The sequence below is a fragment of the Pelecanus crispus genome, chromosome 5 (genome assembly GCF_030463565.1).
Source record: "Pelecanus crispus isolate bPelCri1 chromosome 5, bPelCri1.pri, whole genome shotgun sequence".
Classification (NCBI taxonomy): domain Eukaryota; kingdom Metazoa; phylum Chordata; class Aves; order Pelecaniformes; family Pelecanidae; genus Pelecanus; species Pelecanus crispus.
The window spans coordinates 79035513-79107601 of NC_134647.1; the positions used below are offsets into that span (position 1 = coordinate 79035513).

Consider the following 72089-nt stretch of genomic DNA (forward strand, 5'->3'; position numbering starts at 1 on the left):
CCTGCTGGAATTTGCACAGTCAAAAACATATCTAGTGGCAAGCGCTGAGGCTGCTTGTGCCAAGCCATTCTTTCATATGGAGAAAGAGTTATACTAGAAAGCGAGTCAAAAGTGTAAGGAAACACTGGAGTCAAATACAAATGTTACTAGCTGAGAAAAACAGAACCAGGTAGTGCAGCAAAACATGGTTGTGTTTGGTTGCACCACAAACAATGTTGCAAGAACAGACAGCTAAGGTTCCATGTGGGATTGTAACATTTTAATTCCACATATTTTGAATAATTAACAGTGAAAATTAAACATTCTCTTGGATCTTAGGCAATATCATGTATTTTTTCAACTATTGAACTTGCAAGGTCTACTGTTCAACACTAGAGCTACAAGAAGATAGCCAAATCCAATCCTTGGTTGCCTAAATCTGTACTGGGACGCATAAATGTCCATTTTATGACCTTGGGTGTCAAAGTGAACAGCCAAACACAACTTCAGAATATTGTTTACAGACATTTTACAACTGGTTTGTTGAGAGTCTGGAAACACATCTGCTTGAAGGAAGCTGCACCTTATTATTAACGAGTTGAAAGCACTGTCAAAAGGAATATGGTCTATAATAACCTACCATTCTATTACTTTTACTTGTAAATCTAATTATTTTACAAAATCAGTGCTATGAAAAAGTCAGCATTAGAGAAACTGAAAGACAAAACCAAAAAGCACTAAGAAATTTCTGAGGAAAGGGCCTTTCACCCATTTAAAGAGTACTTGTGAGCAGGCCATGTAATAAACAGCTTGCTTTCCCTCACGTGGTTTTTACCTTATCTATAAAAGCACCCTCAGTTTGAGAACTATTCTCCTTTGACCCATTCCAGTATTTTTATTTGTAATCCTGCAAACAGCAAGGTCAACAAACAAATATTTAAGGACTTTTCAAAATAAGGTAACATACCTAAAATTCCATAAATTAGACATCAATTTTGTTATTATCTACTCTATGCAGCAATCCAGATATTGGTAAATAGGTATACAACAGAAATCAAATTCTTTCAACTGGATTTGTAAAAACAACTCTGTAAAAACAACTCACACTTCTTTTTCCCCAGCACTTACAACGCGTTTTGTTTATATGTTTTACAAAATGCCATCAAATATTCCAAGGAAGGGCTTGACATCATTGATTTCATCATCAAGAAGGTATCTAATGAAGATTAAGCAAACAAAAAATTAAATTAGGTATAGTACATCAAAACCTATGAAATCGGGAACACTATACAAAGTATCGTCAAGAGATACCAAGACAAGCAAAATAATTTTAAAGTCTTTTCCTTTCTAAGAAAAGTTAATTGCTACTATTATTGTGAAAATTCATCTGTTTAAAATGAATGTTATAAATTAACATACTGCCTAAAAGGACTAAGCACTGGAACACTGAGGCAACAGAAAAACATACACAACTTTTTATTACCTGGGATCCACTACTTCTTCCTGTCCTTTTGTGAAAATAAAAAAATCCTCTTTCCTAGCTAATTTAGAAGAGTCTGACATTATTTCTGAGATTGAAGAACACTCTATGTTTTTCAGCTCTTGTGAAGGATTTGAATGTTTTTTTTCTTGAAAACTGAACTGCAATGTAAATGTTAAAAAGTGTATGTGGTTACAATAACTAACCAAAAGAGAAACTGCCAGATTATTGTGGTATGTAGTACAGATATTTATATTGGCATTATGGTATTTGACAAAGATGAAGCACATGATAAATATAATTATAAACTTGGATGACTTGCAGAATCAAATCAAATTGAGTAAATAGTTTTGAAGTCATGCTACAGACAGTAAATTCAAGTCCTAGTTCTTTGTATCATGAATATCACACTGAACACAGGATGCATGTGTGTTTGGACAACATGGAGAAGTTCAGAAATTCAGTATGTCCAAACTGATTCCTTAGGTAAATATATTTACACATGAAATACTCTTAATTATAGGAAATTATGTTATCAAAATATTTTTACTCACCGTATTTGTATTTCCACTCTGTACAGGTAAATTCACTTTTGACATGCTGTTAACCACAGAAACAACTGAGTTCTGAATATTGGTCTCATGTGATAATGTGCATGAACTGAAAATATCAAGTTGAATAATTTAAGTATTTTTACAGAAGCGCAAAATGATTTACTTTTCAGTTCAGGTTTTTCTGTCTCTTTCCCTCCACACTTTAAAAAAAAAAACACACCACCAAACAACATTTCATACCTTTTAAAAGTTGAAATTTCACTCACTTTTATGAGTGAACAACCTTCTATACATTTAATTATACAGATACATGTGAAATACAGACAATATTTTTAACTGAATAAAATTGTAATAAATTATATAATGCCTACTCTTTTGAAATGTCATTTGTGGCTTTGCTTCTTGTATACTGGCCAAGTGGTTCACACTCATCTGGAACTTGCAGGCAGATATTTCCATGTTCTATGCAAGAATAAAAGTTTTTAAAACTGCGTCACAAAACAGTCAAAAGCCCTTGTAAATCTTTTAGGTAATACGATAAATGGTTTGAAAATTATTCAAATATCTTAACACTTGAAATGTTTCTTCTGTGGGTTTTGGGCTAGTGTAAAGATAAGCAGAGGTAAGCAGTCAGATAAATTAACAAATACGCAGCTGCAGGCCATCCAAAAAATTTTTAATCCTGACTTTTGTCGACTCTCCCTTCTGTATTAGATTTGTCTCAATATAGGTGACATTCAAGGCAGAGTAATAAACCTCGCAGTCAAGTCAATTAATCAAAAAATTTCAGGTAGTACTATTCACTGTGTACTATAATAAATTATTCTCAAATAATAGCCTGTAAAATAATTTGTACATAAGAAACGAAGAATTTTGTTGAAATAACCTTACCTAATTCTCTACTGGCAAAGCTGCTAGCAAATACTAATTTCTCATCATCAATATCATCCCAAACATCATCTCTCAGTTCAAAGTCCACATCCAAAGCATCTGAAAAACAAGATCTGCTTTTATCTGTATCAGTCAAGGTATGCACTAAAGATTCTTTAACGTTTTTTTTAAGCCATTGTCTCTTGGCTCTTCTCACTCACAACCACGGAATGTTTCCAAAAGAAAGCTGCAATGCATTTGTAATGGACAAGTACAACAAAAACTGTTCTATGTTTTACGACCAGTTGTTCTACCTATTGAAAGGAGGATTGTCACATACGCACTTTTTCCTCAGTGTTATTTTGGGAAAAGTTATCCTCAGTGTCGATTCTAGAAAAACAGGCCTTATAAAAATCACTGCACTTTCATTCTTTCCCTTTGTCAGAAGCATTGTTTAATTTCAAATTTAACACTTTTAATTCAGTCCTTTCTTCTCTCCACAGTTTTCCGAAACAGTCTGAATGCTGTCTGCCATCCATCTAATGCCTAAGAACTAGCCATGACAAACACATTTTCAAGCATTGTTGTTAAAATTCTTAACTAAAATGTGACAGTTAATGTTTTAGAATACTTTTTTTCTGGTGCAAAGGTGACTTTCCTGTTTCCTCTCTTACTCTCTTTCCCTTTTTTTTGTTGTATTCTCTCTTTTCATCACCAGTCCCACGCTCTCTGCTGATTTTTTTTCATCTCTCTCCTGCCATACTACCCTTCAGCATCAGACAGTGCTGGAATCTTGATTCTGTTGTCATGGCCCTAATATGCCTAAGAAACCCTGATCTGGGTCTCCCTTTCAACAGAGGGGGAGAAGGACAGGCTCAAATCAAAAATCCTGTTCCACAGACACTAGTAACACCAGGAAGGCACTGCTATTGTAATTCCGGATGTGCACAGTCAGCACAGTGCATTATTGCACAGACACACAGACTTGGAATAAATTATAGTTTAGGTTACTACAATTTCACAGTATATTCTTAATTACCTATATTTTTTTTAATGGAATGGAAAGATACTGTATTACAGATGCAGCTAACCCTATAAAAATAATGAACTGATGCCTTACTTCATTAGAACTATTTCTGGTGCATTTTTTTAAATGCAGCCAGCCCAATCAATATGGCTAAGTTACCTTTTCTACTATTATTCAACTGAGGTGGTTTTTAGTCAGCAATATCTACTACGTCCCCTTGATCCTGTTATGACTTGCCTGAAGATGTACTTGAGCATGGACTATAGCTATACTGGAATATCCATCTGTCCTCCCATGACTTTATTCTTTTAACACAATCATATCATACACTAACTGCCCGCCCCCCCTGCAACTGATGACAGGGCTATGCAACAGTCTTCCGTCTTAAGACTAGATAACAACTATAGCAGGTAAATTTGTATGGCAGGAAAACACGAAACATTAATTTGAAGTAATAGGATTACAATCCCATCGTCAAAATATTAAGTAAAAATGAAATTATGCGGTATAGCTGCCAACGCTTAGGGCAATATGAACTGAAAGATGTTTCAATTCATTTCAGCACAGCGCTTCTTATATGTCTGAGTATGATCTAAACATTGGAGCTGCTACTTATTAACAAAATTAATCAAAACCTGATTCACATCAATCTACTGTCACCAAATACAATGGCAAAAGGCATGCAGCGAGGAGAACATCATAGTTAGATACCAATAATGAAGACTCATCATTTAACAACAAATGTAAAAACTTTCCAGTGGAAGAGAAACAGAAAGAGGAAATTTTTTTTCCAGATAGAGATGCTTTACTAGTTACGAACTCAGTTACTGAATAGTCACATTTTGTCAACTACCAAACAAAAGCTCGCATTTCATTAACATCTTCCAGCAGAAAGGGAAAAGAAGAAAATGTGTAGATATAGGGGTAAAATACCTCCTGTATTACAAGCAGCTTCAGTGGAAATAAACTACAGTCATACCTTTCAGGAATTATTTATAGATTTTGACCCTCATGCATTTGACCCTCATTTGATTTAGTCATTACGGTTTTATTTAAAGGTACATTTAGATGCTTACATCTACATTAGAAATTCTTACTGTTCCAGAAAGCAAGCCAGTTAAGGCCACCATATTTCCCTATGTATCAGTGTTTTATAATGCTATACTGGTTGCTGTAATGATTTCAGCAAGTTTGAGTTTACAAGTATATTCAAATCAAAACAGTGAAAATCGTCATTTCAAACATTAACAATAACTTACCACTCTTCCCGTAACTCCAGGATTGCAGTTGTCTCTGAGATCCTCCTAAGCTATTAACATTATCTACCTGGTCCACTGAAGGTGATAAAGATGACTGTTTATTACTAGACCTATTAAAAACAAACAAACAAACAAAAACCCCAATCAGTGATGTGTTGGTAAAACAGTTGCAGAAAGTTGCAAAATAATTTTATTGAAAAAACCATTTAGTTGTTACAACTTAACAAACTTTCTAAAATAAGACAGATTTCTTTTTTATTACTTAGATTCTCAGTACCTTGGCAATGCCGGCAACGAAGATTTAGGTGTAAAAACAAATTGACTGAGATCCACGTTTGGAGCTTGATTTAACATCTGCATCTAAAGAAAGCAGATTATTGTCACTGATAAGATAGAGACATATTGAAAACTATTGGTTTTTAACAATCTTAATGACACCATTAATAACTGTATCAAGTTAGCCTAATTTTTAAAGATCATATATAAAACCTTTCTGATGTCTGCTTATCTAACGTAATCAGTTAAAAAAGTTTTAATTACATGCTTCTAGTGGAGTTATCCAAGTACCCTGGCAGTCAGACTGGTTATCACTAACTCTCATCTGTATTACCAATAGGCTAAATCATTCTCTATTGCAAACAAGCAAACAAAACTCTGCGGAGGAAATAAAACGCTCCAATAAATTGCATTTTTTCTGCAGAAAGAACTAGTTTAGTACTACATTCAAAGGGATAAAGTATAAGCCATGAAATCTTTCAGAGGTTAAAAACTGACATGGCTGCTTTTCTTATAAGCAAGTAGATCTACCTGTCAATGCAAAAAGATCTCTTAGTAGCATTATTCTGATAAATAGCACTATTTGTTTTCATTCAGGTCATATTTCGCCAAAACCAAGTCACAGTACCTTCCAATGATGCCTCTGTACCTCACCCACCACAATCTATCAAATGCCATAAAAATAAAAACAAAGAGTACATGCACAGAAGTGGATCACTGGAAGCATTCCAAACAGCAGCAGAACCTCTCAAATATTCCTGGACCTTTGGTACCTTTGTATTTCTTTGCTTTTTGCATTCCACACAGAAAAGACAAAACTTGAATGTTTATATATAGTTATAAAATTCTTTCTGCAAACAAATACATAAAAATACATAGTAGATTAAAATAAATCTAGTCAACAGCTGACTGTATTCAAATGAACCTTTAACCGTTTTACTGGGGGTACAGATGAAATTGAGTTCCTGCTCCTTAAATCGGCTAGGTACGAAGAAAACTTTGAATCTTCATTCATCTCAGACTTTGGAGGTACTCCAGTTTTACCTGAGAAAAGGAATTAAAATAATCTTCAGATTAGTTTGGAAGGGATAAACCCTAATTCTTTCCAGATCAATGGAAACTTTGCTACTAAGCTTAGTACCTTTTATTAAAAGATCCTAAAAGATTTAACTAATTAAAAGATTTACATAAATACTGGTGTGTTAAAAGAGTAACAAGCTTGACATTGCTCTTAAATCGTACACTAGATGTTCTGAAAAATATTATTAATCATTGCAGTGTCTATAAAGGTGTTACTGACAAAGCTTTTTATCACTGCTTTTATAATAGCAACATGATAACAACAACTCTTGCCTGACTGTCTTGCTTACATTGCTTCTGTTAATGTAGCTACCGGTATAAATGAAGCTATTCTATTTGTCTAAAAGTAACAGAAATAGTAGATTTAATGAAACTCACAGCAGTCATGTCCACACACATCTTTATTTTTACAGCGATGGTTGCATTCTCTGTTTCCATGTTTCTTGTAGGTAATCTCTTGTTTAGATCTGGCTCCTAGGTAAGTATAATACAGAAATGCTCATTTTTTATTTCATATGTATTGTTGAGAGAGTACTTCATGCAGTAAAAGGCAGGCTAGAAGTAATTTGGGTCACTAGAATTTTGTTGCCTTCAACAAAACTTTCGGCTGCTCCAACAATGTAATTGGAAATAAATTAATCAATACCACTGAAAAAGAGAGGCACTACTACATTCCCAAATTCAAGCAGTAAAACACCCATGATTTTTCTTGTTTTCAAATTCAAAGAATTGCACTGTAGTACTTGACAATTGGAAGCAGCGGCATTGTATTTTTATTATACTTGAGAAAGGAACACTATGGATAAATAAAGATGTAGCTTTCCACTGAAAGCAAAATTCAATTTTCTGTTGACTTTGGTATTAACCAGATGTTGTGATCTGACCGTCTACCTGTATCTACTTTTGCTGCTGGCAGACTTTGTGGTGAGCCATAATACATACCAAGCGAAGACTCAGCTTTCAGTTTTTGATTTGTAACCACTTTACTTCCCACTGTTTTTGCTGTTAAGTAAAAGGCTGTATATGCTTGCTGTATATCAAGGCCAACTTTGAAAAAAAGACAAAAATATTTAAAAAATTGACACTGAAGGGACCAATGTTTAAATCTACACACATTAAGGTACTAGGTTTTCCACTGTAGAAATTTCTTGCTACTGGAGATGAATCCATACCTAGTATTTTTTTTATCACAATACAAAACCTAACCATTCACAAAGACAGCTCTTCCCAGCACAAATAACCTATCAAGCTGATAGGTTATCCCTACTGAAAGTTAATTCAACTTGAAGGCAAAGGGCAAAAGAGAATCCTATTCTGTATCAACAGAGCACAATACTATCACCTAGTAACAGTTTTGATGTTTCCCAGTTCATTAATATGCTAGTAAATGAAACAAACAGATACGTAATTAGGACTGTTAGGTAATACTCAACCCAGCAAAAAACACATCATAGAATTTTGTTTCCAGATCAGCTCATTTCATTATATTTTTAGCTTCATACAAAGTGTTTTAATAATTTATTCAAAATTCTTGCAGCTGTTTTTAAATTAAAAGCATACCAATCAACCTACCATAATCAGAACTAATTAAATTTATACTAATGTCCTCTGATTTAAGAGCTCTTTTCACTTCAATTTTCTTCGTCCAATTTCCAGTTTTCAGCAGCACAGAATCCCTGTAACGTATCAGTAAAGTTTTGTTAGACATGGACAATGAGAAGAAGACTGTATACTATGGCATCTGGAAACAAGCAAAAGAGCCTTTTTTTGGTCTTAGTTCTTAGACTTTGTTTGATAAGAGGCCTAAGAATAACCGTCCAGTAATACATGATTTATGGCCATAAGAGAGACAGGATCCTGCAGATCAGTTTCAGTCCTGCCGAAAGTGCCAGACTTTGTCCAGAACTCATGTAAGGGTCACACAGTTGGAAAAGATTTTGTTTCTCTTTTCCCATTTGCTCCAAGCGTATCTCAGCCAACAGGAGAATTTAAGTCCATCTCTGAGTGAAAAACAATTTTGACAAGATGATATAATTAAATAAGTATAGCTAATAAAAGTAAGCGACAACTTGAGAATGTATCTTTTTAATAGGTTATTTTACTTGTTTTATATTTATGTGGAAATTATTATGACTTCCATAACATGTCATCAGTGTTGTACAGATATTTACACATATTCTGTACTGACAAGCACACTGGCATGCTTTTGGGGGTTTTGAATCTTGTGCAGCATTTTAAATGACAACAGTGACTAGAAAATGCTGTAGGATAAATAATAATTTTGTACCATTTGGCATCAGTAGAAAGTATTGCAAAAACTGCAAGTCACAGAACGGATTAAAGCCGACACCCTTAAAAGATGCGAGGCAAAAAAACCTGATCATACATACATAATTTTCTGATTAAAAATGACTTGGTTGTCAGCATCTCCTATGACCAATGTAACATAGTGAAAGTCTGTCGCTGTTCTCTTTGTCTGCAGCTGCTCATAGTTTGTTAATTTGATGGTTACTAAGATTTCAGCTGATGTATCACTGTATTTTGGAAGCTAGAAAAAAATTATATAGAAGAAGACATAGCTGCTAAAATATGCAAAGTAAAATATATGCCCTTCCATAAATTTTTAACTGTTGATACAAGCACAAAAGCTCAATTCAAGCAATTTCAATTTGTGGTACAATTTTTATTTGTTGTTCTGAGACACTATTACGCAGTACTAACTTGGCCATAGCTGAATATGCTAAATTTGATTAAGTATTGAGAATAAAAGACAGTCTACATTAAGACCCTGAAAAATCCTCCTCTGTTCAATGCAAAGAGAAAGATGCAAGAAGAAAACTAGGTATATTTTGGCATCCCAACATTCTTCTATTTAGATATCTATAATTGTTAAATCTTTCTTCTGAGAATAACTTTAGAAATACTCATCTGGTATTATGGCAAATGAAAAACTAAAATGGAATGGATTGTTGTAACAATAGTCTTTCACACATTTATTGAGTTTTTAACTTCAAAGGTGTCTTCATTTGTACCAACTTCACGAGACACTTTAAGGCTTTTCGTATTTTGCATTTCAGAAAGGTAGAGCGGCCATGTGACCTGTTTAAAGCCAAAATGCATATCAGAACCTCAAAGCTCTTGATTGTGTGTGGAATTGCACCCTTCCTTTGAAAGGGTATCAGCTAGGTTAACGTAATAATTTACTGTTTGTCTGTATTCCTAAGCATGATGTAGAAAATAAGCACGAATTACTGCTTCTTCAGTAAGTTTTCTATGGATGTTTTTCTGTCTCTAGGGTTTATTTATATTCAAGACAGAAGAGACCTCTCAGACTCACATATAATGCTAGAATGTGGAATATACTGGTTTGCATCTGTAACAAAACGCTATGAGAGAGAGAGGGGCCACTGTGTCATACGGAACGTCTATCCCAAGGCTCTCCTTTGTTGTTTAAGGTTTGATTATACATGCTAAGGTGCAAGGAGGCCACAATATTGTGTAATCTTCTATCAGCAAAAGCTCAAAACTTCTTTAAGCCAGTATTTGCTCTTTCATTTAATAATATCAACATAAAATCATAAAATAAATAGAAAAGCATTTACCTGTTCAATGTCAAGTTCATATTTTGGAAGATGCAAAACAGATTCTTTTATCTGATTTCCAAAAGGAGGATGTCTGTTTAAAATCTGCAAAGATTTAATTTAATTTCTCATACATTCAGCTGATCAGAGATGCCAACAGAAATGTAAATCCAAGGAATCAAAGTCACCAGAGTAATTAAGCTATCAACAAAAGCCCTTATCACTCCTGGTTCTCTACTGTCAGTCATGCTCAGAATAGCAACACAACTAAAAGAAAATTCCTTCCAATACTTTTTCATGTTGCTACCACTTCTGTTCAGGTAACAGCCAATGAACTAGCCAGTGACCTCAAAGCCTGACTACTCAGGTTTTACGTGAGATGACTCTTCTATGTTGCCCTAGCTTTAGTCAAAACGGAACAAGTGACAGGAAAACTGCAAAAGGGGGGCAGAAAAAGAGAAATCAAATTGTTAAAGCCAAAACAGAAAAATGCAAGTAAGGTCAATTTACTTTAGAAAGCTGTTATATCTTCTAGAACACTGGAAGAAGTTTCCTCAGAAAAGAAGCCAAGAGCCAAAGAACTTGTCCTGGCGTAAAATCTAACTTCCCTAAAATAAGAAGTGCTTTATAGATGATTCCGAAGAATTTTATTCTATGACTATCTTTAACTAAAACTAGCAATAATGGCAATTCAGGATTCTCATCATTAACATACATTAAGAGAAATGGTAAATACATATTTCCCTTTTATATTTTTTCTAACACTCCTAAAACAGAAATGCATATTGTACTTTGTTTCAAACCATGTCAATCATTAAGTTCTACATATTTAAGCAACTGCTTTCCAAAACCAGCCAAATCAGTGAAATCATCCACACTGAATTTGCTAGAACAAAACATCATACACATTTTCAAGGAAAAATAGCAGTAGCCACATACAGTTTTTAATTCACTAGTATAAATGAATAAAACCACTTAAAACACTCAACCTTCCTGACAATCATATAGCAGATATATATTAACCATACCGCTTTTATTAGTAACAGCATTCATACTCCGTATTTTCCTTATCATATTTATCTGCATACAAAATAATAAATTACCAATTCAAGTTCCCTTGCATTTGTGTCTTCTATTTTTTTAAATGATGTCAGCCCAGCATGTATCATAGCATTTGACAGCGATACACCTGTGAAAAATTTACATGTTATGCTGTTAAATGGCAATCACCAATCTCAAATTGTTCTCAACAACTGCATTATAGCAAGTAAAACCAAAGCAGAAATCATTTAACAGTATGTTTGCCCCAGCTTTTTGCCCAGGAAATCACTAAATTTCAGTTGATTAAATATTTTAGTATTATTTAATTTCACTTATCCATTAGTAAAGAGAAAAAGAAATGCAATACAAATCAAACATGAAAACATTCAGTATTTCAATACTGACAATTTTTAGTTACATTTTCTAGAGTAAAACAGATTTTAGATCACTTCCTACAAGAGTCAAGAGATGTGTTCTGCATATATATGATGGAAAAAAAGCACATTGCACAGCACTCTGTCTCAGAAATTTTTTCCCTATCCAAGGAATTACTTAACTACGTTAAAGTCATAAGTCATAATTTTTTTGAGCAAGCTAATAATGAAATTCACTCAAAAAAAAATTATTATAATATTCTAGGAGTCTTTGCAGATTTAGCAAAAGATTTTCCCATGGCTTTATCTGCCACAAAAGCAGACTGGCAGAGAATTCCACATATAATCTTATTCCTCTTCACGATTCCCAGTTCTTTCAAACTTCCAGTGTGATTTAGAGTCATCACAGCATATGAAAAGGCATTTCCCTTACCTGGTACTACAGCCTACTACAATAAACTGCAGTAATTTTTGATAAAAGATAGTACCAAACACTTAGAACGAGTACATGGATTCTTCATATGTAATTCTGTAGAAACAGTAAGAGAAACCTGAAAATTAAGTTGGAAACCTCTCAAGAGACTCTTAGGTTGCTTCCTGGAAGATGTTACAGCCATCTTCTAAGAAAAGACTCATTTCAACTCAAGAATTTAATGCCTTAAAGAAACAGAAGACCTTTCGTCCTTTTAGGTACATCTGAACACCTTTTAGGTGTGACTTAGGGAAAGCATCTGCTACCATCTCCCCTCTCCTTTGCAGAAGCTCTGCAAACAGTCTTCAGACTCTCACTTACTACTTCTGCGGCTCCTTTAGTTAGTGCTGTTGCTTTGTTTCTTTGTCAGCAAAGCTGAAGACTAGTTCTTTTGTCCTAATTCCTAAAATGGCAGAAGTGTTTCCACCAGTGAAGAAAAGACAAGATATAAGTAAGACTTCTTCTCTTTGTCTTTATCTATTTCTGAGCAAGAAAAAAAGATGGAGGTGGAAATCAAACTGAACAAGTAGTAAAGGTGATAAAATCCTGTACGGCAACTGATCGTTATCTGTCTGTCAGAACAAGCAAACAGAAATTAAGCATACCATACAGCAACAAGAGGGAGCACCATTATTGGACAGGAGTAACAAATTGAGATAGTTGTAGAAATGCAGGAAGAATTCAACTGAATCCTCAATCTCAGTAAGGCCAAATGTCAGTTAAAGAACAGTCACTCTTATAAAGCAAATGCTGATTACGAAGGCTTCTTTAAGATTCAAAAAATAACATACTGAGCTAAGAGTTTAAAAATTAGGGATTTCTGAATGTTACATGGCATCAGTAAATTTCTGTGAGCTCAAACAATTCACTTAATTTCACAAAGACATAGAATAGGCTGAGCAGCCGTAGCATCACGAATCAGACAACATAATATAGGCACCAATTCAATATTTGATTCAGGAAGAGAGAGTGAACTGTCAGCAGACAGTTGAAAAGAACCCTGTGAGCAGAACAAATGGAACTCTGAAAGTTAGCAATTCTTTGTAACATATGCTGCAACAGCAATGACAGCATAGGAAAAAAAAAAAAAAACAAAAAAACCAGGACAGAGTTGTGTATATATAGCACTTCAGTTATTAAAAAACTAAAACTGACTTTATTCTATTGAATATAGTGTACAGGAAAGGATTTGTCTACACTGCAAGTGCCATGCTTATTCCGCTCATCCTCACCCTCCAGAAATGCTGAACATGAGGCAGACTCCTCAGATGACTGCGTGCACATCAGCACAGATCTAGACGCAGTGGAAATGGGTTCCCACCACGCTGTATTGTGCTGCGCACAAGCTAACAAGCCCTGTCCCTTGCTTTGAATCCACATGAATGAAGCAACAGAGCTTCTGCACCTGAGCCGGCAAGGCTGTAACGTACTGTACCATACGGATCTTCTGGCTTAGTTGGTCTCTAATTTGCAGATCTCTGTACTATGCTGTTCTGTACAGAGTAGATTATGTCTTTAAAGAAGAAATACAGAGAACACTGCAGTGAGTTCTGAAGGCCTGAAGGTATGGTAAGACCAGACATCAAAGCAGGAAGCTATACTATTACCTCAAACAAGTATAACTACATGTTCGTAATACAGAGGACTCCAAAATTTCTGAACTCCTCTTCAGATAATTATGACAAGCCTACTTCCAGCCAGAAGTTCATCCAGTAACAGGGTACAGTGACAGGAAGAAGATTATTAGAAGCTTGTGATCCTCATGTGTATAAGAGCCTCATGCACAGTAAATATATTTCTATTTCATGATTCCTATCCAGGTCAATGTAAATTAAACAGCTTTCATGCACATGAGTAACAGGACCTACAGTGACAGCTGACTGGAAAGGAAGGCACAGCCTAGTCGGAGATATGCAATCACACAAATGCGGAATATGCCCAAGATACTGAGATAAACATTAAGAAAAAAATAACAACTCTGAAATACTTTGAAAGCCTGAAGAAAATTACTAAATGAATTATGTTTATCATGACAGACTATTCTGACAACTGTGGTACTCAACTGTGGCAAATGAGCAATTAAGAGACTCATTTAATTATGTAACCGGACACCCCAGAAATTAGCAGGCTAATCATGAGTTTTGATTCTGTACCAAATTACACCTTTATCATTTCCAACTAGTACGTACCGATTTTTTCCAATTGTTTAGACACATGAAGTGAATTTTCCCAAAGTTTGCACCTGAAACACTTTGCTAAAATCAAAGAGTTTAATAAAGCAGAAAAGTTGTTCTTATATGATGCCAGAAAGTCAGATAACCCTGTAAAAATAAGATTGACTTGTATAAATCAATTAAAATGTAGCTTATTATTATATGTGCCAAAAAAAAGGATTAAATTTTACCATACATCTAGTAACTCTTAAGCCATTTCTAAATATTCTCCCAGTATCTTGTGTCAAAGTAAAGTCTTGAATAGGAATGCATCCTAGCTGAGCCTGAATAAGACTAGAAGAAAAAATATTTTTTGGTATAGAAGCCATAGGTAAGCAAAGTATAACAACACAGAAGTTTCTACTGGAAAACAAAAGAAAATTTGGAATAGAAACAATGAAATGCAAGATCTGGTCCTCTATAAAACAACACAAATTTTAGCAGGGACTTCAACAGCCATAAAATGACAGCTTTTCAATAAAAAGTAACAACATAATATAATATTTACCAGTTTATTTTCATTTCTCTTGTTTTTATCTTCCCCTCCATTGGGAACCTATGCATGAAAATATACATATTTTCTGCTACTTATTTTATTTATTGCTAAAAAGATACTTTCCTTTTTCAATGTATTTATTTTTTTATACCTGATAGTTATTTTGTCCTTGTCTTTATTCAAAGCGTTCAGTATTTTCTTTTCATTTGTTCTTAACTTGACATCCAGAAATTCTGTGCACTTGGAGATCATTGTAATCTGTAACAATTTAACTTTTGTATTAATTGTTTTTCTTTGACTTTTTTCTACTTCTTCCAACTTTTTTTTAAAAAAACACTTTTCAAAGAATTTGATTGTCTCAACACTATGACCATGAAAGGTGGTCAATCAGTTCTTTCTAATACTGAGTAATTTTCATTCATCTTCCTATAAAGGCTATTATATAACAAAAAGGGGAGGATTTTTCTTTCAGTTTTTAGATCACTATTCCACTTGAAATGATCCAAAATCAGCCCCACTCCTAACACTTAATGACACACAAGGCAGTATAAATAGGTTTTGGTATCTGTTATGTAATACATTTTACTTCTTCGTACTTCAGTAACAAAGATAGCCATAGAACAGGCATCCCATTTTTTCATGGCCAATCTGTTCTCCCAGAGTATTTGCTTGAAAACAAAGCGTCTTTTGTGACTTAACAGTAGCAGTAACAACCTGTTATCTGACAGAGGAAAATGACTTAAAACAGAAAGACAATAACATTCCTTTAGAAGTAAAATCTGCTCTGCATGCAGCTGGGCTTTACAATAAAAAATAACTACTAAACCACAAAACCATACAGTGTTTAATATATAAACAGAACAGCTTCAGCAACTTTGTATCTTCATAAGCAAGGTTAGTGAGGGGAGAAAGTCAGAAACTGAAAGATCTCAGAGTACAAAGCCTCAAAAATACTCCATATGGAATTTATTTAGATGTATTCTCTAAAACTTTATATAAACAAAGCCTGAACTCTTTAAAAGAAATAAAACCTTCTCCTTCTTATCTTTGAGTCTGTTTAAAATCAATTGAACATACATAAATTTTCTTTAAAAAGTTAAATTACCAACTCATTTAAAGTCTCTGTTCCCTTAATTGTGAAAAATTGTTTCACTGTATCAAATGCAATGTAATACCACGCCATTAATCTTCCAGTCTCTGTAAAAGAAGAATATACCTTAAAAAATAAATATGCTAAGTTTTTTTTTTAGTGTATTTTTTTTAAGTCACAACATTGAATTATTTTTCTTATTACAGGGCTCTATGAGATTTACCACTGACTCGGTGTGTTATTGCCCCCAGCTGTCTGATGGATATTACTGACGCCATCATAGAGCGGCAGAAAGAAATATGCACCAGTCAGAGTTTTCTCCAATGGAGATGAATTCACACTAATATACCAGACTGAACTGTGGTTGCCGAGAAGCCAACCACCTCTAGCAGAGGATTGTAGAGAAGAACAGGTATTGATAAAACCTGTCCCCTTCATTGCACTGTGTCACATCCAATTATCCTGCGATAATGTTCTATAATTTTCTCCTACTCTGCAACAAAATTTCCAGAAACAACAAGAGAAGATCTATTCATGGATCGACATTAAGAGAATGAACTTCCATGATTTGTTAAAAGAAGCTTGCTCACATATTCTGGTCAAACAGTATCTCAGATTCTACTCTCTACTTCACTTGTGTACTCCTATTAATGGGTCACAAGAATAGTTGTGACCCTTTGTAGTTCGCTACTATCTCAACATCACCTCTGAAAATTAGTTTATTTTTTTCAAACATTACCTGTTGGTTTGAAATTATTTGCTTCATCCATTCTGATCAAATCAAAAGATGATAAATCATTTAAGTTCTTCAAACACAGTTCTGTCGACAATTTGAAAATATACGTATTTTTAATATATGCAGGAAGATTTATCTATGTACACACCAGAAACGCCATCATCAAGTTGCAATGAATGTATACCAAAGTAATTCCACTGAACTCAAGTAAAGCTTTTAGAATACGATCCTCCTGCTTCTACTAAAGTTGACGGGTAACTTCTGCCTGCGGAAAGCTCACTCAAAGACATTTGATACAGGACAACCCAACTCCTTTTCAGTAAAGCAGAAGTAGCAAAGTAAAAGAAACTAGATGCACGGAATGTAGGCTGCCATATTCAATTCTGAGTGACAGACTGGAGAGCCCACAGTAGTTATACAACAGATTTCCACTAGAGTGTTAACACTTAAATGGTTGAAATTTCAAATATCCACAGGTGTTTATGAATCCTTCATCAGAAATTTTCATACTCTATCAGGTGCATTTGTATTTACTTCGCTAAACCTATTTAGTAGATCTGCACAAGAATGACCAAAATGTTTTGTGTTTCTTTCTTTCAAACCCAAGATAATTAAAAGGCAAAAATTACACTGATACCATGTTCAGAATTTAAAATTAAGTTGTGAAAGCACTCAAAGTGATAGTTCCTATAGCAACCAGAAAGCATTCATATTGCACATGAAATGTATGAAAACATAACTAACTATATACATTACTACAAAATATTTAATGTGTGGAGGGAAAAGGAGCTAGTTTCTGTAAGAACTTTAAAAAGAGGTTGTTTTTAACATCAGAGCACTTAAAGGAAATATAATCCACACCTAAAAAGCATTTTTAAGTGAAGCCTTCTACCCTAGCACTATCTGAGGAGGTGATTTCAAACCATGCCTTCTCCCATAAAGGCTTACTTAGATAATAACATGCTTCATACTCCCTCCATTCCTTTCAATCTACATTCCAAAACCAGAACTGTCCTGATCTAAAAGACAGGAAGAAGTAGAAAACAACTGAAAGAGCATATGAACTAGGTAACTTTTCTTACTGATAAGTACTCCTTTTTTTCCTATCTGCAAGTCGCAGTCAGTATCTCTCATATTTGGAGACTTCAAGCAGTAGTGTATATACTAAGTGTATTCTTGGAGACGGGTCCCTGAAGCCCTTACACAATAAACAGCCTCAGCATAGTTCCACCAAGCCCAACATCAATCACAAATTTTTCTACACAATTGTGTAAAATTTAATAAATGTTTAAGTGGGCTTCAAGTATTGGCTCTACAAATTTCAAGGCATACATCAGTCTATATTTTCATGTACTAGACCCCCCTCCAGATATTTAAGCTCCAAATAGTCTAGTATACAAATATACAGAATTATGATGGACATGAGGACTCTCACTGAAGAGAGAAACTGCATTTGTAGATCTGCAGAACTCCATTTACAATCTTAGCAAGCAGTCTTTTATCAATATACTTACTTTGGATCTATGAGAAAACTTACATTCAAATTAACAAAAAAAAAAAAAAAAAAAAAAAGAGTTGCATGCTATTTTCATATTTAAAGATGAGAGGTACTGATACCCAAACTATTTAGTCAGCTGTATGTTTTCTTATGGAACTGTAAATAACTAAAAAGCAGTATTTACAAAAATTCAATAAATTCAATAACTGGGTTTTATTCAAGCCTTAGCAAAGAAAGCCTCTTAAAAGTAGTCTTCCAGTAATTTTTACAGTATTATGGGAAAAACATGGTGCTGCTAATTTTTTTAAATTTTGGTATCTGTAACGTTAGATGCCTCACTCTCACATTACTGCTCACCTGAAGAGCAAGTGCAATTTCTTAACTATGTATTTGCATTCTCTTAGTTCTTTGCTATTGTATTACACATTTGCTAGTCATATGCAAATTTTAAAACTAAATTTGGAATTAAAATAGCAAAATGATTCTTAAGAGGACCTACTGAATCCATACATCTGAGATATGACTGATATTAATGCACAGAAATCTTCAAAAGACTGCAAGTCTTCTCTTGACACCCCTAAGCAAAATGAGTAATTCAATCCATAAGGGCAAAATTTCAGGTAACAAGCAAACAATACACTAGAATGTACATCTCCAATGCAAAATGTCATGATCAGAGAGTGGAATTCTCAGGTTATACCAGTTCATATGTCTGATAGCAAATCTATACGAGTACTGTGACTTACCTATACAAAAATATAGAATCTAAGATTTGCTCCTATCCTCCTATTCACCAAGTCCATCACTGGACAACACCTGCCACACTCTGGAGTCCTCCAAAAATTCCTTTTTCACATTATTTATGCATTTTTGAATGACCAATGTAAAAATATCAATCATAAAAAATAATGTGCTGTCTCTCTGCACCTGCTCTTTATTATTGCTGCCTAACATGCTATAATCACGCATTTTAAACTGTTCCTGAACAAGGTGAAGATGTTTACATTTTACATCCTTTGTTTTCAAGGCTAAATTTATGATGAAGGGAAGATGACAATTTCTGAAAAGGGCTTTTTTGAAAGCATAGTAACAGAAACTAATGAAAGCAAATGAGATCAATCAAAGGAAAATTAGAAAGAATGACAAGTGATCAAAATTAAAGTGCTCTGTGTGGAATTTTATTTCTGAGTATGTATATGGAGATAAGGCAGGTAAAGGCATTTAATTTTTTCCTCTATACAAGAAAAACTTTTCCACCAGTCAAAATGTACTGACAGTGTTTCAAAAATATTAATAATAAAATCAACCGCACAACATAGTAAAGTACATCCGTTCTGTGACTGGATCTATTGAAATTAATGGATATATATATAACAAACATGGCTGAACCTGCTCCAAATTGTAACATTTTACTGAAAAAAGCTTAAAAGCCACTTACCTTGTAATTTTGCTTCAATTCCAATTTTATCCAATCCAGATGAAAAACCTTGATGAAAAGACAAATGGTTTTTTAATCCAATACAATGATATACTTCCTCCTCAATGTCATTACCCATCAAAACTGATTTGCTGATTTTTGGGAGCCAGACAAATACCCCAAAGTGAAAGATTTGTAAATATTTAGGATACTGGGAACAAGTCAAAAGCCTGACATAGTGTAAGTATCTAAGTATCAATAAGTGACTGCTGGAACAGATGTGCAAAGGTAAAAGCTGCAGATATTCCCCTATGTAAAATATGAGAGTCCTAAAAGTTGCAGAAATGTCAGTGAGCAACTTGACATGTAGAGTTTTCCTATTTTGGAACACAGGAAGCCACCTAAATTGTAACACCCATTCAAGTACTAGATGTACTATGTTCCAGTCCCATCGATAAATCCTTAAAAGAAATTGTCTCCAGCAAGTGCCCAATGACTTCATCATCAGGTGTAGAGCAAGTGGGGAGGACAAAGATACGGTCAGGGCTGGGGACCGAGAGGCTGTTCTGGACAAGACAAATTGAAGACACCAGCATTAAGATTACAGAACCTTTGTTTTAGAAAAACTAGGAAATATTAGACAGATGTTTTTTCTTAGCAGCAGGTTACACACTCAGCACTGGAAAGTACATTATGGCTTGATACTGCACTAATACATGGTCCAGCGTATTAAGATCAAAAGAAATGGAGCATTATGAAGCTGTAAATGTCTTCTTCATAGTTTTTAAATGTTACACCATGCTGAAACTCCTATTACTTACATTAAAGCAACTGAAACTGTTGTTCCTAAAAAGGTTACAGGCCGTATTACACATCTTGTTTTCAACCCCTTATGAAATAGTCCATAAGAAAACAAAAGAAACAAATAATATGCATCTAACACATCCTAGTGTCATAATTTAGATCAATTAAGGAAAAAAAACAACAAACCATAATGAGTTGGATTTTTTAAGGCTCTAATGTACAAGAATGATGATCGTATCCATTCCAAAGCTACAGTGACATCTGTCACAGTATGTAGCACTATTTCTGCATTTAAGTGCTCAACAAGATGCCTGTGCAAGCTAGCAAAAAAAGAAAAAAAAAAAGGTAAGTACATTTACTAATTATTAGTACAAAAGCGCTAAAACTATTTTTTGGGGGAGAAAAAAAACCCCAAACAAACTCCTCCCCCCAAACCACAAATAATTTTTTATTTTTTTTTTACTGTCAACTGTTCACTTTAATCAGTGAAATCAATAGAAAACAATAAAGAATATATAAATAATCAATGTAATTTGTTTGTTATGGCTTAATGTCCAGCAAGCAAAAAAAAAACCCCAAAACCCCCCAAAACCCCCACACTGTCAACTGTGAAGTTTCACAATTATTTAGAAAACAAAGCTACCTGTATTTAAAAGTTACAGCATAGTGTTGGTATTTTGAATACATTTGAAAAATTAAACCTTAACAAAATTACGTGAGCAAAATTTCATGTTTTACCCTTTAATGTCTTAACCTTCCTACATTTCTCTTGATGTTCTGTTCGTATCAAATGAATTCTGTAGTCTGGTATTTTCCAGACTATCATCTAAAAATTCAGATACACGATCTGGGTTCAATTCTTGCTTTTTGTCTTTGCAACGTGTACTATTTCAGTTTCTTCAGTTTTCCAGCAGGAATCTACAACTATTTTTTCTTCTTAAGATGTTCTAAAGATGTTTTTAGCTGGTAAAACAGATGCTGTTAACTTCTAAATAGCTTGATTTGATTTTCATTAAGTTTTTCTTAAATTTCTTCTAAATAGACAAAAAAAAATCAACCCAAAACCCACCTGCAAAAACACATTCTGTAGAACTGTGAAACACTGCTACCATCTACATAGCCTTATAAAAAACACTTCAGTTACCTGCTCTCTATTATATCAGCACCATTTAACATCTGTATATACTTCTCCCTTGTACTCCAACGAGTCATAATAACTGCTGTAGCTGTAGTGTCAAACTGAAAAATAAAATCACAAACAAAAACTGCCCTCTAGCTCTTAGCAAAAAAATTCCAGTTGAATATGCATCACATATCTGTTGAAACGATTAACACCATTTTCTTAGAATCCTTGTTGAAGTGGCTGTTGAATGCCAAGGCCTCTCTAACTTAAAGGCAAGTTCTAACTTATTTGGGTAGCAAGCAGGACTCAGGATTCCAGCCGTTGCTGGCAGGCAGGTCTGCGCACCAGCCTATATGTGCTAATGTACATGTAACAGACACGTGTCGAGAAACAACACAAATGTGAACCGTTACTGATCTCCTTAAAAGGTCCACAGTTAAGGAAAGGATTCCTAACCACAACCACACAAAATAACTTACTGACACAAATTATCATCAGTAATCCCCAAACATTAGACAGTCTTGAATGAACAGTCAGGCCTTTTACAGTAATTTCCTGTAGTCTTCATGATCTGCTCTCAAGCCACCTCACTTAGACTATTTGGTTTTGTAATGGCAAAAAAACTGTTAGACTGATTTGTTGGTTTTTGTATGAGAAGTTTCCTGACTTTTGCATTTTTTAGATCAGATTAGTGTATGTAATACTGAAAGGCAGATCTTGGTAAATATTTCAGGTCTTGACTCAGAAAGTTAAAGTGGCTTAGGATTCTGAGTCACAACTTTAAAAATCTTACTGAATAACAATCTCTAGTTAAAAAAAAAAAAAAAATCAGAGTTAGGAAAATAGCAATTTTCATACTAGTTTAGATCTGAGGTCCAGATAAAATACTATCATGAACACAACACACCACAGTGGCTAATATCAGCAGCCTCTGTAGACAAATGTGGGGTAAACTATCGCCTATATTAGGTTTTATCTGTATTTCTAAAAATTAGAAGACTTAAAAGCATAAGATTTAACAGAAATGATTCAGAGACTTTCAAGAGGTATAATTAAAATAACCATTTTTAAACTCTGCCCTCCCCACTTTCTACAACCAAACCAATGTCTAAACCCTTTCTAAAACACAGCATTCTTAGCATCAGCAACCTCTTGTGGAAGCAAAATGAATTATAGCTGTTTGAAGGTAGTGTTTCTGACCCTGCCTCTATACCCCACTTCTAACTTAATTAGATGTTTTCTTGTTCTGATGTTATGAGAACAAAAGCACATTGCTCTCTATACTATTCAATATTCCAGAATTTTTTTCATGCAATTTTTATAAGCTGTTTGCTAGCTTTCTACTTTTTCTCTAATCCCCCTTCGTTATGCAACCCAAACGAAACCTTCAGATCTTTTTCCACGGCAAGGTGAAGCAGTACTTTGTAGTGGACAACACAAAAGCAAACAGATTTCTCTCTCAATTAAGAAGTTACCAAGGAGTAATTTAACTCTTAATAACAACCCTTTAAAAAACAAATCCTGCAGTAAAATTGCTGGCACTGTAGTTTCTTTGCCAAGAATAGTTTCTACTGATCCGCCTACAGATAGCATCAATATAATATAGCATTAACTTACTTGAGGTCTTCCTGCTCTCCCAATCATTTGCAGAATATCAGTTTCACTGTACTCTTGGAACATTCCTCCAACATAGTGCATTGTGGATTTTATAACCACCAGGTGTGCAGGCAGATTGACTCCCATAGCTAAGGTGCTAGTAGTAACTACATCAGATTAAAGTATGTCAACTGCTAGAGGAACACCACTGAAATGTCTGGCAGACATTAAACAAGCAGCAAATAAGTGGCTAATTCTGATTCCTAAGAGCTCTTATTTTCTAGTGAAGTCAGTGGGCATTCTGCACCACAAAGAATTACATGTACATTACAGACATGTATTTGCATAACTATTTCTGTGCATCTGATCATCAGCATTCATTTATTATTGAGTACTCTTCAATAAATTACATCCCAGATATTTTTATTTAAACATTCCTTAACATTTGAAGGCAATCCAGAATCCAATCCATCTTCAATATAACACATGCACACTGAAAAAACATTATTCATATTTCTTCGTGGATAGGTATTTGAATACAGCCAAGACTTCATCTTGCTTTGTAGTGATCAATATCTTTAAGATGCATTTTTTTTTAAGTCTTCAGTCATTAGCATTGTTTATATCTATGGTACCAAACCAGAATCACCACCAATACTATCACAATACTTTACCAATACACATTCTCACATGGAAAACACCAGTCAAGTTTGTGGCAGATTATCTCACACTCATGGTTTTTATTCACTTTATCTAAGAAATATATGGGGTGGCAGGTATTGAACATGAAAAGCTAGCTATACAGGCCAACTGATATTACTATCCCACTGGTAACACAAAGTATTAATTAGTTTTCCAATTATTTTTTTAAATGAAAGGAGAACTAAAATCAGTAGTTATAGCTACATCATGAAAGAAGAATCCAGTCTAAAGGCATAACCATACCATCTTGTGAGAATATTACTGGTTTTCATATTGTGATGGTATGAAAACTGAAATTTGTCAAAGCAAAATGAATTAACCATAAAAAAGTTGCAAAGAAAGGTTATTTACCAGAGCAATCAGATCTTCAGTCCACGTATGCACGCGTGTCTATATATGCATATACACACACACTGTGAATACACATACACTCTATTTAAAGACCAAAGAATTCTTCCCCTTTGCAGTATCTGTGAAAGGTGTGCTAAAACTCTACCCTCATCATGCTCACAGACATACAAAGTGGAATATGCCACATACTCTTTGTTTCCCCTCAGTTGTAGAAATGTAATTCTAGTATCTCAGATGATTCTGAAATACTCATACAAACTATAAATTTCAAAGGACTTAAGTACCAATAAGCACCTTTGCATTCTTTCAGTGGTAGTCCATATGTACATTCACATTGTGCTCAGCTGTAGCGCAGGCTCTCAAAGTTATTTTTGCAAAGAGCAAACTGTAGAACCACAGTCTCCTGAGATTTCAGAAATGGCACCACAGCTGACAAAGCCATACACAGGGTACCAGGCAGCCAAAATATAGTAGATTGCAAGGATACAGAGACTTTTTAGTACCACAGACACTGCGACTCTAGCAAGGCTACCAGATCACAGTAAGGGTATCTACCTTAAATTTTCATAACGTGTCATGACCATTGTACAGGAAAGAAAAAATTCATGGATCTTTCAGTGTTGTATATGAACCACACAGACAATTCCCCATAGGGTCCGAATCTTTTGAGACCATCACATCTCAAACAGATACCTTCTCATTTCAGGTAACAGCAGATGGAATAAGTTTCTAAGGAACCTCCCCATCAGTCAAAACACCTTGCATGGGAGTTTGAAAATAGTATCCTGCCCATCTAAGAAGCATAAATGTAAAAGATTACCTTCAGGGAAGCCACTTCTGCAAAGGACACAAACAAGGAAGATACCATGCGAGCTCTGAGGAAAGACACACTAGCAGAGAGCTCTGCCTCAACAAGATGGCTCAGTGGTATAAAAAGGAAATGGACATGGCCACACCTGTATAGACATGTGAGGGAGGATGCCCTCCGTGTACGCCGAGAAGCAGAAAAGTTCTATGGTCTTTAGAAACAGTGTATATGAATAGTCACAGGGTAAAAGTGCATGTGAAATACAAAACACACCTCTCCCTGGATTTCACAAAGTAATTCCAAAGGTTAAACAAACTATAGAATCATAAAATACTACCACTTCCAAACTGCAGTCTTCTCAGGATACATTAACAACATTTTGACTTTCAAAGTTCAATTTACTTACAAAGTACTGGTAAGTCTCCTACAGTAAAAGCTCCTTCAATTATTTTTCTGTCAGATATCTCCATACCCGCATGATGATAAGCCACACCATATATTAGAAGATCTGAGAATGAAATAATTATATCCGTCACTTGACTAAGTTTACTCAACAAGTATTCATTCACAGAGCAGAGAAGTAGTAGGTTATATTTACCTCTCAGTTTGGAATCTTTCAATGAATTTGCAGACCTCTGTAATCTATGCAACACATAAAAAATATGAATACTTCAGAATCATAAAACAGATTCACTAATGTAAGTGGAATATACAAAGATGCAAGAACGTTTTTAAAATGCAAAAATAAAGCTTCACATGAAACTAGATCCACAGTTACCCCACTAAAGATTGTCATATGTATTCCTTGACATGTACATTTTTTACATACTTCCTGTAGTTCTACTGCATTTGTGCTTTTTAAGGATGTTCTTAGATTCCAACTACATGTTAATCAAAAATACATAGTCTTACAACAACTTTTTAAATATACATCCTTTGGATATTTCCAGGCGCCACCTTTCCCATCTTCGCAAAGGGAACAAACTCTCTGGGGCAGCCATTCCAGTCCACAACCTACAATCTAGATGGCTGTTCACATAAGGCAAAGATGACCATGTTTGAGGTCCAAAATCAGGAAGTAGCTTCTGCAGCTGCCATGACTAGGCAACCCTTAAGTAAACAATAATTAATATGGGCCAGGGCTGTATTTATTAAAGGTATCTGATAATGCAAAGACTTCTCATGGCTTAACTTAAAACACTAGTAAGACCACATCCAATTCAACTATGCATACGCTTAATCTTTGCACTACAAAGCCTTATAAGTGCATAGGAATTAACACTTGTATGTTTAGAAAGCAGCTTTTAGAAACAACTTTATGTTTGTGAAAAGTATCCTAAAAATCTGAGAAGCAAATAAACCTTCCTAAGAAGAGTGCCAATTTACCAAAAAGTATGTCAGCTGTGACAATGATTTAGTTGCAGACACTCCTCTGCTAGAAATTGTATTAGCTCAACAGCTTTCTTCACAGATGTCACAGGCTTACTTATTAACAGCTCAAATATAAAAATACCTTTGTTTCTGTTCTATACTCAGTAGAAATTTAGCATCTTTTGCAAGAACAGAAGCAGCCTGCTGTACTCCTTTTCTTGTGGCACAAAACTATAAATAAGAAAAGATCTTTTTGAATCAACACTTTTAAGAAAGAAACAATTTCAAATGTGATGAAATAAAGCTGTTGTACCACAAGTGCTGGTTTTTGTTCCGAGTATGTTTGTATAATACTAGCTATCTTGTAGTTAAGAGTTAAGTCAAATTTGAATTCTGTCTGATTGTCACTGCAAGGAAAACCAAGAACAACTTTGCGTAGCTTCACTGGTCGTTGATCCTCATCTATTTTCAGACATACAGCGGGCATCTTACTATCTGAAAGCCATTCTGCAATCTTTAAAAAAGAAGAAATAGAATGGAAATGATAAATTTCTGCTTTTAATCATGCTCTGCTCTAACTGCTTCACACAATAATTAACTCAGCTTTTGTCACATATAAACCGTTAACATGTTTAACATTGCTTTGATCATTAAAATCACAGATGAAGTTCTGGTTTCTACAGGACCAATATAATTCAGACTGAAATCTCAAGTCTGTTGTCATTTGCACTTAAGAGACAAAAATAACAAACAGAAATCTAAAACTGCAGCATGTCCCTACGTGGCTGATAGTTCCATATGGTTGTAGTCATTTGTTACATTAACATCAACCTCACAGCTGTCTTCAGCTGACAGCTCCAAAATGACAACTTTGTTATCAATCTGAATTTATAACTCCAGGTAAATTTTATAAAATACAACTACATTAATTAAAATACAGTTAAAACTCTTACATCTTCAGCATTTGGGATTGTTGCAGAAACAGCTACAAATCTCAAGGGAGGAACAGCATCATGATTCTCTGAAAGACGCCAAAGAGAAGACTGAACAGTCTTCATCCGACTGACTACAACTTCTAATGTTGCGCCACGGCTTTCATCCTTTATAACATGCACCTATGAGGAATTTTAAAAGGTTTGCAAAATATTTCTCCAGTTACAATCTATACATGTGTTAAATAAATGTAATCTTTTCTAAGTTTCTTTTTATCTTCAAGAACAAAACCAGTGCATATAAAACATTAGTTCTCTCACCTCATCAATGAGAAACAGTCGTACAAGCTGGACTAGAGAGTTGCCTCTCCACCTTCTAGTCATGCTATCCCATTTTTCCTAGGAGAAAAAAAATCCACCACAACAGAACAACAGCAGAAGGTGAAAGATGTCCAACTTACACCAGAATGCGGCCAACATATACCAGAAGTAGAGTACAGACAGACATGCCTAAACTTTAATAAATCTTTAATTAAAATCAGTTAAATTAATTCACACTAATGTCTTGTATGTTTCATTGGGCACATTAATATATTACTATTTGTTGTTTACATGAACTAATAGTATGCACCGCAGTGTGCAGACAAGCATAAGCGTCATAAAATTACTACTTATTACTAGTCCTAGTAGCGTACAATTAGTAGACTACTAATGTCTGCTTATTCTAGCTTTTTGTAAGAATTAGGATTGAAACCTACAGGTGTAGTGATAATAATGTGAGCATGATGTATTTCAAATAAATCATCCATCACTGTATCTCCTGTCAGTTCCTTGCAGCTGAGTCCTATAGGTCCAAATTTTTCTTTCCAATCATCAAAACGCTGACTGCATAGAGCTTTTATTGGAGCCACTAAAAATAACACAAAATAATCAGTTATATCAGGAAAACAAAATTTTCAACTGTATTGCTAAAGATGCTAAATGCATACATTGTTAAGATGTCTTCTTGGATTGAATTTCCCTAATTTTCAGCTTTTGCTCCCAGAACCATAACATTGTAACTGGTATTATTATCCTTATTACCCTGTTCCATGTGCACAAATCAAGATTGAGCTTTGGGCCCCAGTTCTTCCCTATCAGCAATCAGAAACAGAACCCTTTAATTAAAGTTATTTATGCCCTCTCTTAATCCTGTTTTTTTCTCTCAATCCCACATGGAAACAATCATTCAGCTATCAAATATTTTCTCACAGATGGAAGAAACCACAGGAAATACGTTTTTTCTAACGAAAGATCATACAAATACCAACCTTTTTGCAGTTCAGAATGATTTGAGCACTCTGTATTCAGAAAGAAAAGGGGTTATAAATGAGAAACCATTCACGAGCAAGAGACAGAATACCAGAAGAGATCAAAATCTATCTAAACCAAATGTACAGTTAGGTGTAGTCAGGGTCATGCTGAGCAGCTAACACAGCAAGGAGCAGCTAACACGGCAGGTAGCAGTTCTGACGCTGGTCCTCATGAACAGACTCCTAAAACAATCTATTTCTTTTTTTTTTCTTTTTTTTTTTTTCTTCCCCTGAGAATACATACTATACTTTTGCAGATGGAGGTTGATTTTGAGAAATCAGAAGTAATTCTTTACAAGGACTGATACTAGCAACACATCGAAGTCTGTATTGGATGGGTAATCTATATAGAAAATGCAGTGATATAAGTGAAAAAAGTGATCTACACATGATCCAAAACCAGCAAATAGATCTTGCAGTGATTACATTCTAGGCTAGTTAGAGACACTGGAATATGAACCATTTCTGCCTACCAGCTGACAAGTGACCCCTAAGATGAAGATATTTAAAGAACCAGTTTCTGCTTCAGAAAGAGGTGTAAAATCTCATAACCATATGAGTGACCTATAAAGCAGGGGAAATCACTAGCTCCTGAAAGTTGATTAAGATACCAGCAAGTAACTCACAAAATTGCAAAAGTAATAATCTTTCACTACGCAAGAAGCTAGTGATTGCTCCTGGAATCACTTCAGTCACCAATCCTTAGCACGTTTTAAAGCTACTGGGAAACAACCCTAATTTACACAACTACTGCAAGCTAATTCACATACATTGGGCCACTGAGGAACCAGGTACCAGAGCAAGCTCCGGCAGTACAGAACCTGATTAGCACCTCTGTTCCAACATTCGGAAAACTGACGTCTCCTTCTCCATCACTGTCAAACCTGGAAAGGTCAGCAAATCTAATTCCACCAGTAGATAACTGCTTCCTTACTGGAAGTCCTGACCAGCCAATTTGTATCAATTCTACCAAGGCAATCAAAAACGTTACAGTACACTGAAATGCTCCACCTTGACCCTCTGACAGAGGAATTATAATACATGCCTGTTTACAAAAGATCTGTTTACAATACACAGTATTGTAAAAAATAATAATTAGGCTGAAAATTTTGTAAATATAAAGCTTAACCACTAATATACAAATATATCACTGTATGAATTAATTAAAACTAGGACAAAACCACCAATTTCATCTGATTTACATGATATGAACTCAGTTCTCCAGGAAGGACAGAAAAAAAGTGTAACTGTGACTATCTTCAATGATTTTCATTAGTTCCTACATAGATCAATTAAACTCATGAAGACCACAGCTCTGTTGCCTCTGAACTAGCGGACAGGAAGCAACAGTTAGCATGAAACCTTGCCAGGTAAGTGAATATTGGAGAATTTGATGCTCATCTCAGAGCAACAGACAGGCATACAGAAGATACTGCACGATTTCTGGCTCTGCCGCTAAGAATTTTTTTTTAGTTTCCTTTGCTTCCTTCTTCCTTTTTCGTGTACATGTTGTATTCTTAGAGGACAAACTCTTTACAAAATTTTTTTAATTTTATTTGTATAGGCAATGCTGAACCCTACAGTTACACAGTCCTGTTAAATACTAGTAATAGTTACAATGGTATCACAAATGAACCCTAAAAGAAACAACTTTTTAAAGGTAGGTCACGATTTCTTAACATATTTAATTTTGGTATTATTAAAGCACTCGCTCCAGATCACCACATTTACAGAATTACACTTTCTACTGCTGTCACCAAAATATTTAAAGCTGCACAGTACTTACTGTAAACAACTTTAGTATTTAACCAAGGCAGTGGGGCTTCCATGAGTAGTCTGGTAATAGCTAGCTCGAACATTACTGTTTTTCCAGAGCCAGTTGGAGCACAAACCACAAAATTCCTATCTGTATAAAGAAGCTAGGAAAGAATCACAAAGTGGTAAATATAACAGCTATCCATTGCACCTATTCATACATTCCAAAAGCATTGTCTAGGGAAAAACGACACAAGGAAATTATTATTACATTGATATACATAGTCCTCTAAAAAATTTTGTCTTAGATGTGAACTTTAAGTTACAGCAAAAGAAAGAACACCTTCTGCTACACACCTGCCACAGAAACATAAATGAGATACTGTTCATCTAAGGTTATTATGTAATGAAGTCTACTGTTCTGCGACAAACAAAAACCCCAGTACCTAGCCTTAGATGACATTAATACAGAATCAGTGCCCATGTCCAACTGCAACCAAACGTAGGCTCATCAGAAAGAGGTATTTTGTGCTCAAATTCAAAGTGCAATTTGTTTTCCTTCTGTAATTGAATCTGCATTCAAAATTCCAACATTGTTGAATCTATATCACTTAAAAAGAATGTTCAGTTTTCAACAGTGACGAAAGTAGGTTTTGTATGACTATGCGTCCTTCCTTCCTTCCCCCACATTCCATCCTCCACCATCTTAGAAACCAGGCACGTCCTTCATCTTCCTCTGACCAGGTTGACTTTACCCTCCTTCCTCCTCCGCAGTGTCACTCGCCCACCCTCCCTGCATGCAGCATGCTCTGTGCAGCTTCATTTCCTGCATTCCCTCCCAGGGCCTCATGGATTCTACTATTCTCACTCTTTTTTCCTTTCCTTCTACGTGCTAGTGCTCTAAAACTATTATATGACTGTTAAGAGCTCACAGGGATGAATGGGAATCACCCAGGACTTGATTTATAAATAACTGTAGCAATGACTGACACTGACTGTACTGCTGAACAGCTGCAGGAATCACCCATGTTCTTCATCTACCACTTCCAGTTTTCTGATGCTCACAAAAATCAATGAAGTATGAATGCTGTACAAATACAAAGTTTCCCTTGATTTTTTTAAAATAATCCTTTGTAACATTCACCGTGAATCAACCAGAGAAATTCTACCAAGTTGAATGCTTACAACTTATTTCTTGGAACCAGAGAGTTGCTGACAAGTTGAATCTTGCAAGCTTAACCAATAATAATAATAAAAAAAAAAAACCAAGACCATTATTATGCTGATTCCTCTTCATTTTTAACAACATGTCACATCTTATATGTAAGTGATAAGCAAACCTTGTCCTTCCTGGTACCTTACAAAGAAGTTTGTATTTAGGAATACTAATATCTGAGCCATTAAGGAAAAAGAATTTTTTTTTTAAAAACTACTGCCCCGAGAACTCTGTTTTTGCAACTTCATGAAACTAAACCTTGCCTTACAGCTGCAGTTTCCATTATACTAGGAACAGAGTCACACAAGATTATTTTACAGGCCAATACGATGTATAACTCTCATCAGAAAATAAACACAAATTTGGAGGTAAGGAAAAATACCCCAAATTGATGCATAAAACTAAAAACATAAGGAAAAAAAGCTAAAATACAGCTTTCCATATAATCTAAATACAAGATTATTCTGCTCATATAAGCACCATTCTTAAAATGTCTTTTTATAAAACATTACTTAGTGGATAAAAAATTAAAACAAAAACATTTGCAACATTGAAAGTAGTTTAAAAAAACATACTTAGAAATGTTTGTGAATGACACTGGGATTTCCCCTAGAGCTGAATAAAAATTTCAAATGCTCTGTTGAAGACTCTGATGGAACCTGTATCTCCTCTCTGCAATACCTATAACACAATCTTTCTCAAATTGGTTTCTTTCAAAATAAGTTTTGTGTTTTAAAGAAAGAGCATAGCTGATAAAAAGGGCATAGACAAACATCACTTCTCCAAAAGAACAACCTTCTGTAACATTCTGCTTTTCTTAATCTTCCTGTGAAAATCATTTTAAAAATATTGCTAATCTGTATGCATAAACACACATATAATTCACATCTTCACACAAATGGATTTAAAACTGAGAAAAACATTTTTAAAACTACTTCTGATCTCCCAGCTAAGCACAACCCTGCTCAACTATTCCAGGAAGAGGTTCTAGATACATTACAGTTTTCTAACCCCTCTTAAGTTCTCAGTATCAAAGTATCATTTAAATTTATCTACAAAGTACTACTTGCAGCTGCACCTAATGTTTCATACTTACATCATCCAAAGCTTTTGACTGTGCATAGTTAAAATATGGGAAGTCCTTAAAAATACTTCTGAATTGGGTTGCTTGACAGCATTAAGGAATTGAAAACAATTGAGTGAAAATTATAAAATTTATTTTAGAACTGTAAAATGCATCTCTTTCTTGTAATTTAACTGCAAACTTAAAACATACGCAACAATCTTTCACTGATACAGGCTTGTAAAAAATTATCAAAAAGTAACTTATTAAATGATTTAGCAGCTTTATTTAGGTTCTTGGTGTGCAATATATTCCACTTCACCAAAAAAAACCACTACCTATTTGAGAGGTCTCAGGATTATATCAATAATCAAGAACCTCCTCCCTGGCATAGGCTTCATGGAATGGCACACAATTATGGAACGTGAAACTGTAAGGGGCAAAAGCTTTATTCTGCACTGCAAACCAGATACAAGAGCAAGTAGAGCACTGCTGTTAGCACATCTAAAGTGTCAATGGTCACATTAGATTTGTAATATAACACAAATTAATTAGCATAATATTGTAACAGTAGCAAAGAAATTCACCTACGATCTCTTAGTGCTGACAGTGGTTTTAAAGATATTTTCAATTGCTAATATTGTGTATTCTTCAGACAACAACATTCCTATCTACAATATGAGTAAGAGGAAAGAGAGTATTGTTACATTACAAATCCAAATGAGTGAGCTGATCCTTGTCTGGACTTGCACTGAAGTCACACAGGCAGACTAACTGTAACCATCCGATCAGGCTGAGGATGCACACACAGCCAGACATAACACCAACAGTAACAAGAACAATGAACTGCTGAGGCCTCAGATTGATGCTACATTAAAGACTAAATAAAAAGGAAAAGAAAAAGGAGTAAAACAAAAAATAAAAGCAGTTAAATATAAACATAAAAAATGGGTAAAGATGAGCAAGTAATATTAGACTAAAAAAACCTAAGAATTTTTTAAGAAAGGTTTCTCTAAAATTACCTCTCTAAATAAGTGATCTATTTTCAAAATGCAGAACGTTGACTATCTGTAATTGGCAACATCAGAGCAACTGAATCTTTACTCATTTTGGAAATTATGACACTTCTTAAAGCTATTCACATGAATTTAAGTTGCCTAAATTTATACATTTCCTCTTCCTGATATTTAACCTGCCCTTTAGCAAGTTACTAGAAACAAAATATTGAAGGGACAGTGTAAAAAAAGCAAAAAAAAAAAGTTTGACAGATATAGACAGTTAATAATGTTATAGGTTCAAGTGAGGGGCAAGAAGAAGGGAAATTACTGTAGAATCTGCTTAAAGAATGGAAAGATACTGTATGCACACGACAACATAAATACAGACCTATAAGGAATATATTAAGTTTATTTTCTCCTGAAAAAATGGGACAAAAAGTAAGATTCAGTTTTCCCAATAAGCCTAAACACTAATTCACTTTTCCTTTATTCAAACTGTATGGGGATATATGTGTGTAAGTGCCTTTGCATATAAAATCCGGCCTGAAGTATGTATTATGCAAACTAAAAATCTTACATTTTAAAAATAAACAGTTTTGAGGATAAAATTTGCATGTTTGAAATAAGAATAAATTCCCTTAGCAATGAACGATGTGGAAGTTGTCCTATTTTCATTCTAGCTTTGGAAGTCCAAAGGGTAAATACCTATTCATTATTTGATTCCCAGCATTACGTTACAAATCAAAACTATTACAGTGTAATGCATGAGCTCCTATGGCTACAAATTAAACACTGTAATTTTGTAAATGTAAAAGCATTGTAATAAAGTCAGTAAATCAGATACAGCAAATACAAGGATACGTATTTCTGTAACAGCCCTCAAAATTTCCAGTTTTCTTCCTGTAGTTCCTAAAGAAATAAAAGTAGCAAATTTATAAAACCAGATTTGTTTTCAACCATCAAAAATATCTTTCTGACCCCAAGCTATGTGTTCTGTGAGGAGCTTCAAGGCTGTTAACAAGGTCCAGGTGACACAGAAGGAGCTGACAGGATAGCACAGGGAGGTCACAAGCTCATCATTTGGAAGGACCATCCTGGTGGCCCTTTGCTGAACTCACTGCAGTTTAAGGGTGTCTTGCCTGCACCAGAGGCTCAAAACTTGATGCAGTACCTAGACGTGGTCTTAAAAGTGCCAGGAAGAAGGGGATAATCACTTCCCTCAACTTCCTGGCTTTGTTCCTGTGAAGAAAGCGCAGGATGCCTTCGGGCACACTGCTCACTCACGGTTTAGTGAGCTGCTTGCCAGACCCCAGGCACTTTTCCGCAGAGCTGGCCCCAGTCAGCCCATCCCAGGGAACCCCAGGGGTTCTTCTCTTTCCCTGGGGCAGGACTTTGCATTCAGCCCTACTGAAGTTCATGAGATCCCTGGCAGCCCCCTCCTCCAGGACAGACCCCTGCAGTACTCCACTTGTGGCAGGCACGTGGGCAGAGTGTGACCCATTAAGCACCACCCTCTGAGCCTGACCATCCAACCATTTTTTTACCCATGCAATTGTCCATCCATTCCTAATGTCCTAACTCGGATAGAAGAATGTTGTGGAAGACACTGTTTCTCAACCATTCTACGATTCCATGAAAAGCCTTGCTTAAGTCAAAGTAAATAACATCCACTGCTCTCCCCTCATCCACAAATCCAGTCACCGTTGCTCAGAAGGCCATCAGGCAGGAATCACGTTTTCCATTACTGACCAGCCTCCAAATCCCAGCTTAAGCCACAGCTCTGCCCTACAATTTTCTGCCAAAGCTATTTTTCTGTGCTGTACTCTGTAGCAGTTAGCCAAGTACACAAGGTACATTCCACAGATGCAATGAGTCCCTATCCCAAAAAGCATAAAATATAGAAATAAACCACACATATCTAAAAACTATTAAAAACCAAAAATAATTTCTAAACCAAGTATTTTATCATTTTATCAAAATTCTCCCCACTTCCTTCCGTCTTCCAGATTTTTTCCTATTTAAAATCTATATCTACAAAGATACAAGTATGAGCTGCATCACAAGTAAACATTCCATTTTCAATTTCTGGTTTCAAATGAAGGTGCAACTATTTACCACATGAAGAGACGAGGCTGCTCTTTTTCACACTGTTTTGTGGACCGATTTGAAGCAACATTTTCAAAAAGGTTTACATGACTTGGCACTTTTGAAAATGCGACCTTTCTTCCCAAATTGTTTACCCAGCTCATATTAAACAACAATGCAATTAAGTTCCATAGAATTGCAATATCTTCTATCAAGTTTAGCCAATTATCTCACCTTCAGCTGGTGGGACAAAGTTCTTCACTCTACCTCAGACCATGGATATCCATCATTATTATTATTATTATATACCAAAGACAGTGGACTATTTTTCTTGAAATAGAGTAATAATAACTACCTGTCATACCCAGAATCTCTGAAGCATTAGAAAATGATTTCATTTGAATTCCATTTTTAGACGCAAAGTCCCCATCATTTACCCTACGCAGAGTAAAATCTGAGTCCTTAGTTATTGAAGCGTGATGATTATTTCTCCAGAAACCTTCTTTTCTCACTTCTTTCATGTTCTCACTTGTATTTAAGTAAGTATCAATTTCTTTCACATCCACAGAATTATCTTTATAGTCTGTATTTTTATACATATAACCAGATGTCTTAAATAAGCTGCAAAAGATCCAGGATTTTCATTAGTTTGTTGTAACATTACACAGTTTCTCCAACATTTAAAAAATACATATGTTTGTATTAGAAGCAGAACTAGTAAGATAGAATCATAAGAAAAGCTTGTATCTAATTTTATTTGATCTGACACTCTTCTACTTGAAGACAACTCCTTTCAAGACACATTTTAACTTTACTTTCATTCCAGAAAGAACCTGAAAGAATAAACTGCCTGTCCAGATGGGCTCTGAATCCCAATACCAGATTAACTGTCAATCTCTGCATAATTAAAAACAATAGAGACATACAGGCTCTGAGGAATGAGAAGAGCCGGGCACAGAAGAGGAGTTTATCTGTAAAACCTCTCTTCCCAGGCAGCACTGAAATCATGTTGAGAACTGCTCAAGGTATTCCTGGCTGGCTGACCTCTGCTCTGAAAAGCAAGTGATCATAGCTTTCTTGCTTGTTACCATGTGAATAAAAAACTCAGAATAGTATTTTGAAAAACCTCTGTTATCTAACAATTTCTTTAAAGCAACAAACCTCATCCTTACTTTTCTCATAAAAGAGGCTGAGCTCAGGAGACATTTAATTACAGTACTAAAATATTGCCAAAAGGAAACATCTTTTTTCCTTATACTGAAAACAATTAGTGCCTGGAGCCCTGTTAAAGTACCTTCAGTTGAAGGATCCAAACCTCTGCGTTTAACAAATGTATCTAAAATAATAGTATGATTCTGGCACTTAATAAATTGACTAGACACATACCTTTTTCTTAATGTTGAATGGACACTCTCATCATCACTGTTTTCTGGAAAATTACTCAGTATTTTATTGTGTGAAAAATTTGCACCAGGTTGCTGAGAAACCCCTGTTCCTGTTTTAGATTTATCTTGGTCAGAAGGGAGAAACAATGAAACCATTTTCAGACTTTCCCGCTGAAAACTAATTTTTTCTCTTTCTCCTACACTTAATTGGAGCACTTCTTTGTCAGAGGCTACACCAAAACCAACAGGTGCTGCTGATTTATCATTTACTTCCTCAGTGTTACTCTTACATTGTTGTATAAACTTCTGGTCCTTTCTCCCTCCTACAAAAACAATAAATTATTATTTCTATTAATATTCACATTCCTGTTCATAGCCATTTTACTAAATATCTTCCACACAGAATAAGCCAAATTCACATACATTATCTGAACCGATATTTCTATCTTAATGCAAGAACTTTACTGTATATTTTATGACTCATGCTGATGAATGCAACGCATCTGTTGTCAATTGAAAAGTTATAAAAATAGGGTCACTTTCTATGCTTCCTATACAATTCCTCAGAACTACAAAGTAGTTTGTAAGATAGAAACTCTTCACCCTGTCCCAGAATAAAGATGGTCTTTTAAAAAAATGACACAATGACCAAGCTTGAAGTTCCTACTACAAACAGCTGTGAGATAAACCCTGCAATTTCAACAGTCAAAATTCCTAGTGATGTCAGTGACAGGCTGGTTTCATAGTCATCTTGGTTAATTATCACATTTTTCAGGGTTAGTTCTCAGTAGGATCGGTGTCCTGATCCGGCTGACCATACAAGCATTGCTGTCAGCAAAAGGAAGGCAAGAGCAGAAATAAGCAATTGATGGCAACAAGATTACAGAACAGCTCTATTCCGCAGCCCATTAACTTCAGCATTATGCATCTAGAAACTTAAAATTACAATGGCCTGTTTGTGACATAACCCCAACAGTTCTAATTCTACAAACACCAGAAAGCTTATTTGAATGAGTAGTTCTTAATGGAATTGCTCTTGCATAAAGTAAAAAAAACCCCTTCCATCTTAAGAATATGATTCCTAAATAAAGAATATCATAAATCAGCACAGCAGCTAAGAAATGCATAAGTCTAGTCGACAGAGATAAAGCAACCAAATTCTTTAAAACAGATTTCCTTAAGGTGACCCTGAATGCCTAGATGGAAGGAATACTCCAGTTAGCAGCAATCAATGGCCAGATTCAAATCTGGCCTCCTGAACAGCAATTTGAAAAAAGCCCCAAAAGGGAAGAATAAAGTTAGGTTCTTATAAACTCCCTGTTCCTTGGGTGGGAGATAGGTCATTAGATCCATGTGTTGCATTATGCTCTTACAGCTGCTTCCCACTGTGTTACAATGCTTCGTGGCAGAGCTGAAATTTTGATCATACTTCTTACCTCGCCCACTTCTGAACGGTAAACTTGTAGCCTGTATATGCCCACAGAGGACTGCCAACAGTCCAAACATACGCAAGACCATCACTCTCAACTAAAACACATTCTTTGCCTATATTTGCATTCCTAGAATATTTCATATTTCACAGCATTAAGAGAGAGAGAGAGAGGAGGAATTCTCTGTCAAGCTAATTATTTGTTAAGCGATTCAAAATGAATATCCAATACTATGGTTTAGTGGGACTTGGCAGTGTTAGGTTTAGGGTTGGGCTCAATGATCTTAAAGGCCTTTTCCAACCTAAATGATTCAATGATATTTTACCCATATGAATGTTGGCTGTGGATTTTTCCAGTTCCCTCTGTAACTCCTCTGCGGCTGGAATTTCAGCAATAGCTGGAGCAGGTGCAATACACCAAGTCTTAGGCTCTTCATTTTCTAGATACCTATTTTTAACACACAAGTGTAAGGTAAAAGCATTCTTTAAGCACCCTCCACAACATCTAGCTCAAAATCACTAATCAGAAATAACCTACTGCTTCTCCTGCTAAAAAATGTTCCTATTCTTTAATTCATGTGATTTTTTAATCACAGAAAATTTAAAGGCAAAACTTCTGCTAACCTGTATTTCTTACAGCCATAAGTTACACCTGCATCGTTCAAACTTCAGTGTGCTTGGAAAAACATTTCAAAGTATGGGTTATGAACCTGGAAATTTCTAACCCCACATTTCTATTGGTAGACAGAAAAGGGAGTTACGAAAAAAAAAAAAAATTCTGCTGTAAAATGATTCAAGAGTGTGAAAAACTTGGAAAACAATTATATATATTTAACAGTAAAAATTTACCTTTGTCTTGTATCTGGTCTTTCGTAAAATAAATTATCCAATGAAAAGACCATGTCTGCAGAGTTAAACATTTTTAGATCAAATGTGAAGTCTCTTAATCTGCAAAAGGCAGCACAAGGAACTGTGAAACTGAAATTACCAGAATTGAACCTGTATAAGCAATAGAAAGCTTATTAGTTTTAAGTGCCAATACTTAATTTCTAGATTTTTTCTTCTAGAGCTCTTGCCTGCATCCTTAATTCTTCAAAAAGAGAATCTCTCTCCTGATGAGTTCCTATTACTTATGACCAAAAAATGCTGTAGGATAGAACTTTAAACAACCTTTACATTACCATGACATGTCAAGAGGGAAAAAGTGGATAAAAGTGAAGATCCAGATAAAGGTTATGTTAATTTATTTAATTTCTAAGAATAATGCTAAGATTCTTTTATACAACTGCAGACTATATTTTTTTTTCTCAGAGTGTTTCTGTTCCAATGGAAAAATACAATCTGTCTTATGATCAGATTCTGTCAATTTTTACAAAATAAAATTATTCTATTATCTAAAAAAAACCCAACAATTATTTTAATTTACAAGCAAATCAGTTTGTTTTTTTTTTAACCCACATGCAAATTACTTACCTGAATAACTGGAGTATGGGCCCAACTCCTTAATGTTGTTAACAGGTTTGTTCTGAAACATCAGGACCAGAGATTCTTTCTAAATTATTTATCATGTACACCAGTTTTAAAAATACTCCAGTTAATTTAATTTTTTTTTTTTCATTTAGCACCAACTCTAGGCATTAGATATGTTTTCTTTATATGTTTGTGTTGAGAAGTTTCACAGGTCTTAATTTTGCTTAAGGACGACTTTAAAAAGCAGAGATGTCACTAAAAGAATACCACAGAAAGGATTTTATGAGTCAAAAGCCTTCGATTCACTGAACAAATGGTAAAATACCAAATCAATTTCAACAGAGTTTATACAACTCAATAAAGGCCAAGGTTATTTTATCTGGTGATAAAATAACAAAGCAAAGCTATCTTCTTTACCTACAGAGATAAACCAAAGGCAACACTTCTTTTGTAGTCCAGCATCTCATTAGTAACATATGAAAACAATCTTTTAGAGTGTTTTGCAAATAGGATTCAGGTTTACTTAATTACTGTATACTTTCAGCTGTGAATCAAAAATTTTAAAAATATTTTTCTTCCACAGAAGCTGTAAAACTTCAAATATTCCAGAGAAATGTTTCAAACTTAAAACAGAAAACATTTCACAATACCAGCAGAATACAGAGCATGTAATCAAAACTGTCTGTGAACACAGTGAAGAAGGTAGGTTTTAGAACTTCAAACAAGAAATCTGTCAATGTCCCTTTCACACTCCTTTTCAGAGTAAGTCTGCACCACCAATTTCTGCCACTCCACCACTGCCACGTTTTGCCACTTCTTCCTTCACACTAATAAATCTAGAATTTAGAAATCACACTAATAAATCTAACTAAGCTGGTTAATTTTGCCACCATGCTTTTGCATGCTTTTAATGTCAGTAATCTAAAGCAGGAGTTCTCAGGCTTGGGTATCAGTAGTGGCAGCAGAAAGCACTCGTCAGGAGTACTATCAAGCTGCTGCTATTCAAGTAGTAATTATCTGTGTTCAGTGCTTATCCAACTGAAGAACCACCACTCCATCGGCTCCAAGGAGCTGCACACCAGTATGAAACGTTTTTCATACCTCAGGTGGGGAATCATCAATCTATGATTATGCAACTTCCATTTAAATAATTTGGATTTATGATTCCCGTCCTTGTGCACTGTTAAATATTTGTTATACAAAATATTTAATCTCCCAGGCCCTTCAGGCCTCTGCTCTCTATACATCATTTATTCTTTGACTGGCTCCATGAATTCCAATTGCTTGGTAATATAAACTACAGGAGATGTCATGGTCATTCCAAGACACTGTAAAACCCTGGCACAACAGTCCTTTATGCAGCTCTGCCTTCATCCGCCTGCTCGCTGGCTGTCAGCTGGGACATCCCCCTCAAAATCCCCAGCCAAGACATACTGGAAAGTCTCTCAGACTTTTAAAGGAAGAAAACACGAGGGAAAAAAAAAGGGGGCAAAAGATATCTCCAAGATAGACAGGAATCAAAGGGTCTTTTCCATACTCCCAGTGCTGTTCGACAGCACACAGAAAAACACATATTCAAGATGGGAGAATGAGGGGGACGAGTAGGCATTGCCAGGAGTGGCACAGACCACTGATTCACACTTACAAAGAGGTGTTTGCCAATTCCTGTAAGCAAACCCCTCTCATGTATCTGCTTTAAGAAACAGCTTACTACACACTTACTACAAACACTGCAGGCCACAAGGGGGTTTGCTCAGTTTTGAAGGCCCTTTGCTTTTTGCCTCCCTCCTAAAACCAAATCCTTTCCTCAGACCTCTGTATTTCACCTCTGTGCTCTCTCCAAGGGGCCCAAAGTGAAGGTCGCAACCTTCAGGGGCACCGACCCAAACAAACTGCAACGGCTCGCTCCCAACTGTGGACCAGGCGCCCTGAAGGGGCAGAGGGCATCCCTGCCTCACAGCGCTCCTTCCCCGTCCCTGCGAGCCCCTAAGGCCCCCCTCACAGTCAGGCTCCCTCTCCCGCCCTCCTCCCTCGCCTGAGGAAGCAGAACCCGACAGAGTCGCTCCCGCCTCACCAGCAGCGCCTGCCGCCACCAGCGCGCAAAATGGCGGCCACGGCGGGGCCAAGGCGGTGCCACAGGGCCCCGGGCAGCGCTGGGCAATCAATGCCCCTCAGCCGGGCCGGCCGAGCGAGCAGGGAGCGGCGACTGCCACCCGCTCCTTTCCCAGCACCGCCCCGGGGGGGGAGGGAAGGCCGCCCTCCAGAGTTTGCGGGAGCGGGCCGGCTCCGGCTTGCTTTCGCCGCGGCGGGCTCCGCGGGGCTCCCGCTGGCACGAAATGGCGGGCGCCGGGCCTGGCCCGCGAGGGCTGCGCGGCCTCTGGGCCGTAGCGCCGGACAAACCAGCTGCGTCCCAAATCCTGAAACCGCGGGGAAAGGAAGGAGCTAAATTGTCCTTAAAACGGTCAAAAAGGAATGTGGAGGGACTCCACTGATGCCAGATTTACAGCTTGGCCAAACATGGATATATTGGGAATTACTCCGTTGAAAAGTCCTTACTCGCTTTTACCTTGGTATAAATTGGAAAAGGCAGCTGATTCCTGTGCCGTATGACTCCGTGCTCAAAAAGATTCCTACAGGAAGAAATAAATACACTGAAAATACTGATCCTTAAAATACTTTCTAGTGGATGTCTGAAAATCATTCATGCTATTTTTTTCTTGCTGCTGAACCAGAGCAACAAAGCTGCCTCAAACAATTTATATGAATTGAAACAATATCACCTAAAGTATTTGTAAAATGCAGAGGTAGGTTGCTTTCCCCCCCCCCAGAAATACTACAACTTATAATTCTGGACTTGCCATTAGAGCACAGCTTTTGAACTAGTAAATTTAAAATAAATTGCAAAACTGTCTCAGAAAGACTAAATTTTAAGCTGGTTCAAAGCTTCATGCCATTCAACAAATACTATAGAGGCAGTTACTGTAAATATGTATTTCCTCATGCATAAATAGATGAAAAGGAGATGGAAGATTTTCTCAAAAATTGATTGATTTTTAACATAAATAATTTTTATTTAATCAACTTTTTTTTTCTTGAAAATATTGATTAATTTTTAACTTTCCATTTCAAATTCTTAGACATTGTATGTTTACATAATGTAAGTGTATTCTCTTAGACTGTGCGAGCCCAGGTCAATTAAAAGCATGCAGTAAAGGTTATGCTCATTTTTACAATTCTGTGTATATGAGGTCTTTCCTTTATTATTCTTGCTCTAAAAAGACTTGCATCAGAACTGTGTCATATTACAGTATTCCAAAATTTACACCACATGTTTAGATGCTTTAATCCACCTCCCCATCTAATTACTGGGCAGACAGCCAAGGGTAAGAAGCACTTCATTCCCACTTCCAACATGACAGGATCTTGGCCAGCACAGAATAACAAAAGATTTTATGATAAAGAGCTTAGAATACAGTCAGGATGGCTAATGAACCCATTGTCTGAAATTAAATTCTGAAGCGACCAATATTATTCAGTAATTTGAACAAAAGTGGGGAAATGTTTGTGCTTATAAGCATACAATAAGCATTCATTCTGTGCTTACAATAAATTCTGAAACCAGAAAGCATTTTTACTTCTTACTATTAGAGAATGCCTTCTTCGATTCTGGCCTCAGGCAAGTTTCCATCTTAGTTCACAACATCTGTTTTTAGCTGACCAGACTTTAAAGTTTAAAGCGATAATACAAACAGTTCATTTTTTAAAGCTATTTTTTCTTCGATTCCCTTCCCTAGGTGACATCTCCCTCAACACACACACAAATCACATAAAATATATAGCAAAGCAGTCTCTCAACTGCTCTGAGACAGTTTAATTTTTGATTTTCCCCAAGCCTAACATCTGATCTGCCATATGTTTTGAGTCTTTCCAGCTCATGGAGATCACATGCTAAGTCATAAACCTGTATGTTCTGGAGCAATGCAACTAGAAAATCACAAACACCAGACATTGGTCAGTGATCCATATGATAACAGAATAATACTCATACTTAGTAAACACAAAGCTGTTAGAAGACTTGGTTTTCTCCAGAACTTACAAATTGAACAAATCAGCTACAAACAAATTAAATGCAGAAGAGTGTCAAGACGTTAAGTGGGCTGACAATCCGACGGTGTCTTCTCTCAGTTTCCTTTGTTTGGCTTTATCCACAATGTCAGAGATGTGACAAAACCATTGGTCTCTAAAAAGTGCCCTACCTTGTAGCAGAAATCACTAGGAAGTATTAGAAGGTTTTAAAATCACAGGCGACCCCTGAACTGTCTGATTTTTACCATATGCTTGAGAAGGTTGCAATGATTCATTTAGTAAAGAAATTGTACGATGGAAGAATTAAAAAAAATATTTGCAGCCGTAACCTTTTCCAATCAAAACTGGGAAATGAAAATACAGCAAAAATGAAGTTGCTTAGATGAGGAAAAGAAAAGGGGAGTTTCTTCCATTTTATCCTAGCATGGTTAGCTGGCATGGCTAGCATTTACAAATGTGGGCCTGATGCTGCACCACCCTTACAAAAACTTAAAGCAGGTGAATAACTTGATTTGCGGCAGCTGAAATTACTCATGTGCATAAGTGTTTGCAAGATTGGGTCTTAAGAGAGCTAAACGCAGCTCCCGCTGGGACCTGGCGATCCTGCTCTGCACGTCCGCCGGAGGGGATCTCCCAGACCCGATACAAGGCACTGCTCCCCAGGGCTGCAGCATATGCTTCCCCAGGAAGTTTAGCTCTTGAACTTTGGGTTTTATGTGGCTAAAGTAAAATATATTTAACACTTCTTTTTTTTCCTCATGGTGAGGTGGGGAAAGTGTTCTTTTTCTGTACTTTTGTACCTTTGTTTCCTTTTTCAGTTTCTTACCCATACATTTTTTTTCTTTTAAGACATGAACTCCTCCCACTGAATCCCTTCAAGCACAGACTAACTGCCAAGGACCAATTTCATTATGTATAGTATTAGCGTCTGTCTTCACATGAACAAAATGAGCACATTTCACATTCACAACTCCACCCTGAACAAATCTCATCATGTACAAACACATTATTTTATGTCACATACTATTTAGAGACTTTAGCAATTTTGCACATGGACAAAGGAGATATATTATTGAGTACAGATTTTACAGTTCACATAGCTGATACTTTTTAAAATTTTTATATATTTAAATCATAGTCTCAGTTGATAAAATGAGACATATGCAGAAGGCAAGAAAATGAGCTTAATGCCGTGGTGGTATTTGCTCCTTTGGAGTGTACCTCCTCGGAGGCAAGTCATCGCTGCTTCCCTTAAAAGTGAAACGTAAAGAATGTCCCATTGATACAGTGTCCATGGAGTCTGCTTTTGAATAAATGACAAATCAGCCTGAAAGTTATGTGTGCAACCACTGTTTTGGAAAATAACTAACTCGGCTATCTTCATCTTGTCAGTTCCAACAAGGTACTTTTTTCAAGGGAGGAAGGGAATGGATGCTTCTTAAGCTAGAGCTATTTTGTTGACATCAGATCTCAACAGAAGTGTAAGGTACAAGAAAATGCTATTATTTTATTAGCTTTTTGCTCTAAATTATTACGAGTCAGTGATATTTACTACTATACAATGGCTAACATCTAGATTCCAGATCCTCTGATAGTTCATTCACTCAGACAAGATTTCCTGTCAGCATAATTTCTTGCTTTGGATTGGAAACTATAATTCTATCATTGAGAAGAATGATTCAGAACCCCCTGAAAAGGAACACAGTTGTCGATTTCTTCTTTTTATTAGATAAGCATATTATAAAATCTACAGATAGTAATTTTACAGAGAATAATTTTCTCATTTGTAAAAAATATAAACAGTTCTAATAACAGTGATAAACAGTTCTAATAAAAGTGAATGTTATAAATAGTCCCAGTTCTGTGGTGAGCTTTGTGCAGGAACAGGGAACTTAAGTGGTAATGTTTTTTTGTTGCAGTGTGAGCTTGTTTATCATTTTATCAAACTAGTTCCCTGGAGAAAATAAAAGTCTTTTTCTGCCCATGTTTTGAAGTAATATGCACTGTTTATGAATTTCATTTTGTGTACAGTTTTGGCAATTTTTAAAAAAAATTACTTATAGTAGTCTTCATGTATCACTCTGAATCACTGAATAAATATATGTCCAAAATGTTCATCTTCTAAATCCTCAGTTCTACAAATATTCCTCAGTAACACTTGCAGACCAGTTGACTTAGGATTGTAAGTGAAAGCCTGCCAACTTGCTGCTGCTCATTAAACTGGCAAGAAAATACATTATGGAAAGAAAAGGTCCATAGAATAAGTCAGGAAACGTAATTCTCCAGAAAAGGGATGTTTCTCATCTTGGAAAAGCTGCTTGTAAAGAAATCTGAATATGACTGAGATATTTGTCCACATTCAAGGGACAGAAGAAAATTTGTGAGTTTTGAAAATACGGGTCTGATATAAAATGAATTTTTAGAAGATATTTTGTTCTACACATAGCATTTTTATTCACCAAGAGAGTTTATGTCTGCTGAAATGCTTTTTATTTTGGCATACGATGGTTTGAGGAGCAGACAAGAGGTAAGGAGACCTTGATTCTTCGTGTGACATTATGGCCACTTAACATCTATACATCTGATTCTTCCTCAGGGGAATTTACTGTCTTGGTTTTGTGTCCACTCCATTTTCTTTAGGGGAAAAAAAAAAAAAAAGCAAATATTTTAGCTACTGTCCTCTTTGAAATGCTCATTCAAAGATTTCTGGAAAAGCTCATCTTACTCACCTCCTTCCTTCCTTCCCTGGTCCCATCCTAATTACTAAACTTACGTTGATGAAGGTGCAGTAAAGCAACTCAGCCACATAAACTGTGTGTAAAGAAGCAGTGTGATCCACAGGTGAGGTGAATGGGGTCCAGCCATTATGACTAACAGCTTGATGTAGTCAGGGCTGACAAACGTATGTATTCTAGAGATAATTCTGATAATTTTAAACTGTCTTTCCTAGGATGACAGCCTGCTTACTCAGTTATTTCTAGTAGTCTTCTGTACTGTAGCTATGCTGTGCATTTTAAGTTAAATGGCAACAATATGCCAATTAAATTTCGGCAGACTATATGATCTGAACACCCTACCGATCCTTAGCTTTTTCAAAGTAGGTCCGTGTATACAGATTTTGTTTGATCTCTGGTTCATGTCAACCTGGTTTTGAAACATACTGTAACTAGAAAATATTTCTTTATTTTATATGTTAGTTATCAGGAATGTGATTTATACTGATAGAGGGGAAAAGAGTTCACACAGTGATCTTTCTCCAGAAATGAAGTTTATTCTCCTTGCATTAAAGTAAAAGCATACATTCCTCCAAGTTTGTATTTTCTCCTGTATTTAGGTATTTTAACATTTATGATCATAAAGAACATTGCCTTGAGCCTTATGATTTTAAGTTTAGGAATTCGATGCTTGATAATGTAGTAGTATTTACTGATTGCATCATAAAAAGGTTAAGTGCAAAACTGTCTGTGGTACACAGCTAACAAAGTGCGGTCTAGTCCCGAGTAGAGCTTTAGGATATGATCGCAGTGCAAGTAATAAACAGTAAGAAGTGCAGAAGTAGTATGTATCCTTGCAGATGGTGGTAGGGACATAAGCCAACCCTCCTGACTCCCTATCGGATACCAGGAAAATGTTTGTGTTTCACAGCACTTGGACCATATTGATTTAGGAACTTAACATGATGCGGGCCTTTGAAAGGTGCGAGGAAACTGTATTGTTGTAGGTGCAACGAGATGCTGACGTTATGGTACACACAAGAATGATACAAGTATCTAATATTAAACAATCTATTATGTTGAGTACTTCGTACTTTGAGTACTTGGGCTCACTGACCTTCATGTACAGCTCTATGCAATTCTATTGCACAAGTCTTGAAAGCATTTGAACAGAATATTTTTTCCAATTTAACCAAATTTGTAGCTCTGTAAACTTCAGCAGTGTTGTATTTTTGGACTGAAAATCCTTGTGAAACAAGTATAATTCAAAACTTCAAAATAGCGAGTGTCTTAACATTCTGCAGTGCAGTAACTTGTACAGATGTTCAGCTTTCAGTTGGGGCACTTGAGGCAATTGCACCAGTTCCTGATGTGTTATCTTCTGAAAACAAAACCCAAAACAAAACAAAGCAGAAAATGACTTGAGAAGCAGCAGAATGGAAAGTCCGAGTACACTCACATTTAAGAAATTGTCCATCACCAAATGGGTTTGTTCCAAGCAAACTGTGGACTCCACATTGCAGAGCACGTCAGGAATAGGCATTGAATTAGATTGAACATGTTCTGGGAAACTTCCTAACTAAGAAGTAAAGGCAATGACTGAACTTGGGGACTTGTCACCATCACAAAAACATTTGAATTCAAAATCCCACTGCACTTTGGCACAAAACGCCGAAGATGGTTTACACAGACTCAGCTTATCCTCAAAGTAGCACAACTGCTTTGGTGACAGTGGAGAACCTGAGATATCAACATGTTGCAAAGAAAGAGAAAAACTTCTGTCACATGGAATTTTTGATAAAAATGGAAGAGGCAGCAAGGAACACAGTTGAAAAATGCAGTATGTCAACACACTACCAAAAGAAACAGAGTTAGATATGAAACACTTTTATAACAAGCTGACTACTGACAACGATAAAGAAAGTAGGTGACAGCATTTCAAAGTCAAGACATTCTACATACTTGTTGATGTGTTTACAACGTAGATGAAAGAGCAGTTTCAAGATTTCACAGAGAAATGCAGGCTGACACATTGACGTTGATAAAGTTTTTAAAACATCTTCTCATGTAAAGCCATGAAGAAAACTTTGTAATTTGCATATTTAGTCCAGCTATTCACTAATCAGCCCTTTCACGTATTAATTCTGACCATGTAGACTTACTGCTTAATTTTTTGTAAGATATTCAGAAGAGGACATATATATTTAAATACATAAAGAAAAGATGGAATGGTCAGTGGACTGAGGCTGTATCTGGAGAAGAACTCAGGATGCCATAATGCTCTGGCAGTTTTGTCTGTCTTCTGCTGGAATGTGGTGTATGTCTTTTCCACATGGAATGTCCTGTGGAAAATTGAAAGCCTTGGCTTCCTATGTAATTCTGGGGAAGACTTGGGAACTTACAGATTCTAGCAAGTCACTACAAAGTATGATAGGGTTCTCCCTTCTCATTTTTCCAAACAGTATTATAGGTGCAGCACTCACTCAAGATCTGTTCCCTTTTTATGAAGTGATTTCAGTCCACATCTCCCACCTTCTGAGCAGAAACTCCAATTACTCAATTATTGGGTTTTGTGGGCCAGGCCTGTCTCAGCTCTTTCATGGTAAAACCATTTGAAATGGTATGGAATAAATAAGCCTTACGTAGAAGGAGTGCATAGGTGCCATCACTACTGTATGGCTGAGGAAAATAGCCTGAGAGTTGGGAGACCCCAACCAAATCTCTTCATTCCCCTAGGGTACAGGAGAGTAGAGTCAATGTGCGCTCTTGTCCAAATATTTAATTCATGCAAAGGAACCTAACCAAATACCCACTATAAGCAAGCAAAGCATTTCTAGTGACATCAGTGATGTTTGGATCACATTTGCAAGGAGAGCCAAAAGGGCAAATCAGTATTTAAAAGTGGAACATTTAATTTGTTCACATTCTAATAACGCTGAATTGCAGGAGTGGATTTTATGTAACTTTTAAAACGGTTTAATTTAGTATGAAAGAAACTGAAGATGAAAAACTTGTACCTTAACAGAATGCTTTTGCAAATCATACTAACTTACAAAAAATGAGTAAGATCAGCTTAACCTAAACTGTTGCTGCAGCATTGCTAAATGTTAGCAAGTGTGGCTTTCAAGTGTTTATTAGCATTGATTACTTCTTCATACTCATGTAAGCACCTTATTTTCCTGTAAAACAAGCTAGAATTGCAACATCTAGGCAAATGACTTTAACATTTGGTCTTCATAAGCTGACCACAAAATACCCGGTGTGAAAAAAAAAAAAAAATTCTTTGTGACAAGGAAGTGTTGTTTTGTTTCTTGAGAAGTCGCTGATAGATGTCTTTTTGCGTATGTTTTTAGGTAATTAAAATACTACCTGAATATCAGGAGAATGTTACCTATCTCCTGTCCCCTTGTTTTATCTCTTGTTTTTCTCTTGTCTTTAGTCTCTACAGAGCCACAGTTGTAAGAGCAGGGAGTCCGTAAGAATCTCCAACATGAGCTCCTGCATGTAAAAATCCATTAAATTTCACCAAGTCACCCCCTTTTGGAGACCTCTAACTTTTCCTTTTTTCTCCACCCTTTTTTGTTTTCTCCAAAGTGTGACCTTTGGCCTATAGTCACAGTCTGTGCATAGACTTTGAAAGCAGAGGGATTTGAGGCAGAAGAATTTCCTTGGGCAACAGAAGTAGCAACAGCAGGAGTACCAGGGAAAACAAAGCGTTAGGATAAATCCCCTCTTAAAAAAAAAAAAAAAAAAATCAGAGTGCCAAGCTATTCTTCCCAGCTACTACATACATATGGGGAAGAATCTTAATCACCAGTGCACGAGGTACAGAATATAGATCTACGGAACTTTAGAATTAACTTAGAACGCACAGTATTCATTAGAAATAATAGTAATTAAAACAAATGGAGTGTGAGCAAGAGAAACGCACCAGATTGTTAAGACGTAAGCCCAGCGTTCATGCAATTTTTGAGCACATCTTTATCGTGTTGCCAGCCAGCACGCTGCAGCCGGCAGCTCTGCTATGTGGGTCTAACCTCTGCAGGCAGTTACCGTGATGGAGCTGAGATCTGTCACCACAATAACAACCACGCAATAAAACAGTGGACATGAGCTCAGTGAAGGAGGTTTTCTCAGCAAAAGAAAGAGAAAAAAAAAAAGGAAGAAGCATAGGGAAGGGCTCTGAGAGTGGCTGAGACTCCTGGAAGGGGCACCTGGATCCTGACTTCCCAACTGTGATAGCACCTGCCTTGGTCAGTTCCCAGGGAAAGATCCGGTCCCATTCACTCACAGGTGTTTCGTGTTTCAAAAGTAAATTCTTATGTCCCCAAACACATTCCAAGCTTTTAAGACAGGGTCATTACTACTGCTTCTTGTCATCTGTTTCACAAAGACTAAAAGGAATTCGCTCGCAGTGGGCGTTGTGTGTATTTCAAGGGCTGAAAACACAGCCTGGGTGTCATCTCGTCCTTCCTGTCTGACACCGAGAGCATGAAACGTGCCTCCAGCACTAAATACAGACCAGCATACATTGGAAACCTAGAAATATAAGCACACACATGTACATACTAAGAGCAAAAACTAATCTACAGCAATTATCTTAGGGAACAAGACAGCAGCACAACCCCCTTTGAGACCACCACTGCCGCATGTCCAGCCCAAAATAAGTGTTCTAACCATTATTCCTTTCCTGCCAATTAAACAGTTGTACAAGGTGTCACTGAAATACAAGGAATTTCAGGGACTCGGACTAATTTCCCAGTAACTGCCGCCTCACTTCTCTGGTAGTAAAGCATAGCTTTATTTTTAACCGTTATAACTAGCGATTCCTTTGTTGATTTCTGGGAAGCCCACAGGCATTGTCATCACAGTAGGAGAAGCGTAAGATTTTAAGATACATGATACTAGTGCTAGGCAGTTTGGTTGGCTTTGTCTTTACACTTGGACGGTTTGGTAGAGAGTCAAGATGATGCTTAACGAAATTCACCTTAATAACATCGTGCTTCAATTTGTTAAAACTGCCATCTTTCTGTTGGAGACCATTTGAGATGATGTGGTGGAGTAGGACAGAATCAGGTCTGTTCTCCAGGCCAAGAGAACAGCTTCTGTTGCTAACAGAGGACAGATAAGTAAAAGCTAGTGAAACACCATGGTCACCATTAACATGACACAGGAATTAAAACAGTGGAATGAGGGAATAAGAAGTGCATTTCCACCTGGAGCTGGTTGAAAAATAGAGTTTTCATCCTGGTAAAATTCGGATACCTCAGACTGCTTCCCTTTTAAGATATCCAATAGTCCTGAGACTTTCTGTCAAAACCTTGGGCAAAGGTAGTATCTCCAAGTGCAGTATTCTGATTAGGGTGAAATTTCAGCAGAACATGGCTTTGCTTCAGCAATGTTTCAGTAATTTCTAATTCATTCAGAACAGTCTTGTAGAAAAAGGCATTGAAATGAGATTTTGCGGGTGCAGAATTTCTTTTTTTAATTTCAATTATATTTTTGCATTATCTACATTTTTCCTAGTTTTATTTTAATAGTGGAAATCTTGGCAATGTTACTTGCTGCTATCATAAGAACAAGCCATCTTTACCATGATGATTTATATAGCTAGACAGTATGCAGGATGTATCTGAAGTCATATATAGTTGAAATTTGCATGAAATGATATTTTTCTGTTATATTTTGACATTGTACGAAGAACTGTTGACCATATGTTTGGAAAGGATTAAAAAAGCGCTATCATATTAAATTGGGGATAGGGGCTTGCTACTTAGCAAATATCTATTCGATATCCACGACATCTCAAGTAACTGCTATTTTAAACATCAAACCCCACAGAAAATATCCACAGAAATATTGGAAAAGAGAGAGGAAAAAAATGATACTAAACACAAAAGACGATGCTGCATTTCATTACTGTAATTCTTGCATTAAACCAAGCTTCTAGGTTAATAACCTACCAGTTCCCAGGAAAAAAAAGAGACAAAATATTTCATAGACATCCAGTTCCTCTGGTTTAAAATGAATTCCCTTCAAAGAAGGTAACAGTTAACACTGCAGAGGGATTTTTGCCCCTTTGCAATGCTCTATAGTTCTGAAACACTGGCTGGAAATAGGACTTCAAGGCAGCCGAGGGAAGCGTAAGATGAGTTCAGGAGCTTTCTGTGATTCTGCATCCACTGAATCATTAGTACTTCTGAAACTCGAGAAAACTGGGTATTGTGTAAAATAGCTGGAGGGAACAGCTTCAGAACATTAAAATACAGTCCACGGGCAATTTTCTACAAGAACTCCCCTTTCCATAGTTCTGTCCTCCTTTTTAATATTTTAAGCTAGGTGCCCGGAGTGATATACTTTCCTTTCAGTATAAAATTTCTCTCTTTGACGGACTGCTTTGGTCTGGGGGCCCCAGCGCTGCTGTCTGCTGGGGGCTCCGAACCGCTTCCCTCTGCCCGCCGGGACCCCGGCACGCCTCTGCCAGGGACGCTGCCGTGCAGGGTACAGCACGGTTTTCTTTGTATGTATTGCTTTCTTCTTCTGTACGGGGGTATGGAACAGTTTTCTTCTGAACTGCCGTTCTTTGTTCTTGTGTTGGTAGCTCTTCAGAACCAAAAGTGTGGTAGGCACATGGAAAACGCCAGACGGTACCGCTGCCGCTCTTCGTTAATCGGTGAGCCGAGGGGTTAATTCTACCTCTGTTACGTTGATGTAAACAATTATTGTGTAAATTGTGTATTACACAATTGTGTAAATACAATCTTGTCTGTAATGCTAAACTAAGATAATATAATTTATATTATATAATATAATATACATAAATAAGAGTAGCTAAAGCCTGGAGTTTTGGGGTGGGGAGTTGGCAGCTCTGTGAGATTTACAACTTTTTATTTTAAACTGTAGAAGTTAGAGGTGAAGCTTCCTGCAGGTCACGAGCAGGGGCAAAGACTGAAACCACACCAGTCACTTTATCATGGGGGGGTGGGCTTAGAAAGGCTTGCTGGTTTGGTTTGGCTGTTTGTAAAATCACCCGTTGGGGTTTTCTGCCAAACAAGAAGAATAAAAGAGCTCGAGTTTAAGAACATAAATACCTGTAGTTTCTTCTCGTTTTAGAGTAGTAAAGCCTTGTGCGCACACACACGTGCAGAAGCTATGATAGCAGAAAAGTGGGCACAGTTTTACTTGTATGCGAAACCAGGTGTTAGATTGAAATAAGTGTATATAAGAATATAAATGCTACAAGTACAAAAGATATGATAAGAAAAAATGTTTCAAGCAAAGTCAGTTTTCCTGCTTACCGATTCTGGGAGCTGATTCTCCTCTTCATCGCTCCTTTTTACACTACTGACGCCAAAATATGGAAAACATGAATACTAACGCTGTAAAAAAACCTAAATATTTTAAAATGAGCATTGATGGGTAGAATGTACACAGAATTCATAGTTTTAAAAAGTGTGCATAAAATAGTATACTCTTCAAGCAATAGTGTGCAGTATCATGCTTTCCTAAAATGATCTTTTAATTTGAAGAATTTAATCTTGCTAAAGCAGAATGCAGATGGGAAACAGGTAAATGTTTACTCGTAGAAGATACACAGGAGAAGAAATTCAGCAGTATCTAAAGGACCATAATAGTAACAGCAGTGGAACAGAGAAGTTACAATTGCCTAGAAACAGCGTAAGAGAGTGGAAAACTTAGCCTTGTGCATTGATTTAAATAAAAGCCTGCATGTGTGTTGTTAGATCATATTGGAAGTGACATTGTGTTAAGAGGATTCAGCCAATGAAGTTGTACTGATGTAAGCTCGGGCAGAAGTTGGCCCTGCCTATCACATTTATTATACATGCGCTGCTCATTCTTTTTTGTTTTGCTCTGCTCTGACCTAATGGTTGTCTCTGTTGTCTGTGATGCTGACTTCATCCTTGACCCTGGCTTTCTTCTTCTTCTCCCCGTACCTCCTGTGGCTGCATACGGCTGCTCTCATTGCTTTAGCCATCTATTTTTCTACCATAATTTCATCCTCACTGAAGTCTCCCATTAAGAAATCTGAGTATTTAAAGGTATCGTTGAAGCCATTTGCTTTCCTAATTTGAAATGCTTGTCTTTTGACCTTAATGGTTCTCAATATAAGCACCCAGCAGAAATATTAAAATTAATCCACTTAAGGCAAATTTTAATGTGAAAATATGACCATTTTCATCTTCAGCTTTCCCTACAAGCTCTTCATTAATTTCAGGATCTGTTCAAAATGTCTCTCCTTGTTTTCCTCCATGGATTTTCTCCAGACTACCTTTTCTTCTAAAGGCTTGACTTTCCATTCCGCCTCTCCTTAGGAAGTAACTTTCATCAGAGCTGCGTGGATACCAAATGCCATCAAGTAAGACTGTGTTACACACAGCTGTGTTTGCATTGTGTATATACAAATGCAGATAAAGTCAGTGGAGAAAAAGGTCCCATTGGTCAGCGCTGTGCAAGAATGCCCTGGGATAAACAGACCATCTACAACACAGAGTACCCCTAACTGTGACCAAAGGGTGTATTTTGGATAAAAACAAGAGGAAATTGCGTTTTCAGAGTTGTGAGGGAATGGTTAGGATGCAAAGCCTGTGGCTACAAGAATATTGAATATAATAGGGATCGTGATGGAGTAACCTCTCAGCCTTTCTTCTGGCATGAAAGGCGGTGTTCGTAGGGGAGGGGGGCATTACAGTTCCCTTACTTCTTTTCTCTTACTCCTAAATCTCTGAAGGAAGACACCCCACTAAGTTGTATGCTTCCACAACAGCTTAAAGATCCTTGTAACTAGGACAAACATGAAGACTTCTCAGCTTTCCCCAGCAACTCCAAATTAAAGCTGTAGTGCTCCTGTGAGTTTTCCCCCCCCCAATTAGCACCATTCTCCATTCTGTCCTTTGGGTTTGTTTTTTTTTTTTTTTTTTTTTTACCAGCTTGTTTTACCAGCATTGTTTATAAAACTGCTCCTAAGCTGCTTCTGCTATCAACCCCCCCCCCCCACTTTTCTCAATCCTTCCATCCAATCCTACTGCTTTCCCATTTGTTTTCAAACTTACAATGATGATACCTGTTTCTAAGTGACTCCTTTTATTTTCCTACAAATTCCAGTTCATGGACAAGAGACAGAATAAAAGAGATTGCTGTGACAGTGAGCAACATCCGAAGGGTGCCATGGACTTGCACAAATGTCAGTTTACTACCACATTTGTAGCAAAACCGGTAACATCTCAACACCTCACGTTTGTGGAATATATGTGCTAGCCACTAGGTAGCTGACAGCTCCTGTGGCCAGAGTAGGAGCAGCCACCATTGCCTCCCTCATTCCCCTTTCAGGAACACTGGTAGCAAGGCCATTTCCAGTTAGGCAAATGAACTGGAGTACCTCCCTGTGTTACTCCTGAATTAAATTAATTTTCAGTTGCCTTCTTAGATTATTAGATATTTAGATTATATTAGATATTTTAGAAATACCTGTTGGCCAACAATATTTCAGTTTTCACAGGTAAGTGTTGGGGCTTGCTGCTTGCTTGAACAGTGACATTTTTTGAATCCATTTAACTCATCATTTCCATATTTTGTAGCTATAATAGGAAGCAGTTGTATAATCAGCATGCACATTTCTGTACCTGTGCCATATGGTCCTGTGGTTTGCATACCACAGAGTGAAGAACAAAAATAAAAAATCAGAACATAGTCATCAAAATTCTGCCTGGGAAAGCTCGTGTGCAGCCAAACCCTCTACTTGGAGCATGCCCACACTAAATTACAGCACTAAAAATATTTCCTCATAGCGGATATGAAAGAGATCCACAAACTCCAAAAATGGTGTTGTGTGGGAGGACTTTTGGAAAAACGAATATACTACACTGCAAAAACATACTACGGCAGAAAGGAAGCAACCAGATACAGGCAAGGCAATGTGACAGAATAAAGTTTTCTAGATGAGTTTCTATGCTTAGAGGAACGTTAGAGAATTATGGCATTTGAGGGCTCAAAAAAGTTCATTCTTCATTTTTAAATGACTGTCCTGCCTATTCCAGATGCAGCCATAATTGCTGCTTGGTACCGTTCCTCATCTGTCTGGAGAGGGCTTGCCTCCTACATCCGAAGGTGTGACTTGGTGACAAGGAAAGCACGGCTCCCACCCATGTGCCAGAGGTGACGGTAGGCTGGAAACACGGCATGCTTTTCCATGGAGGAGAGGAAACGGAACAGCCTTCCCACACCGTCGCATCACCGTCCCGTGCTAGGGCCCGCGAAGGGCTTTCTGCTGTCCTGACACGGAGCCGCGCCTGTCCCGAGGGACGGAAGCCACAGTAAACGTCAACATTTCCCTCTACCAGCTCACAGAAGTTACCACCTTTTCATGTAATAGCAAAGTCAGCTCATTGTAGTTTTTTGTATCATAACAATGAAGCTAGTTTTCATTTCATTACCTGTAGCTGAGAGTAAAGAAAAAAGGAAAGAAAAAAAAAAAGTCAGACAATTTTCTTTAAAAATAAATGAATCGGTCAAGTCACAGCAAACTACTCACAACAGAATTCATCTTTGGAATTTAATACAGAATAAGCTCTGTAGTGCACCAGTACACACTTTAAATAATGCCTTTCCAAAGCATGTTATCCTCTCCTCTTAGTGAAAATAAAAAAAAAAAAAAAAGAAACAAAAGGTTATATTCAAGTTCAGTAACTATTATCCCTACAGTAGCTGGTAGGCGCTGCAGTAATATTGGAGACAGCTGACTTAGAGGTATGACTACTTTCAGTATGAGCCCATTGCAAGAAATTAATTGCTTTTCTCAGATTTTAGTATTGTTGCCCCAAGGAAAAGCTGAAGTGGCAACAGAAGCAAGCTACAAGTATATCACAACCCAGACCGAGTAATTGTGCTGATTTACCGCTGGGCTGGGAGAGCCTGAAAATCAAGTTACTTAGTTGCCTGGACTAGGATATATTTAAATTTCTGTATTTGCTGCCTTTGGCCAAAGAACCTGTGAGTTTGAACCAGGAGCACATGCAGTTACATACATGCAAAGAGAGCTGCCAGGCTGGAAACGCGCGGGTCAAGACCTACCTGTCTGGAAGGCTTTCATGGAGAGTCTCTGCTTTACACCTCTGTAACGGAGGAGAAAAGTAATGCAGAACCAAGGTGATGAGTGCTGGATTTCCTCCTCAGTGGAATCCGTAATAATATTCTTGCCAGGGCACATCAAAGGCTGGCAGCTCTCCGTGCTGGGAGGGATTCCCCGGGGTGGGCAGGGCAGGGGCAGCCCCCAGCACCCATGGGCACCTCCCTGGGGCAGGACACGAGCCCGCGGCCGGGCAGCGCTGCGGCATCCCCAGAGCAGGGAGCGATGGCCCCAGGCTGGGCTGAAGCAGGGTCCTGGGCAGGGAGGGGAGAGGCCCCAGGTGGGGCTGGTCAGGGCTGATCAGGCCCATCAGTGCCCCCAGGGCCCTGCAAGTCTGAGTGTATGCAGCCACTTCCAAAAAAAAAAAAAAAAGGGGGGGGGGGGGGGGGAAATTGTCATATTAATATCCCTAATTTTCCTCCCTTTGCAGAGCTAGGAGTAAAATTCCCATTCATTTCACTAGTGAAGATTAGCATCTGTCCTCTACCAGGAGTGGAGAGGAAGGAAGTGCTTATGAATTTTTGGGTCAGTAACTTATCCCTTCCGCTCATGCCCACAAAATGATGTGCTGTGGTGACAACTCGTGCCTCCAGATTTAGTATTTACTGAATTCAGTAGGTGAAACTATGTAACTGGAGAATACAGTATGCACATTTTCTGAACTCATCTGTACTTTTAATTCTAGCCTTACTAGAATATTGCAAATAATCTACAACCTTACTTTCTAGATGATACACAAGCTGGTTTTGTTTTCGATTTTCAGCCATGGGGGATCAAACAAACCCAAATTAGCATGCACTTCAAGAATCGTTTTCTGCTCCTTTCACTACTCTTTTTTGTAAATAAAGCTTCCTAAAATGTGCTAGGGGTTAGAATTTGAGTCTATTTTCAAAGAGAAATCTTTTGGCATATCAAATGTCTGTAGACTTAAAAATTTGTTATTCTTGGCTAGAATTCTGTCATGGACATCCCAGGAAAACAGACATTTATACTTGTTTTACTTTCCGGTTTGACTCTGCTTATTGTGAATAATTGTGAACAATATTGTGAATAGGCAGCAAATACCTACCATTAAAGGAATAACAGCATTCCGCCGTTGTCTAAAAGTTTTAGCTAGTATTCGACATGCAGAAGATTAAAGAGTCTCCAGAAAAGCTTACTGTAATGACTTTCTTTTTAAATTAAACTCCAGAAATGAAAGTTACAGTGCTACAATATTGATAGTTCTTCAAAAATTAATGCACTGAGAACTTTACGCGTAGTGCTTTCAGGACTTACTCAATGTCATCAAAATAAATGAAAACAAAATATGTGGTTGTACAAGCTGGCATAAAAAGTGGGGTTTTTCTGAGGAATGTTGAAATTCTAAACACCTGATCATGTGGAAATTATTACAGCATTAATGTACGTGATTCAGTTTTGCTCTGAGCAGCATTAGGTATGCATCTTTGTCCATGATGACTATGCAGAGTTGAAAATTTTTGGAACATCCTTTACCTCCCTGATTCTGTCAACCAAACCAGGATCCTTCAAAGTAGCTGCAAGCTGTTACTGGGGTCTCCTCCCTGCTGCTCCTCTGAACGCACACAAGCCCGTCTAGCACACGCTGCTAGCAGCAGCACACAGCCCAGTTCAGTGCCTTCAAGAAGGTTCCACATGTGTTTAAAGTTACGTACGCACTTAAGTGCTTGGTTGGATGAAGCCCAATATAGCGGCTTGCAGCTCCTTATTTCACATGCGTTCAAGAACAGTCATGTATGCAGTTACAGGCTAATTTCTTCGTCTCGATTATTTGGAGATGTTGAGGGACTTCCACAAGCCATGCTCCATGGTCTTGATTCCAGAGAAACACTAAAATCAGTCCATACCCAACTGGCAATGTCAAAATACAAGCGAGCAACTTCTCCCACAAAACATCCGCAACTCTCTACACATCCCCAGGCAGCCTAGATGTACTCTGCTACTTCTAATTTACAGTAGTTTTGCTGCAGTGAATTTCAGAGGTACTGTGGGCAAGAGTAAAACTCTGCTTGGGTTACAGCACACAGTAATAAAACCCCTGTGGGTTGATCTGTAGTGCTCAGCAGGTTTTTCACATCCAGCCTTTTTCCCTTAAATTTTCATTGGTTTAGGTCATCTATAGGCACCCAGGCGCTATTGTGCAATAGCAGCGGACATCTGATGGCCGTAGTGCTCTGTATGTCTCGTACTTCAACTCCGCAGGGAGACTTCAGTGCCAGGATTTCGAAAAGCGCCCATTTTAACTGCAATACACGGACCTAACTTGGACAAAGCAATTTACAGAAACTTCATTTAGCCACTTCAGTCTCTATGGCTGGCTCTGATTTTGCTGATGAAAATACCTGAGTCCCTGAAGTCCCCCTGCTGCAGAGGTGAGGGGGTGATGTTTTGGCTAAGCAGAGCATCAGGGCACCCCGGTTCTGCCTAAACCCATCAGCAGGTTGCAGTCCTGGCTGTCCCGAAGCAGGGTTCAGTGCCGGGGCTCACCCCGTAGGCAGCCTCATTTGCGGCACAGGTAGAACACAGTTCACACAGGAGTACTGACTGCGATCTCTACCCAAAGGGAACGCCAAGTGCTGGACACTCACATGACGAAAAGGGTGGTCAAGCACGAACAGGCTGCCCAGGGAAGCGGTTGAGTCCCCAGCCCTGGAGGCATTTAAAAGCCGTGTAGATGTGGCGCTTAGGGACATGGTTTAGTGGTGGACTTGGTAGCGTTATGTTAATGGTTGGACTCGATGATCTTAAAGGTCTTTTCCAACCCAAACGATTCGATGATTCTGTGGTTTAAAGGCCAGGCAGTTCCAGGCTATGCCATAGTCGCAGTTAATCCTAGGTCTGCGGTCCAGCACCTCTGCCCAGAGGAGGCACAGCATTTTCCCCGTGTGCTTCTCCCTGGCATTCCTTGTAGTCTTCCGTAAGCATCTTTTCATTATTCAAAATTATTTCAGGGTGTACGATCAAAAATGGTATTAAAGTGCTCTGGTCCTTTCACGGGCAGCTCTTGGAAGTTAGCGATGGGGATGGGTTCAGTCCATGTTCCAGAAAGTGCCTCTACCAAGGAGAAATGCATAAAGAAAAGAGTATTTCATCTGGATAACCCAATGTTTCCATTACAATCACATAACGTCTAATTATGTACTCCGTAAATCTTCATATTTTGTTATGAAGCTCATAATAACAAAGTCTGATAAATAGATTCTCTCCCCTGGCCACTACCAATTGAGTAGAAAAAACACTTATTTATGAAGCTTTATTAATAAACTGTGAATAATTCAAACAGCTTCTTCAGTGAAGAAACAGCAGTAGAGTATATTCTGATTTGCATATAAATGAAATGATGCTTTAGTGTCAGAGTGAAGAATTAAATAATATGAATTTTTACAGTGCAGTCCTGACAGCCTCATAAATATTGTGGTCATAAGTTGCAGTTTCCTAAAAATCTCATTTTATCTTTTATTACAAAAATATGACCAAAGGGCCAGGTCCTGCTCATTTTACTTGTGTGAGTATTCCCAATGACAACACAATTATTCAGTAAGTGAGGTTATCAGACTCAGGCTTATGTCAGGTAGTGGAGCAAAAGCACAGTGTTATCTACATATCTATTAGGAGAACAGAATCTCTTACTTAACCATGAGAAAAAGCTTGTATGTTGGTAAAATACAGAGAACAAAGACAATTGCAACTCTACATTCGACAGATGCCCCAAGTAAAGACACGATACAACATGGGGAAAGGGAAAGCACTCGGCTAATACCCAGAAGATGCCAGTTTTCCCCTTAGTTATGCGGGTACCAGTTTGGCCAAGCCCAGTATTCCTGTTAGGCTGTAAGCAATCCCAAAAGCTGCAGCAAACACAAGAGCACTGAAATGACTTTGAAGGGATCGTTGCTGCTGAGGAAAGCTTTGATTTTGTCTATTTTAGTTTTGTCTAAAGGCCGAGAAAGTCACTGAAGCACAACCCCAGACCAGCTATCTTGCTTTGCTTTTGGCTGTAGTCTCAATCATTTGCTGAGCCACATTTGGCAAGCTGAGCCCTCGCCAGACTGCGGTATTTGAGTGTGGAAGGACCGGATTTGGGCAGAGAGTGCCGAGCTGGATGAGGTGCGTTCTCCTAGGGGGCAAATAAAGGCAAGGGCCAGGGACGCTGCTTGAGAATCTCCTCTGAGAGATGTTGAGCGGTTTCAGCAGCTGGGACAAGAAGCGGGTGCCGTCAGCTCCCCGTTAGCCATCCGTGATGTTTTTCTGGCCATGGTGCTGTGCAGGTGGGATGGGATAGTCAAATACGGAAAAGGCATGCATGGAAAGGAAAACTAGATCTGGGCTGGTAGGAGGAAAACGATTTTTTGCAGAGGTTTTGGAGAGCTTATAAAGTATAGGAATTTATGAAGTCTAGAAAAGAGGGACTATGGGTGTATATAGTCTGATCTCCTGTAAATTACAGGCAACCGTATTTGACCCTGAGCTGAGCCTGCTGTACTCACACACAACAGCCTGGTTTGGGCTAGCCTGCCTTTTCCAGGAAGGCATCGAGTCTCAATACGAAGACACCAAGAGCCAAGGAATCAACCACAGCCCTTAACTCTTTGTTCCCAGGATTATTTATTGTCTGGTACTGAATCAGGCACTGAAGACCGCACTATTTTAATTTGCTTGATTCCAGCCACTAGGCATTATTTCTTCTTATTTCGCTCTTTGGTGGCTTCAAGTGGCCCTTAGATTCAGTATTTTTTCCTGCACATATATGTATACAATGTTTGAACTCACCTTTCAATCTTTTTATCCAGTGGATAGGTTAAGATTTTTAGTTCTTCAATTACATGGCATTTTCTCTGACTTCAGATCATTCTGTAGCCCTTCTCTATACTCCTTTTTTTTTTTTTTTTGGTATCCATCTCGCAATGTGAGCATCAGAACTGTGCACACCATGCCTTAATCACCCTCAGCAATTTGCACATACTGGTAAAAATTGCCACCATTAACATCTGCATTCTCTCTGTAGGTCATGGTCTGCACAAACCATTTTTGCTACAGCAAACTCATCAGCTGACTCATCGGTCCTTTCCAAACTCTTCCATTGTGTAGGAGAGTCTACATTCCTTATTCATCTGTGTATGTCTTCTACTGTTTTTATTAAAACATTGTTTGAATGAGACCCAGTTTATAAAAGGTCAAAAATTCCACTGCATCTTTGCCTGAGGTCATTTTTAGATCTATTTTTAACTCCCTTTAAATAGGTTGTAGAGGCTGCTATATTCTGGTATATTTTCTGACACCGCAATAATTCTTGACATTTCAGAAATAACTGATCAGAAAATACTGGCAAAGACAGTCGCTGCCACATCCGAGTGCATTATTCTAGGGCTGCGTAGCATAGGGAAGTGCTCATTTGCACGTGAGAGCAAAGCTGGCAATCTCAGCTTTCCTGTAAAATGGTTAAGGTATGGAAATGGAAAATGAAAAACAGAAAAAAGGACTTTAGTCCCACGGTTTTCAAATCAATCTCTTCATGTTAGTGCAAGACTCATGAGTCCTGAATGATTGAATTTGACAGTATTCCTAAAGGGCACAGTAGCATGAAGAGATTTGTCTCAACCTGGTGCTAAAGAGAAAATTTTGCCACAGAATCATATTGCCTAACAAAAAGAGGAATTAAAAGTTGGAAAGCATGTGGCATTTAGGCTAATGAAGACTGAATAATACATTTAACTGTCTATACTACCGTTAAAAATGAATTTTGTATATACGTGTGTATTTTAATACTGCCACCTTTATTTGCTCATTTCTAAGTAGTTTCTGATTCCTAATTCTACGCTTCTAATTTATGACAGATATTCTTGGCAGCAGGGGGATGTAAGGATCTCCTCCTACCTCTGTCCGTGCTGGATACATTCGACAATTACCTTCTTGGATCTTGCTCATCTTTTTTTCAAGGCTGGAGGACAGTACAAACACCTACTAGTTTAACTGACCCAGGAAGAGGTTAATAGACGTGCTCTAGTGTCAGCATGGATTCTTTTCGATCTGTCAGCAGATACAAAAAGTTAGATTCAGCTGCAGATTCTGGCAGCAGTGGCTGCAATCACACAGCAATGTTTTGATGCTTTCTTGGACAACTCCCAGAGGTGGGCTTTGGCAATTGTTTGTCAGCCGTCAGGAATGTTCTGCGTGGGCCTGGCTTGTCATTTGGCTTCTCATCCTTCAGACCCAACCTAGAGATAAAGCCACAAGAGAAGACAGTGCAGCAGTTTAGCTTGCAAAACATTAGACACGCTGCTTCATTTGTCATACTTGGTCAATGTAATTTCTTCTCTTTCCTTCTGAGAAGTTCCTACCTTGGTGGGTTGTTAGAACTGGAAGCCGAGTGTTGAATGAGAAGATGGAGCCTTCTCTGCCCCAACAGCGAAGAAGGGGTTTCTGCTTACCTAAGCCAACAGAAAAGGAGAGTCTCATGCTGTAGCAAAGGCACAGAAGCTGTGCAGAAGCAAAGCAGAAGCTGTGCCTTTACCTATGCTACACTCATTCTGAAAAAAGCAAAAATAAGCTAGAGATACTTAAGCGAGTACTGAGGAAGTACAGTGGAAACGGTATACATGAGCTGCCACTGTCCTGTGAAGACGTACATGAAGGACAGTGATGAAGAGGTGACTTTTGAGAAGATGTTCGTATGAGGAGAGTCATAGCCGATTTGACTGAACTTCCTCCTTAAATAGAGGAGAAGCAAGAAAGTAAAAGCCTTTTTTAGAGAGATAAATGAAGGCAAGCATCAAGGCTAGCATTTCTGGCAGGCTAAAAAGAGAAGGACAATAAAATAAGAGACAATATTAGATTATATTACAAGTGCAGTTATGCTCATGAGAACAAACAAATTTAAATTTGACACGACGGAGAACCAGAATCACCAGAAAGACAGCATGAGAGAGCACAACACGTTTGGATCGATAGGAAAGGAAGAAATGGAGAAGAACAAGTGATCAAGGTAGATAAATGACGTGAGTCTAAATGAAAATTATTTTAGGCATTGGAACCAAGACAAATTGAGGGAAAGAAACCACAGCTAGAAAGGGTCTAGATCAGGAGATACAATGAAATTGATTTCTCACCGCATATGAATGCAACCTAAGTGATGGGGAGAAAGGTAGTATGTGTATGACTGACAGAGAAATGCCAATAATGGGAGCTGTGTAGAAATGGTAATGAATCAGCATTCTACATGATGACAACTCCAAGGCAGGGCAGCCAAGGAAGTTGGCTGAAACCCTGACCTGGCCAGGAGGCAGCAGAGTTGATCACGCAACTCATAAATAATCACCAGCTATTTTGCAAGTATTAATTTGAAAAAGTAATCCATGGTTCAATACAGTATTCAGAAATGACTGCAGGTAAGATTGTCCCAAGAGGTTAATTCAGAATGACGGTGCCGGTCATTAGCACTAGGACAAGCCCTTCCAACTTCTGTAAGATTACATGGATAAAAGAATGAACAGAATTTGGCCCCGATTATTTTGTCATTATCCCTCATTTAATTCATGTTTGCTATAATCTGCTCGTAAATACTGTCACCCTTAACTGAAGTTATTGAGAGTTAGCGTACTTAACATAGCTAAATCTCAAGCTGCTGCACTGGCTTATTAGAGCTCTTAACAGAATGTGCAAATCATAACAACGGTTGGAAAAAACCCCACACACATCAAAACAAACCTCCAAAAAACACCAAAGCAGCTCAGCAACTCGTTTCTGCACCCTCCTCCTAAACTGTGTAATAGGAGACTACACAAGTTAGCAAAAGTGGTGGAACCTGTTTCTGCTTTTAACATTTTTGCTAATTTAAGCGCAGCTTATTATAAGGTTATAGCCAAGTTACAGTGTTGCCTTGGGAACTGTGGCAGCCCCAGGCTTGGTTGTTACTGACCGAGGGGTGCATTAGGTATCTCCACATGAAGCATGCAACAAGTAAGAGTACTAGAGTTCACATTCTAGTGAACAAGAGATCTATGCGTTGTCAAATGCAGGAGAGCTAGTCTTTAACAAGAGCAATGGAGGTTTTTAATCTTAAAATAAAAAGAAATAATGACCACAATGGATAAGACAAAAAAGGCTAAATTCTTTTATTTACAAACAGGCAACTGTGTTGGCTTCAGTAGAAACTCACCACTTAAGGCTTAAAAACAACAGCAAAACATAATTCCAATAACTGGTCTCTTCTAGGAAAAGTCTTGCTCATTGTTGGCCAGTGGCTACAGCACAGACCAGAATCAAGATGCATATTTATTTTTAATTTTGTATTCTGTGCAATCCCTTTTGTTACATAATGAGGTAATAAGACAAAGCTGCAAGCCAAGTTATGTTCTCCATTATTACCACTGTAAATGGAGAATAGCTTCACAGACTCTCAACTATCTAACTGAATTTATAGCAGAGCTAATGAGAACAAGATCTTATCCAGGGATTGTAATTATTTCACCATGACCACATGCAGAAAGGAAAACTTATAAGGGCTGAATATTGTTGTACAGAGCACGAATATCTTAAGCAGTTCCAGGCCCTTGGAGTCAGCAGAGCCACGCAATCCCGAGTTACGAGGTGCTACCGACCGCGGCCCCGCATTCTCCTGCCAGGGCGCTCAGGGCGCAGCTCACGGAGAGGCACAGCAGCCCCTCTCACTCAGAGGCACCGCGGCCCCTCAGCAGGCGTGAGGAATTCGCCCAACTCCCGCACAGCGCTGGCTGAGCGACGTCCCCTCATTCCCCACCTCAGGACGTTCGTTGCGAGTCCGGGCAGCCGGTGGCGGCGACCCGAGGCCGTGGCCAGGGCCAGGGCCGCGCGGCTCTGGTACTTTCCTCCCTCACGGGCCCGGGCCCGGGCCCGCCGCGCCGCCTAACGCCGCTCTGGGCGGGCCTCTCCTCCCCGGCCAGCCAATAGCAGCGCGCCTTCCTCCGCCCGGCGATCCCATTGGCCGGGGCGGCGGTTTCCGCCGAGGCCCGGGATTGGTCGCGGCGGGGCGGTCGGCGAAAGGCGGCAGCAGGCAAAAACCCGGCGCGTCGCGGCAGCCCGCGCCCCGCGTGAGTCCCCGCGCGAGTCCCTGCGCGAGCCCCCCCCCCCCCCCCCCCCCCCAGCCCCCGGCCCCTCGGCCCCCGCCGCCGCCACCGGGGGTCCTGCGCGGCGCGGCCTGCTCCTCCCTGGGGAGGCCCCGCTCTGCCCGCCCCGCTCCCGCCTGATCCCTGCCCGGGGGGTGGTGGTGGGGTAGCTGCCGTGGGGCCGCTCGAAACGGGCGCCCGGCCCGGCGGAGCGGTGCTGAGGGGCGGCTCCTGAAGGGGGGCGGGGGGGGGCTGAGGTGCCTTTCCTCCCCCTCCTCCCGGCAGCTGTGGCCACCCGGGAAGGCCCACCCGCTGGCAAACCCGATCCAAGCCCCGGCCCTCGTAACGCTGCCTTCCCCTCTGCCGTGCCGGTGACTCCCGCCCGCCGCGCCAGCGCTGCTCAGCTGCAGCGCGTCCCACCGAGAGTCCGCCAGCCGCTGCCCTCGAAGGCAGCCTGCTGTGCCCAGCTCCAGGTGCTTTCCGTCCGCCGGCAGCGCTGGCACCATCAGTTCGGCTGAAGCTCTGCATGCGTGACCTCTGGTGCTTGTCCTGTCATAGACGGCTTCCTTGTGTGTCTGTAGCAAACGTCAACTTGTTGCAAGGCTTAATTCAGCCACAAAAATTGCTTTTCTTAAATGGCAAAGAGATATTAACAGCGACTTTTATTTTTGGCCTGCCGAGCTTTTTCCAGGCGTGTCTGTGTGTAAGTTCCCGTTTAAAGGAGCTTTGCATTTTAGTGGCAGCAGACTGCGTTCCAGTTAGCAGCGTTGCGTTGGCCAAGGATTCGGCAGTGGTATCGCTAATTTTTGTCTGCAAAGTTCAGATATCCGACTCGGAAGACCCTGAAGCTATGTGGGCTTTTTGAACCTGTCGCTATCTGTGGGCTTTTTTTTTTTTGTCTCTTGATCTTATGGAGAACTTTATTTTTTTTAAATAGGAGATGTGATTTAACTGCAAGAAAGTTCTTTGAGCTGAAACTTTGGATCCTTTTGGTCTTCCTCTTAATTTTTTATCTCTAGTGGTGTCTTCTGAGCATTTTCTAATGTAAAAACTGAATATCTGACTGAATCAAACCTTGTTTGATGTTCCATTTTATAACTGTTAAGCCCACTTCCAAATTAGTAAACCATTTTTTAATATACTCAAGTATTCGAGGTGTTCGGTTCTGCAGATAGTAGCTTGTGTGTTTAACAGCGATGAAATGAGGCCGTGAGTTACGGAGCCCCTTTCACCCTCCTCATGGCCGGCAAGCCATGAGCGTGTTTCCCCGGCGGCGTGCGGGCAGACAGAAGCGTTCGTTTTCTCTTTCCAAGCAAGGTGTTTGTGGCCAGCCTTGAACTGAAGAGCCCAGAGCTGAGGCTGAATCAGAGCAAGTAGGCCGTGGCGGGGGTGTCTGTATTAATTTGTACTCCTTGTTCTGCTAATGAGGCCATGCCGTTTCAGGTTTGGAACAGGCTTATTTGCCCACTCAGCACTAGCAGAGGGAGTGTCTACCTGTGAGAGACTAGAAATGTCTCTAATCTCATTCCATTGGTTTGTCAGTCCCACTCTCCAGCAAAGCTCCCTCAAAAAAAGCAGCTGTTGCCTGTCCCTGTTCTGTTCCATGAGGACGACAGACTAAAGGTAGCTCGAATTCCCTGGGGACAAAATATATTTCTAGCTCCGTAGCTGAAACAGATGAATCCTTTAATTTGAAGTTTTTCAGAATATGTTTCCCCCGTGCGGAAAAGTTCAGCCAGAACTTTGAAGGTTTGGCAAAGTTACAAGCGAGGAAGATCTTTGAATGGAACCAGTGTTGGGCAACTGTAAGAAGTGGTGCTTGCAGGCTCGCTTATCACCGGTTATCCTGCCCTGGGGTCCTCTGCCTTTCTTTTCCTCATGAGATAGGATTATCAGGGTTTTTTTGATTGTACAAGATTAGTACACTTTACTAATTTACAGTTTTATTTACAGTGTTTCCAAGATTTGGGAAGAAGCATTTCAAAATAAGCCTGTGCTATTATTTCTTGTTATGGTGAGAGGGCAACAAATAATTATGCTTTTTGTTGATCTTGTCTAGAAGAGAGAGAAATCTCTCATACTGAAAAGACATTTTTTCTCTTTTATAATTTCTTTCACGTTTCCTGTCTTTGTACGGGTGTTGCAGCATGCAATGCAGCTATTCCTGTGCGCAGCAGTTCCTTGCCTTTCAAAGCAAACTTCAGGGAAAAGATAATGCTTTAATGCGAATGAGGAAACACACAAGAGATGAAAGAAAATCACTTGTGTCTAAGCTTATCCTGCAGTCTTTCCCCTTTTTCCCTCCTACTAGAGAGAGAGTGGGTTTACTGGTTTAGTTCTTCTCTAGGATGATGGGTGACGCTTTGTTGTTTTAGGGAGCACAGAGGAACTCCTCAGACCCCCTAAATCTCATCTCAGGAGCTGAGTGCAGGGCCAGGAAGCTTCTCACCAGATATGCTTGCTCCCCCAGGTGTCCAGAAGTGGTCCTCAAAGTCTTGGATTTTTTTACTTCAGGTTTGTTTTGTGATGGAGACCGTGTTGAAGTCTCACTGTGATGAACAGCACCCTCATCAGGCTGAAGACTTCCATGGGAAGCATGAGCAGAACAGCAAGCTTTCAGGTATGTGCTAAAACAGGGATTGCTAACGTTGTGTTTTGTTGCTGACATGCTGCTGCTTCACTTCGGGAAGTTTCGGCATCAATTATAAGCTTGTCTCTATGCGGTCCTATTGTATAAAGAATTAACGAAATGAAAACATTTGAGGTTGCTTTTGGTTTTAAGCTTATTCCTGCTTTCTGTGTATTACAAAACTTCAGCAGCAGTACTTTGTCGCAATTCGCTAACCCTACTATTTATTTATTACGGAATGTGTTATTGTAAGAGGATACCAGAATTCCAGAAAGGCAGTCCTTGAGAATACAATTCTCTGACCAGACAAGTACACAAAAATAATGTTTTGCCTTTTACCTCTAACTGCCAGTCTTATCCGTAAATTTCTGTAGATGTGTCTATGTGTATAAAACCACCGTTCTTGCTCTTGCCAGATAAGCTGAACTACGAACATGTGCTCTGATAGTGGTTTTGCTCCTCGTTTTTGGGTCTCTTTGTGAATGTACTTCAATCTGGACTTTCTGTACAATGCTTGCTCAGTAACTGTGGACAGTTGGCCAGCTTATATATAATGGCTACTGATTTTGCTAGAAATAGATAGTCCTCTGTCAGTCCCCTGCACATCCATGTCCAGAATTACATAGAGTGTTGCTGAGTAACGTTTAGTTGTCTCGCTTTGCAAATGCTTTTCATTCTGGGACGTAAAGAAATGACTTTAAAATCGGCTCACAGAAAATGTTGGATATTATTATTATTATTCACCGATGGTACAATGACTGTATATCCTCTATACCCAACTGGGGATTCAGGCCCCCAGAAGAGAACAGATGATGTTTATACTGCTGTCTATCAACAAGGGCAGTCACTGACTCTTTCTAGCAGTTTTCGGGATCTTTCACACAAGAAGCTGTGTTGAGTTACTCAATGCTCTCAGTGCCTTGGGTAGGGACCACTCTGGCCTAGGATCTGCAGCCTGTGTCGCCCAGCTGTTAGTGCTCCGATAGCGCTGAACTTTGTCCAGGCAGGCACCTGAATTCAGTGTCGGACAAAACGGAGTATGTGGCAGATTCTGTAGCAGGTATTGAGAGAGCTATTCATCATTGTTAGTAGCTACCTGAGGACTGTTAGACTGCTGGTGCAAAACAACCCAAAACCTGCTATGGTAAGGGAAGCAGAAATCTGCTGGTTTCTAGAGACTTAAAAGATGTGCCTTTTGAGCCCGTGTTAGGGGTCTTGGTTTTTGCCAGAGTTAAGTCCCTTTTTCCTAACCAAGCAACTTTACTGGAGAAATTCCAGTGGCAAATTTTTATGTTGTAAGTTACTGTCAGTATATTTTTTTTTTTTTAGTAAAAACTGAAGCTTAAGCAACTCTCATCAGAAGTCAGACTAAAATGTAAGCGTTGGAACAAAACTGTAAGTTGCTTTATTTAGAGCAGGTTAGATAGTAAACTAGTTCTAAACAATGTTGTTCTAACAGAGCCTGTTAGAACTATATCACTGTTGAAAACAATTTTCTAGCTTTGTCCTCTGTCTACTGACCTCTTGGGATGAAGTTTGTGTAGGATGTTTCAGAACCCAATAACAGGATCATCTTCCACAGGACAGGCCTATGTCTTTGAGCGATGTGATAACATTTTGGTGTTCTTTGTAGTTCTGTTATGTGGTTTCTTCTCTTAACGTCTTTGAGTATTCCTGGGGAAAATGGAACACGGTACAAATATCAGCCTTTCCCCTTCCTGTATTTTCTGAAGATTTCAGAAAGCTTTCTTGAATGTCTTACATTTGTTATGTAATACCTGAGCATTTGTGTAAAAAAGTTGACGTTACTGTGCAAACTAACTGGAAATACCACTTTTTAAATGATAAAGTTTTTTATCAACAATTCTTTTTTAGTGACAAAACAAGAATTACAGCAATAGTAGATAAATTTCGTAATAAATTTTGGAGCACATGGGCACTATGAATGCTATCAATTCCAAAAATGTTATGTAGTAACTTCTTGAATTTTTAGTGTTATTTTCAACAGCAATTTTTACTATATTGACAGGAAAATGAAATGATTCCTCAAACTTTCAATTTCCTGCTTTTCAAGGTGTTTAACTTAATCTGTCTCTGTAAAATTGGGGAATAACCAGAATAACTGTACAGTTGACCAGTATTCCTTAGCCTTTTCCTTTGGGGATTGTTAGACACCGGGTCCTATATATCTTGACTGTTAGTACAAGTCTGGCCTTTTTCATCCTAGGATATTTTTTAAGTTTTTAAATATGATTCCTAGCAGAACTGATTAACCTTTTACTTGTATTTGTTGATCAAAACAGTATCTTAAATGAATGTTAGCAATTTTGATGTGTAGTGTAGAGGGTTTTTTTCATTGCTGAAATATTCCCCCCTGAAATGACTTAAAACAAAATAACTTGGAAAAGCAGAGGGAACAACTTAAAGGGGGAAAAAAAAAAAGTGAATGGATAGTAATAGAGGTAGCAGGCTTCAGTTCTTAAAAGTATTTTTCGTATGTTGGTTTTAATACATTTTTGAAATAAATTACAAT

The 72089-nt window shown here is 38.0% G+C and overlaps 2 protein-coding genes across 2 annotated transcripts in view; one reads left to right on the plus strand and one right to left on the minus strand.

The window, feature by feature from the left end:
- Positions 1 to 1128: 1128 nt before the first annotated feature.
- HFM1 (helicase for meiosis 1) lies at positions 1129 to 39333 on the minus strand. The gene is made up of 38 exons (XM_075711060.1): positions 39263 to 39333; positions 38740 to 38861; positions 36986 to 37307; positions 35955 to 36220; positions 34376 to 34423; positions 32550 to 32620; positions 30269 to 30401; positions 27889 to 28040; positions 27452 to 27529; positions 27152 to 27313; positions 26512 to 26712; positions 26341 to 26429; positions 25426 to 25469; positions 25234 to 25335; positions 22988 to 23133; positions 21392 to 21486; positions 20434 to 20567; positions 19465 to 19512; positions 16532 to 16612; positions 15808 to 15899; positions 14854 to 14960; positions 14715 to 14762; positions 14403 to 14500; positions 14183 to 14314; positions 11210 to 11295; positions 10128 to 10211; positions 8916 to 9073; positions 8098 to 8201; positions 7417 to 7572; positions 6904 to 6999; positions 6371 to 6489; positions 5447 to 5529; positions 5170 to 5279; positions 2905 to 3003; positions 2385 to 2445; positions 2014 to 2119; positions 1463 to 1620; positions 1129 to 1195 (listed from the first exon to the last, which is right to left on the minus strand). The coding sequence occupies exons 1-38, from the start codon at positions 39331 to 39333 to the stop codon at positions 1129 to 1131; spliced, it is 4329 nt and encodes a 1442-aa protein (XP_075567175.1).
- Positions 39334 to 69453: 30120 nt separating this feature from the next.
- Positions 69454 to 72089, plus strand: part of CDC7 (cell division cycle 7) — a 16644-nt gene continuing 14008 nt past the window's right edge. Inside the window, exon 1 of the mRNA XM_009489838.2 lies at positions 69454 to 69547. Within this exon, the coding sequence (XP_009488113.2) occupies positions 69454 to 69547 (94 nt within the window). The remainder of the gene's footprint in view (positions 69548 to 72089) is intronic.

What these genes read in the sequence shown, in the direction of transcription:
- HFM1 (XM_075711060.1), bottom strand. Translation starts at nt 39,333, where the DNA reads ATGTTTAACTCTGCAGACATGGTCTTTTCATTGGATAATTTATTTTAC. An exon ending in GAAAGATTCCAAACTGAGAG is followed by an intron (nt 25,336 to 25,425) that starts GTAAATATAACC and finishes TTTCATTCTCAG; the next exon opens with ATCTTCTAATATATGGTGTG. An exon ending in ATGCAAGGGAACTTGAATTG is followed by an intron (nt 10,212 to 11,209) that starts GTAATTTATTAT and finishes AAATCTTTGCAG; the next exon opens with ATTTTAAACAGACATCCTCC.